The sequence below is a fragment of the Oryzias latipes genome, chromosome 13 (assembly GCF_053564925.1).
Source record: "Oryzias latipes strain Hd-rR chromosome 13, Olatipes_Hd-rR_3.1".
In the NCBI taxonomy this organism is placed as follows: domain Eukaryota; kingdom Metazoa; phylum Chordata; class Actinopteri; order Beloniformes; family Adrianichthyidae; genus Oryzias; species Oryzias latipes.
Genome location: NC_136249.1, coordinates 32551337 through 32611025, shown reverse-complemented (window position 1 = coordinate 32611025; position 59689 = coordinate 32551337). Strand labels below are relative to the sequence as shown.

The 59689-nt window shown below is 42.5% G+C and overlaps 3 protein-coding genes and 1 long non-coding RNA gene across 11 annotated transcripts; 2 read left to right on the top strand and 2 right to left on the bottom strand.

The window, feature by feature from the left end:
* Positions 1-11082: 11082 nt before the first annotated feature.
* Positions 11083-28543, bottom strand: ccdc9 (coiled-coil domain containing 9). 3 transcript variants are annotated; one of them, XM_078930194.1, is made up of 15 exons: positions 28375-28543; positions 26572-26618; positions 26289-26393; positions 25527-25676; positions 22342-22707; positions 22048-22131; positions 21798-21962; positions 21538-21719; positions 19374-19435; positions 16637-16757; positions 16402-16510; positions 15745-16252; positions 14765-14917; positions 14115-14273; positions 11083-11941 (listed from the first exon to the last, which is right to left on the bottom strand). In XM_078930194.1, exons 2-15 carry the CDS (start codon positions 26572-26574, stop codon positions 11937-11939), a joined length of 2172 nt encoding a protein of 723 aa, XP_078786320.1. In that variant the 5' UTR covers positions 26575-26618; positions 28375-28543; the 3' UTR covers positions 11083-11936. The 3 variants fall into 3 exon arrangements, with proteins under 3 accessions (XP_078786320.1, XP_023817264.1, XP_078786321.1); XM_023961496.2 differs by lacking the exon at positions 28375-28543 and adding an exon at positions 27537-27667; XM_078930195.1 differs by lacking the exon at positions 28375-28543 and adding an exon at positions 27397-27524.
* On the bottom strand, positions 24657-25270 carry LOC105355366 (small ribosomal subunit protein eS10). The gene has a single exon (XM_011482229.4). The coding sequence runs from the start codon at positions 25216-25218 to the stop codon at positions 24718-24720; it is 501 nt and encodes a 166-aa protein (XP_011480531.1). The 5' UTR covers positions 25219-25270; the 3' UTR covers positions 24657-24717.
* Positions 28544-29428: 885 nt separating the features above from the next.
* Positions 29429-39774, top strand: LOC110016181 (uncharacterized). The gene is made up of 3 exons (XR_002291468.3): positions 29429-29566; positions 39431-39520; positions 39639-39774. It is a non-coding gene; the product is annotated as an uncharacterized LOC110016181 (long non-coding RNA).
* Positions 39775-51460: 11686 nt separating this feature from the next.
* On the top strand, positions 51461-57584 carry bbc3 (BCL2 binding component 3). Of its 6 annotated transcripts, none has more exons than XM_078930201.1 (4): positions 51461-51757; positions 52567-52876; positions 53765-53937; positions 56110-57584. In XM_078930201.1, the coding sequence occupies exons 2-4, from the start codon at positions 52579-52581 to the stop codon at positions 56203-56205; spliced, it is 567 nt and encodes a 188-aa protein (XP_078786327.1). In that variant the 5' UTR covers positions 51461-51757; positions 52567-52578; the 3' UTR covers positions 56206-57584. The 6 variants fall into 6 exon arrangements, with proteins under 6 accessions (XP_078786327.1, XP_078786324.1, XP_078786326.1 ...); XM_078930198.1 differs by having other exon boundaries at positions 56107-57584; XM_078930200.1 differs by lacking the exon at positions 51461-51757 and adding an exon at positions 52039-52228 and having other exon boundaries at positions 56107-57584.
* Positions 57585-59689: the final 2105 nt, after the last annotated feature.

The window sequence follows — 59689 nt, the reverse complement described above, 5'->3', positions numbered from 1 at the left end:
TCGTGATGAATGTTCACACACCCGCCACCAGGTTGGGATTACAACCACCAAAGTGCCGTCGACCTTTGACCTTGGGAAGAGGACGCCATCTTGCTGCTGTCAATCAAACCTGTATTTAAAATCATAGAATGCATTTTTTTATTAAACTGATTATTTCATGAAACTCTTTCATTTAAATCTTAAAATTAACGGTTTTTCCTGTCATGATCGGAACAAAAAGTCAGATTATAATCTCTTGGTTTGTTACTGAAATGATCACATTTTGACCTCTGACCTCTGTGATAACGCCTTTCACTCAAAATTTGTCTTTAAGATAAAGAAACCATTTTTCCTTCTGAAAACTTCTCTGAGATGAAACACAGAATAAACTACAAAAATGGATGTTAAGAAATGTTTTTAAAATGGTATTAATCTTGAAGTTTTCCCACGATTCCCTCACAAACCTAAAAAGCAGACTTACTTCCTGTTTTTACTAAAACCCTTGAAGTTGAAGCTTGTATCGAGATGAAAACATCTAGAACTTTTCTGATGTTGACAAAGTGAGTGCAGTAAGAAGAAGATGCAGAAGAGTCTGGGTTCTTTGGACCTTTCCCTTCTTAGAGTCCTCTGCTTGTAAACGTTTTGGTCTTTTATTTTGAAGGATTTGGTTATTTGACCTACTTACAGAGACGTCAACATTTTTATTAGGACTGCACCAAGAGGGCCCCCATTCTGGCAGATTTAACTGATTGTTATCAATATTTCAAAACGCCTGTTTCCTAAGTTTTAAAGTTTATTGACTTTGTTTACATTAAACAGTTTCAGGTTTTTTAGGTTGTTTTTGATTTTAAATCTAAATGGCAGATTCTTCCATTATGAGGATGTGTTTTTATTGTTTTTAGCAGGTTTCCAGCCTCTCCCTGCTGCCCTCCAGCAACATGCAGTGAAGTGCCTTTGCTCAAAGAAAACAAGTTGGGTCAGTTTGACCCAGATTTCTCCAGCTGCTCCGTCATGAAAGTTTTGTAGAGAAGCCAGCAGACTAAAGAGGTTACACTCAAACTGGAATTCACTGTGAAGGCGACAAACTCAGAGTGCGCACGCCCCCCCTTTAAGAGTGTGACCGCCTCCCATTTCAGATCTTCAGGCAGTCACACGCCCTGCAGACATCCTCAGCCAAGTTCAGAGTAAACACGGAAAGGTTGCCTCCCTGTTCTGTCTCCGGGGACCAGCAGGGCAGGCGTGCAGCGCCACAGCCGGGCGCCTAATGCACTTATCCGTGGTGCATTTTGTCATTTGAGCTGCACTGATACTCAGAGTGTCCCTCGCGAATAAAGACGACCTTTCTCTGCGAGTTTTGAATCAAAACGAGCAACATTTAGCCGTAATCATGACACTTCCGTGGTTCTTTCCTTATTTACCGACTTAGGTTGTGTCAGAATTCCCGCACTAACCCCTATATAGTGCACTATGTAGAGCGTTATTCATTTTTTAGCTCTGTCTGAATCTAAAATTCCAAAATCCAGTGCCCTAGAAATTTCCCAGAAGTCTCTGCGAAAAACCAGTGTGCGTCGATGCTCACTAGATCGGCGAATATGGACCACAATGCATTGCATCAGAACAATTTTTGCCAAAAACTTTCATTTAAATGTATTTTTGTAATAAACCATCAACGTTTTTATCTTTGGAAGACAGTAGATTCATAAATAATTGTCGCAAAACGCTCATATCAATTAGATGTTTCACTTTGTGAAATCGATGACATCATTTTCGCCGTTTAAAAAAAAAAAAGTAGTAAGCATGTTGTCGAATGACATTTAAAATTCATGGAGCTACATAGCAGCACTATATAGTTTTATAGTAGTTCGGGGAATAAGCTCACCCCCACTTCCCGTCACCTTTGCACGCTCTCCTGCTAGCTGACAGCCCCCCAACCCCCCCCCAACCTAGCATTAGCGGTGCAACGAAAATGGCGACTAATATTGGAGCCTTTCAGCCGTACAGTTCAGATATCAGATCAGACTTGTCTGCAAGTGGATGCATAAGAATGGGGCGGAGCATGGAGCTGGTGCCCCGCCCACGTCACAAATACGGCCTTTTTTTAAACGCCACTTTTTGTGTGTGTCTTCTCCTGATTCACAATGAATTTGGATGAAGAAAAGCTCAGAAATGTGATTGTATGCTTAATTGTCTTGTCCTCCATCATGAGAACAATGCCACAAGAAGATGTTGAAAACCCCGTTATCGTGGCAGTGGATCTTTAACGAAGGGAAGCCTGGAGACGTTTGACTGCGTCACCAAACATGCGCACACAGGTCAGACGGAAGGCCCGAGACGCTGCCCGTGTGGCAGCTGAAAGCACAGATCCAGGCGGGTTGCAGGAAAAAAAAGAGGTCGTTTCTATAAAAGCAGGGTGGGATTGACGTCATCCCAGCTGCTCCCGCCCGGTGCTGCTTCGCCACCAGATCCCCGCCTGTTTTCCCTCATTTGCTGACAGCAGAATACAAACACACACACCATGGAATAAATGCATAGTTTATACCATAGCAGGAGATTCTCAAGGCTACATCGTAAAGAAAACAGTCTAATAACAGTTATGCAAACGAGCAGGTGATGAGCGAGGTCCCAGCTGGACTCGCGTCGGCTACTTTAGCTCATTCTGTGAGGCAACGAAAGGCGAACTCTGCTCTAAAAAACGGTGAGCGATCAACCTGCGGTTCATGCGGCTCCCGGAGGGAACCGTGTGGACGACGTCCGCTACAGTGCAGTGAAGTTCCTCCCGATCCCTGAATCAAAAAGCTTTGGAGAGAAGATCCAGTCCACCGCTGCGGGTCAGGGAAGCCTGTGGCTGTGCCGACAGGAAACCGACGGGGTCTTTGGGGTTCAGGGTCTCTGCGTGGAATCCACAAGTCACAAAGTTCCAGGGAAATCTCTTGTCTTTCTCCAAAGCATGGAACTAGGTGCAGACGCTGCTCTAAAGCCCTTCAACATATATGTAAGGGTTTTCATGCTGGGTGAAAAGGTGGTTAAGGGGTTTTTTAATGGCTTTTTTACGCTCTCAAGATTCATCGAGGGAACCTGATGAAGTTCCAGTGAAGAGTTTTCTCATACTTGCAGATATGTGGAGGTTGTTCAGCTAAAACAGTTCTAGAGTCACACTTCAGGGTTTCTGAAGAACGGAGGTCTAGGCTTCCTTGATGGGTTTTTCCAGGTAATCAAGATGAGTTCTCTGCTCTCTCAGAAGGTTTTAGTCTTGTTTACAGTTCATTTTCTTAAATGTGATTTCTTCTAGCGGGATCCTTCGCTCCCAGTTTTGAAAGATAAAACACCTTGGAGGAGTTTGGCGATGGGGGGCCGGAGAGTCTTTGGGTTTTTTTGTCGGTTCTTTAAAGGGAAACTTTCTTTGCTGTAAAGCTACGGTCACGCCGCCCTCAGCAACCCACTTCCAAAAAGGTTTCTGTGTTCAAAACCCTCACGTATATGCGTAGAACCGTTTTTGGGCTCTACGTACAAAACATGAACACTCATTAGAGGTTAAATCAGGTCAAACTTCGACCCATCAGGGACTCCGATTTGGCTGTGACGTGTGGATGGCGTACCGTTTCATTCATGGAAGTGCCGACCGTTTGTAAATTGATTAAGGAGGGAATATTAATAATTGCAGTTTGTGTCTGCCAGAATTCTATGATATTCATGTCCCGGAATAGATCTGTGAAGGATAAAACCTGGGACAAGATTCCCACCGCTTCAACATTTCATACCAAACCTCTCTTAACTATAGGTGGCGGACTTGCGCTAGTATCGGGTAGCGACAGTCCCGCGTGAACTCCATGGACTAATCACGGATTCAAGAACCCGCGTCACTCGCCCGGTCTGAACGGAGTTCAAAGCCGTGTGGCGTCACACAACCGCTACGTACATTTTACGCACAGTCCACGTATGACACTTTGGTCTTTCGTGATACGTGCGACCGACTGGTCTTTACGTGTTTTCAGCTGTTGAAATTTTTTGAGAATTACTCAGTTTATTATATTTTACGTAGTCTATGCACAATTTTCACACAAATCCTATGCGATTGTGCGTGGTTTTTGCGAGATGCATACGCAAATTTATGGCTTTCCACAACCGTTCCACATATGTCTAACGGACTTTTCACGCATGTACCGCCGATGTATTACTTTCATATCGCACATACGGTGCACATATCACCTAAAAAATAAAGAATTGACAAACAAACCGCTAAAGAATTGCATATAAACAGCGCAACAATCACACACGGTTCGTGCTATACGTAGATTTACGTATTCTTTGCGTGGTTTAAAGATTCATTCACGATACATCTGTGAAAATTTAACATGGAGACAAAAACCTTTTCCCCGTATATTCACATATGACCAATTTTCATCCGTGTTATAGGATCAAAAAGTACGTAGTTGCTGTGTAACACGGCCTTTAGATCTAAAAAGAACTAGTTGAAGATGAAATTCTGTTTGTCTTCGGGGTTTTGGTCAAACCAAGAGATCCGACTGGACGCAGATTTAGAGTTTTCTGACATGTTAAGGGGTTTTTAATTAAGTCTAAGAAGATTCTACAACTTCAGAAAGTCCAGATTTAAGGTGAAAAGCAGTTCACAGAGGGTTTAAACTCTAAAGAAGAACTTCTGTCCTGCTCGAGGGAGGAATTTCACTAAAATCCAACAACAGGTGTACCTCATGGTAGATTATTGGGTCATGAGTGCAAGTACTTTTTTAGAGAGCTCATTTGGTTCCACGGTTTCAAACTAGAGTTGTGTTTACACAATTCTTCCTGAAAAAACAAAGTTCAGTTCAAGTTTTTGTCTTGAGTTCTTTGAGTCTAGATGATTAAACAAAGGTGTCCCTCAGGGCAGACTGTTGGTTACCATTAGTTTAGTCTGTTCTTTCAAAGAACCAGAAGGAGTCAACGCATTTGAAGATCTCCTCATAGGGGATCAAATCCTGGTAAGGTTGCAGAGCTCCAGAGGGAGGGGAGCGGGGGGGTTCAAATCTCACTGAATCCAGTTGAAGGTCATTTAGAAGGAGGTCCCTCAGGGCAGATTATTGGGTCTCAGGAGTTTTGATTGGAACAGTCTCAGAAAAAAACGTAGCGTGGGTGGCTGTTTTTGGCCCCTGGGGCTGTTCCGTTTTTAGGTGTTGGGGGGCGCTCTGATATTTTTTTGGCTTTTTCATGCACATCCGAATGTGAGGAAGAGTCTCTTTGGGAGAAACCAGAAGATCCGGGTAGCCTAGTCAATGCCAGAAGGGGGTCATGGGGGAGTTGGGAGCCGGTGGAAGACGCCACTTTGAGCACCAAAGGAGCAATATCTCTACAAGCTCTGTGGGGGGTATTTTGGAGCTTGAGCTATGCCCCAAAAAAAGGAGATTAAGAGAGAGAAGAAGAAAACCTCCACCTGAGCCCTGCAAGCCAAACACTGCTGCTCCTCCACCCTTCCTGTTCTTCTCCATCCTTGGCTGAGCCCCCTGCCAGGTCACCTGCGTCCTAACCCGGAGCCGCGGTGCTGTTTGGCGCGGTGCTGTTGACCGAGGTGTTGCAGTTCCTCTCCTTCCAGAAGAAAGTGTAGTAGATGACCAGGATGAAAGCGGCCACGGACACGCAGAGGAAGTAAGCGATGGCCATGGCCACTTTCACCCAGATCTTAGTGGACATGTTGGCGTGTTTGGCCCGCAGCTGCTCTCCGGGATAGCTCGGCCTCCGCTCCATGTTCAGCTTCTCCACGGTGGAGTTGCTCTGCCTGCCGGCTGCTTTCATCTCGGACGGAGCGCTGGAATCTTCTGCTCCGTGGCGGGAAGTCTGCTCATCTGAGTCCGGACAGGGACGCCTGTCCGCTCTGGGGAGGAGCGGCGAATCACCGCAGAGCAGCGCCTTTGCTCCGCTGCAGGAACCGCAGGACACCGACGCTCTCTGACCCCCGCGAGCCTCTAGCGCACCGGACGGAGTGAACTCTGCGGCGCTTTCCAGGCACGAGACAGACGGGACCACTGTCAAGTAACGGAAATTCAGAGAGACCGTTTCCGGTCCCGCTTTTCAAAATAAAGCGGTAAAAACTTCAGGGTTGAACTTTTTTTTTCTAAACAGAAACCATTTGCAAATGATAAAGAAAATTAAAACAGGATATATAATTAAATATTTTAAAATAATTATTTTAGCTGAAGATCTTTTGTTTTAAATAATGACAATAACTATATAAACTGCTTTTCACAACAATCTTTTTCCTATATACACGATTTTAAAATAAACTATTAAAGTTTTTACATTATATCATATCATATTTCATTAGATTGTAATATGTTGTTAAGATATAGATTTACACCGACACAGAGCTGTGATGACAAAACAATTTCTTATATTGATAACTTTAGAGATACAAGTTTTAGTGTTCTAATGGCACTTCTTTTTAATTAAAAAACTATTTTGAATAACTTGGTTATGAAATATTGTTTTGTTAAAATTAAAAAAGGCCTACATTAAATTTCAAAGTAAAAAACATCAAGGTGTGTTTTTACAGGTTTTTTTTTCTTTCTTTCTTTTGGTTTTTTCTAAATAAAGTCACTCCTTAAAGTTCCTGTTTGACCACTGTCTCAAGTGTAAAAGGTTAACTTCACAAGAGATGAGAAAGTTATTTCTAAAATTGTATTTTTTGCAGGGAAAGATGGGCTATTTGGATGGAGGCTGTGATTTCATAGCATCCTGTATAAACTACTTCCATAAGATAAGATATTTATTGATCCCACGTTGGGCAAATTCAATTTCTACAGAAGATCAGTGTAAAAAAATAAACAACAGGATTGTGCAAAAAGAATGAAAGGGTATTTAAAATGTGCAAAAATACAAAAAGTAATAACATTTAACAAAAAGAAGAATCCACACCTATATACACTATTACGACTTAACATATGTTATACGTAATCATAAAATAAAATAAAGCAAAAGACAAACTAAACTCAAAAGACATTTTACAATCTGAACTATGCAGCATGTGGCACAGAAAAGGTTTTTAAGTGGATATTTTTAACCAAATGAACTCACAAAAGCCACAACTGCTCATATATTATTTAGAGAATAGCCACTCCATCTTCACCCACATCAACCTATGGAAGCGATTCTGTAGCATAATTGAAAATAAAAGTCAAAACCAGAAATGCTTTTTCATTTTCAAACTGTACCTGCATTTTTTGACTCAAAATTAAAATGAAAAAGCAATCCACCAAAATGCTTTTTCATTTTCTTCTTCAACACTGCCTATTTTGTCACTAAATTTAAATGATAATGAAAACGGTATTTGACATTTCATTTTCAAAAAGTTCCCTTATTGTCTAATTTGACAATTAAAATGGATTAACAGAAATGCTTTTTCACTTTCAAAATGTAACTGCATCAAATAACTCAGAATTAAAATGAAAAATCAATACCGAACGGATTTAAAAAAATATATATGAGCGAGCAGGCCCTGAATAATAATCACAACAATAAAAGCACATTTAGGACCAACAAACATTCAGAGTGTGTGTTGGTCCAACCAGCAAATGTTTAGCATGGTAAATGATGTATACTTCAATAGTGCTTTTCTACAAGGACAAAGTGCTTTACAGTCACAGACCCATTCACACACTGGTGGCAGCTCTGCTGCCAAACACGCTGCCCACCTACCACCAGAGGCAAGGTGGGGTTCAGTATCTTGTCCAAGGACACTTTGACTCATGGGTGTGCAAGGCGGGAATCGAACCTGCAATATTACGATCATGGGTCGACCGCCCTACCTCTGCACCACGGCCGCCCTAGTGAAATCTGCTATAGCTGTTTATGGGGCTCCAGCTGTCCTCGAACAGCAAAATCAGCGCAAAGCTCCAGGAGACTACATTCTTTTTTTTTATTCCCCAACTTTATTTGTTGTATGCAGAAATTGTACAAAATGTCCATCAAATCCCAGACACCAGTCGAAATAAAAGGACTTTTGCAAAATCTTCTTTTTTTTATAAGTTAAATAAAATAAAAAACTGAAAACAAAACAAAAACACCAAAAAGCAAGAGAAAAATAAAAATAATAAAGAGAAACACAAAACCGCACCAACCCTCTCTATTAAAGCCTTAGAAAATATAATAGATTCCAACAATTGTAACTTAACACATGCCCAGATTTCTCAGAAGAGTAAATTAAAATAAGCAAGAAGTAAACCAATCCATGAGATAGAATCAGACAAAAGGGAGCCCCCAGAATGAATGACTTAGTCTGGAAAAGAATAGAATTGTTTTTGCTGTGTCGTTTGGAATAATGGAGCCACCTTTGTTCAAATTCATCAGAGAACCCATTCAATGTCATCAGGAGACTATATTCTAAATGTGCTTTTATTACTGGTATGATTATGCCGCTAACACAAAGCTCCACTGCTCCTAGCATGTCTGTGTCTCTTAGCAGCAACACACACGGAGAAAGCAGTGACGTCATCGCCCCGCCTCCCCTCTGGAAAAGATAAGTCGAATTGAATAATGCGACAATATTCGCAGGGTGGATGTGAAAATGAAAATGCAATCCCCTCTTTGCATTTTTGTTTTAATTATGACACAGAATAAGCTGTTTTTAAGTAGAAATGAAAAAGCATGTTGAAGTATTGATTTTTCATTTTAATTTTGAGTCATTTGATGCAGTTACATTCTGAAAATGAAAAAGCATTTCTGTTAATCCATTTTAATTGTCAAATTAGACATTTCTAAATGAATTTTGCTACACATTTACCAGAGAACTTTTTGAAAATGAAATGTCAAATACCATTTTCATTATCATTTTAATTAAGTGACAGAATAAGCAGTGTTGAAGTAGAAAATGAAAAAGCATTTTGGTGGATTACTTTTTCATTTTAATTTTGAGTCAAAAAATGCAGTTACATTTTGAAAATGAAAAAAAAAAACATTTCTGGTTTTGACTTTTATTTTTAATTATGCTACAGATTCGCTTCCATATAAAGCAACCCATTAAATCTAACATTTAAACAGAAAGTACAGCGTTGTTCCAATGTTTTATTTTGAAGGACAGAGTGCCTCATTTCCGGGATGACTGCGGTTCTTTTTTTTTTTGTGATTTCACGACGCTTGAAGCGAGGAGGAGCAGAAAGCAAGCAACATCCAAGGACTGGGTCCCAGGGAGAGAAACGTCCCGCAGCAGAATAGAAGAAAATCTTCAATCGCCAAAGTTGATTTTAACTTCCGGTCTGAAGCAGATTTTATAACAAATTAAAAATAGCGTTAACCTTCCTGTCAGGGTCACTGCTGTAAAGCGCCGCAGTGGTTTTATAACTACATGAATGTGAAAAACATTCACCATCTTCATTATAAAAAATAAAAAAATGGAACTTCCGACTCCGACGTGGTAGCATAAAAGTTATCTTTTGGCAAAAACAAACAAAATTCGAAATATTTTCTATTAAAATAACAGATAATAATTTAAGAAAAAAAATCTAAAGAATTTAATCAGGGTAGTTTAGGGCCAAAGTGGGCAGATAAAATAAAAACCTTAAGAATTTTCGTGGTCACTATGGAGACGGTAAAAAAGGGTGGAGTCAAGCAAAAAAAACTGAAAATTTGCTCGAGAATGTTAATATAGAATATTGATAGTTTTTCAGCTTTCTACATCAATGGGTTAACATGAATTGTTTGAAGTTTAGCTCAAATTTGACTGCGGATCATTTTTTAGTTAAAGATAAATTCTCTTAAAAAATGCAGCAAACAAGGAAATACAGAAAAAAAAGTTACTTTAAAGTTCTGACGCTCAGTTGCCATGGCAACATAAAGTCTCATCATTGACTGTAAAAATGGAGACTGAAGTTAAGTCTATAAGGTTGGCATTTTTGGGGGCGATACGGATGTTTGAGCCAGACGTCGTCAGGAAGCAGTGATGGGTCAGAGTGAACGCGTCACAGGCGACCTACTCTCACCAATCCGGGGCGCTCGTTGGAAGACCACACCCCTACCACCTGAAAGCAGGTTACATGAAATCTGTCAAACGTTTTCAACGTTGGATGTGTGGGCCAGGAGGCTCCGCCTACTTGTATTGAGGCATGGTCAGTTTATAACTTGCACTGCAGAAAGAAAATTAGGACGATCCAATAAATGTTTCAAGAAAAGGTATCACAGCAACAATGGTTATTCTGACCAATAAAATCACTAACAGCTGATTATGTCTCTATAGACGTCTATGGCTGTGTCTGAATTCCTTCCCTACTCACTATAAAGTGCGTTCGCCATTTTGTAGTACTGTCCAAATTCCCACCCTAACCCCTGACTACTAAACAACTATATAGTGCTACTATGTAGCGCCACTTCAAACAATTCAAATAAAAGCAATTCAAACACCATGCTCAGTACTTTTAAAAACGTTTTTAAACCGCGGATATGATGTCGATTTCAAGTTAAAATCTACTTGATATGAGCGTTTTTATCTGAGTCCATTGTCTTCTGAAGATAAAATTGTTGGTTTATTTAAAAAAATCCATTGAAATAAATTTTGGCAAAAAAAGTTCCAATGCGATGCATTGTGGTCTATATTCGCTGATCTAGTGAGCATCTATGCACACTGGTTTTTCTGAGAGACTTCTGGGAAATTTCTAGTGCACTGGATTTTGGGATTGTAGATTCAGACAGAACTACAAAATGGCAAACGCCCTATATAGTGAACTATGTAGGGGTTAGGGTGGGAGTTCGGGCATAGCATACAATTCTAAAATCCAGCGCCCAAGAAAATTTCCCAGAAGTCTCTACGAAAAACCAGTGTGCATCGATGCTCACTAGATCAACAAATATAGACCACAATGCATTGCATCGGAACAGTTTTTGCCAAAAAAAGAAATTGCGGCACTATATAGTTTTTTAGTAGTTAGGTATTGAGGTGGGAATTCGGACATAGCCTGAGATTTTGGCTTCTTGGAACCAGTAGGTCCTTCCTGTTTGTAACACCAGGGGGGGAGGAGTCACTCAGTCCAGTTCACATAAACACTCAACGAACTGAGGAAGGGGACCAACGAAGTTTACCAAATAAAAAAATAAAAACAGAAGAAAATGCAACATTACATCCTGCACTTTTGTTCAGCATAAATGCATATATTTTTTATTCTGTCAGATCTACAGCTTAAAGACAATAAAGCAACCCTGTTGATTCTTCCCTTTTTAGACAAACCCGGGAGACGGCTCCACTCCGCTCAGGAAACTGAGCTTCCACTCGGTAGTAACAGAAAAATGTATAGACAAATAAAGGAGTAGTCCTTAATTTAAAGTACAATAAAGTCTTTAAAATGCAGAAACAGCTACGGCATAAGAAAGGTGTGTTTGCATCCGAGTCACCGCGGCCTCAGGAGGACATGATTCAGAGTGGAACGCATGAGGAGGAACCTCAATCTGAAATGTGACAGCCGTCATTCTGGTACGAAGTAGAGAGGAGCTTCAGACTCCAGGAGGTATCAGCAGGAATCAAGATTGAAACCAGCGTTTGGGATGCAGATCCAGGTTTCCATCTGCAGCTTCTGGAAGCCAGTCGATCAAATAAAAAACGTTTTTGACAAAGTTCATGGAGAGGTTCTCACAAAGACTGATTATCGCACACAAAAAAAGCACAATTCATCGAAGAAATACAAAAGAAAACATGATTAGTTGTTTGACGAGCCAAAGACAGAAATGAAAGCATCTTATTGTCGGATCTTCTTCATGCAGAAAAGCCTGAAGAGGTGAAACCCAAACCAGAAGTTCTGACGCTGAACTTCCATTTGGTGCTTTTGTTCTGAAAGGGATGTGGATCCAGATGTGAGGCAGCGGCTCAGAGCAAAAGCATCAGGAAGATGCAGGTCATGAAGGAGATGCTCCTCCTCCTCCTCCTCCTCCTCTGGATGGTTCAAATCATTTGTTCATCTTCATCCAAGAGGATCTTCATCCTTTCTGGTTCAGTCTGTTGATGCAAACACATAAGAAAAAATAAAAATCATCTACTTATTAAATAATTTGATTTTTTTTATGATTCTGTGAGTCAAACTGGGAATGTGGGACTTTGTTTTCTTTAAAAACTCCCATAAATACGAGTTTTGCCGCTCCAGGTTTGTTTTTTTCCTCGCCGTCATCTGCACAGATTCTCAGAAACAGTTTAATTCAATCAGACTTCTATCTGCTCCTCCATCCATCCTGCAGCTCATTTCCTCTGAAAGAAAAACCACTTAAAAAGCTTCGCCGCGGCCCCGCCTCCCCGCCTTTCCAGACGACAGAGCGCCCATTACACGTGCACACTCGCCGGCGCAGATGAGCTCATCTGAAGCAAATGAGTCAGGAGAGGTGCAAACTGGAGCCAGAGGACGGGCGGGAAGCTGCAGGCAGCTGTCGACACACAGCCGACGAGTCTGTGCAACCATCCAGCCAGAGATTTTCACAATAAAATCCAAATTTCACCCCAAAAAAAAGGAAAAACTTTCTTACAAATGCTTTTAAAAATGTTAAATTCTTTTGTTAACTTTGAACATTAAAAAAAACTAACATCTAAGAACCGATAACTTATAAATACAGATTTGTAAAAAAAAGTATTAGCACCCCTCCTAAATTAAAAAAAAAAAAAAAAAAAAGCTTTTGGCTCCAACAAAACAAAAAAGTCAAACTTATTCTGTCCAGACCATCAAACTACACCGCCTTTACCACCAAGACCTTTTCCACGCCGAAATGTATTCGACCAATGAGAATGGCGCTTTTGCACACGTGTCTGGAGCTTCTGAAGTTACAGTAAAACACAACTTGGGGGCGCTCAAACACAAAACTGCCTTGCTGAGCACACATACCAGCGAAGAAGTTAGACGCCAAGTAGCGTCTACACTGCCGCGAAGCAATAATGACGGACATTCTAAAATATCCCCGAACCAAGCACCAGTTGGAGCTACTGGTTCTTGAAATATTCATGTTTTCTTTCTATGATTCTGACAAGCGCCTAAAAACTTGCTCTCTTCTTCTGAGTGAAAAGCGACTTTAAGAAGCGTATAGTTGCGCAGCGCCACCTTGTGTACAGGAGTATTTCTGTTTTACATTAAGCGCCATCTAATGTCAGGGAATGAAATTGCATGTTGGCTCGGCTCATCGTCAGCGAAAATCGCCTGGGTGTGAACAAAAAAAACGTGGCGAAAAACGCTGGCGAATATTCGTCCCGGTGTGTACGGGCCTTAAGGGGGCAAATACTTAAAAATATTGTACTATTTAAATTATCCAAAAAAATAAAAATAAAAACTGCCTTTGAAAATATTCAGGACAATTGTTTATTTTTAACTAACAAAAAAAAAAAAAAAAAATTGAAAATAACTAAGGAAGGGGGCAAATACTTTTACCAGATGATATGATCTACCAGCCTTTATTTGGTTTTTATCATTATTATTCTAAAGCCAAAGAAAATGAACATAGATAATGTTTCTTCAGCATGATTTAAAAAAAAAGATCATTAATGGACTAAAGTGTTTTTATGCCTCATTAAGTTGAGACTTTCAAACTAAAAGCACGCTGGTGAACTGGAATGCTTCCCAACAGGCGCTAAGTGGCTGCAAAGACAAAGGCGATGAGTCTGTGGTTCCTTCACTCGGCTGAAACCACAGAGATCCGCCGCTCCCGTGGAAACATTAGGAGTGACTCCTCCCCCTGCTGGTGGCCCCCGCCACCACCAATCTGTGGACGTTCAGACTAATGTTGGAAGAAAACCGCAGAGTGCTTCGCTTTCACACAGGAGACAGAGTCACGTGTCGTTTCTTACGCCTTCTGCTTCCTGTCGGACTCCAGAGCTGAGGAGGGAAACGCCCTTCTGCGCTCGTCGGCGTAAAACGCCTAAAAAAATGGCGCTCGTCCTCGAAGCTCAAGTTTGACTCCCAAACCTCAAATAATTTTACCTGAGGGGTAAAGAAATTAATTTGGAGAAAGTTTTTTACACCACAAAGAAGAGAACAAGACGAGAAAGTTCAGAGGAAGAGGCGTGGTCTATCAACATCCTAAAGGGGGCGGAGTCTCAACCAGGAAGCCCAGCTCGTGTGTGACGGGGCACCCACAAAAGCCAAGCCAGACCAGAGGGAGTGTGAGAAATGATGTCGGAGGGGGCGGGGTCACACCTGAAGGAGGCGTCTGCTCTGAGGTCGGCGCCGGCTCTGCTGCTGCTTCTGGAGCGGCTCCGGTCTCTCCGGGCGCCGCGGCGTCCTCTACCCCTGCTGCTGGATCAGGGGGGTTCTGCTGGGCCTCAGGCGGGGTGCAGGCCGGGTCGGGTCGGTCCGCTGTCAGACGGTGAACACAAAGCCAGGACAGTAAATGCGAGATTGTTTGGGGGGGAAAAACAACAACAAAAATTTTTCATCACATAAATTCAAGTAAACAAACAAAAACAATACAAAAGAAGACAAACAAAAGAGACAAATATTTATAAACACATGCATCCAACTTTGGATGATTAATTGTGACTTAATCGGTAAATGTAAAACTTAATCTCATCTTCCGGTTGCTGGAAGAGCCCGCTCCCACTCATACCATGGTCATTTACCAAAAATATAAATATTAAAATCAATGGTTAGGACTTCTGTCTTGTTATTTCTTCTTCTGTCTAATTTCCTCTTCGTTAGATCATCCCAGTCTTCACAAACCATTCAATAAATTTGCTTTTAATGTTTGTTGTTTGTGCTGCTCTACATAAAAACATTTTATTTTAAATCACAATTAGCTTTTTGGTTTGTTTTACTGTAAAAACCTGTCAGATTGACTGGTTGTTCACCTTCTGACTGAACAGGTGCATCCTGGTCCTCTGTGACCTGTGAGGGGGCGGAGTCAACGACCACATCGGGGAGGGACTCTGTGGGGGCCGCCTCTGGTTCTGACCCGGTTACAGACTGGTGAGTTTTTTCTGAAGGAGCAGAAGGAGGAGCAGCTGGGGAGGAGAAAACAAAATGGAGGAAAAGAAAAATATTTTTATTTTTATTGCTTTTGACTTCAATAAATCTGAAACAGAAAAAAGTCTGATCATCCTGAAACTTCCCACCAAATTTTAAATCTTTCATTTTGAATATTTTTAAATAGCATCCCCAGGAGCTTCTGGGAGTTTATTCAAAATTCCAAAAGTTTTCTGAATTAAAGTATAACAGTAAAATCTGACAGCAGAGGCCTTCAGCTGCTCTTCAGCTGCTGAGCAGGACCAGAGAATAAAAATAAAAATATATCGAAATATGAAAGTAAAAATAATTTGAAAATAAATAATAGAAAAAAAAAGTAAAAATTAAAAATATAAAATATAAAAGTAAAAATAATAACAAAAAATCAATATAACAAAAGAATAGTAAAATATATATATTTAAAATACAAAAAATGCCAAATATAATAATAACAGAAAAAATGATCTTAAAAAATTCAATAAAACAAAATAAAAGTCAAAATAAAAATATATAAGATAAAAAATTTTTTAAAAGTAAATAATAAAAAATATAATTAAGACAAAATAAAAGTAAAAATAATAAAAAATAAAATAAAACTAAAAGTATAAATGAAAAATAAAATAAAATTTAGAATAATAAAAATTGTGGTATGACTGTTAATAAACTAAATGTCAGCGTAAGGAAAAGTCTGTGTGAAAATGGAAAGAACTTGTCTTCCATCCATTCATCTCTAAGTTCTGGTTGCTAGGTTACAGAATGCAGATCTAGAGTCCCCCCACAATTATTGTGTGTACAGGTGACGAAACAGGTGAGCGTGCGGGCGTACCTGTTGGCTCCGCCCTCTGCGGCTCAGGGGGTTCGCTGGCGACTTGGAGCCCCTCCTCTTCCTCGTTCTTCTTCGGAGGGCTGGATTCGGCGCTCAGAGGCTTTAGCGGGCTCTCGTTTCCCAAGCTGCAACGGGGCGACACCATCTCCATCTCCTCTCCCCAGTCCGACACCGGCTGGTGACCCTCCAGCGGGTCGAAGGGGCTGAGGGGTTTGGCTCCTACTGCGGGCTCCTGAACTGCGGCCGCGGGGGAGGGAATGTGGACCTTGGGGCGTGGCGTGCGCTGCTCTTTGGGGTTTCCGGTTGACATCGGTCGTGATCTAGCCTGGGGAGACGTGGGCGTGCTGCCTTTGCTGTTTTCCTTCCCAGAATCCTTCTTCCCGTCGCCCCTGGCAACCCATTCCGAGCCGCCTCTTCTCTCCACCGTGTCGTTTTCCTCTTCATCGCTAGCATCCTCCCACTCGTCCTCATCGTCTTCACCCGCCTCGCCGTCATTCTTCTCCTCCACCTACGGAAAACGCTGAAGTCAGAACTCCAAAGGAACTCAAAGTAAAGTGAAGCATCATGGGAGTTTTGACAAGTCGTGACAGATTCAAACTCATGACGTTAAAACTAATGTGATGCTAGCATGACGCCATTTAAAGAAATACTTTCCACCTTTTGTGGAGTGGGAGGAGTTTGTTTCTCCTCCTTCTTCTTCGGCCTCTCCTCTCTTTTCTCCTCCTCCTCTTCCTCCTGGTCCCCCTCCCAGCGGTCGTCATGCATGCTGTCAACAGAATCCACAGTTTTCCTAAAAAACTGGAATCTTTTCTCCGTGGGTCTTAAAAGTGGCGTTCAGAGAGGATTAATAAAATCCTTCTTCAACCGCACAGAGGGAGACAAACAAACACACCTGTAGTTCTGCTTCTGTCCGCGGCCCCGCCCTCGGCCCCGCTCCCCCCGGCCTCCCTGCGTCTTGCCCTGCGACAGGAAGTCAGCAAATGTCGGGGCTCTCGGAGGCCGCTTGCTGTCGTCTGAGTTACAGGAGACAGAAAACATAATAATCAGGAATGACGTTCAGACAGGCGAATACACACAGAATAAACCAGTTTCCAAAACCAGAACAGAAATCTGGAGCGGCGTCTGAACGCTTCGGAAAAACGGAATGAACCTGAATTTGTCCGTGAAGTAATTTTTCACAGAATGAGGCCGAATCCACGGAAAAGTCCCACAAGAATCCTCTTCTGATGGGTTTTAAAAGCGTTCCCAGTGGTCTTTAAAAATATATATAAGCTGCGTTTTTAACCCTTTTAAGACTTTTTAAACCCAAACGTTTGAGGCTAAATTTATAAGAAAAAATGTAGGAAAGCTCAAAAAATAATAATAATAATACATTTTATTTGCTGAAAAAAGTGCACAAAGTGACAAAACCTTTCCAGAAAAAAAAAAATAAAAAAGAAATGGTAGAAATGCTAATTTATCTTATAACGTTTATAATCGCAATAATAAGACCCAATAAATTAAGTTTCAAACAAAAAAACGACAAAATATGTACAAAACAATTTAAGGACAGCTGAAAATAAAATAAAATAAATAAATTAACATCAAATATCACATTTTCTGAATAAAAGTGAAAGAAAGTTTAGTTTCTTTAAAAAGAAAAAGAAATGTGAAAATCTGAATAACTCAAAACAGTCAAATGAATAATAATTATAACAACTAAACTAAATTATTATTAAAATATAAATTGACCTGAAAAGGTGAAAAAGGCTGAAAAGAAAATGAAAAATCTGGCAAAGTAATTACACAATAAATAGTTAAAAACACTGAAAGAAAACTGAACATAAAAAAAGAAAATTCTGCATTAATAGTTAAAAATCAGCTGTAGAAAATAGAAGCTAGAAAGTAGTGAAATACTGGATAACAAAAGTCTGAAGCTAAATATTTTTGCACATTTAAAAGTAAAAGATAGATAGTATTTTTGGATTAAAAAAAGAAGCAAAAAGTCATTCAGAAAATGCGTGAGATTAAAGAAACATGTTAGGAAAAAGGGATTAAACATAAAAGACATTTGGAAGAAATGAAGGTTAAAAGACGGAGGAAAAGATGCGAGATGAGGAGGGAAGCGAAGAGTCAGCAGAGAAAAAAGGTCAAGATGCACAAAATGCAGTTTGTTGAAGTCCAGACAGTCAGAGTCCTGATGGGGCGGAGCAGCTTTATGAAACGGAAAGAAGTGTTAAAGTTTCAAACTTCAGACCAAAAACACATCAGTCTCAACCCCACACCACGCTCTGACCTGAAGCCCCGCCCCCAGGAGCGTTGCCAGAGCGGCGGCGCCGTGCTGCAGAGAGGACACACTCGTTTTTTTTATTCTCCATTCGTTTTTGTTTAACCGCTTTTATTTTTTTCTACTTCCAACTCTGGAACTTTTACAAGCAGCACCGACAAGATTTTGTTCATTTTGAAAATGATTAAATGTTTTCAGATTTCACATTTTAAAACAATCTAAATTCAACTTAGTGGGATATTTACATGTTCGCTCCTTAAAAATGCCCTCAATATGTTACAATCCAAAGAAAATGTTTCATTCATATTTATTATTTCAAAAAATGTTTAAATGATTTTATATTTAAGTGAGAGAAAAACGATTATAGTTTGTCGCAAGTGGAAGTAAGAACAACATCCAGCTCTTAATTTAAAGAGACCATTTTGGCATCAGAAGGTAATTTTTGCATCAACAGGAAGTGACTGAATTTACCCTAATAAAGTAAAAGCTTTTTGCTCCAAACGTTATATTAGATTATTAAATGATAGCTTGGAAAATAGAGATTTTTCAAATTAATTTGTTTATTGAAATGTTCATTTGAATTGGTTTCTAAATATTTTAACCATCGGGTATATTTGTTGGTTATATTTCAATCCAATAAAATTAATTTCCCGATGCAGCACAGAGGAATTCTGCGCTTCGGAAATCGAAATTTCTGTATCTGTTCACTCATAACTCTACAAAATAAAAGCTTTTCAGGCATCGAGGGGGTAAAGCTCGGTTGAAAAGATAAAAATAGAACCGATTAAAAATTAATCTTCACTTATAAGATGTGTTACATAATCAAAATTAAATCACCTCTTTCCCTTTTTGCAGCGTTTCTTTAGTTTTTTATTTAATTATCGACTCTTTTAGCTCCAAACAGTTCAGTCTGAGTCACTAGCTTTGAGGAAACTCTTCCTTTAGGCAGGACATTGTCACCAAAAATGTTTTGGCATTTGGCGCAGATAATGAATGGAATCAGAAGCTCTTGATGGACTCTCGAGTTTGGCAGCGACACCAAGCGAGTTTCACGCCGTGAAGGGGGGGGTCCTTTATGCCCGTGAAAGTCAGCAAACTGCGATGGGGAGAAGGCGCTTTGCTGACGACCCTCAGAGGTCGGAGGAGGAAAGTGGAGGCTGGTTGGGGCTCGGGGGAGTACCGGCGAGCTTTTACATAACCGGCTTGATGAGCCGGAGGGGAAACTTGGTGTCCGGACAGATTTGCTGCGCCTGAGAGGAGAAGCTCAGGTCACAGCTGCTGAGCTCCTTCTGCCCGGGGTGTGTGTTTGTGGTGCATTTGTGTGTTTGTTGTGTGCTAGTGGCGCGTTTGAGTGCAGACTTGCCTCTTCTGCTGCCGGCCTCAGACGCGACACCTTCTGCAGCCACATGGGAATCATCCTTGAACCTGCAGAAGAATCCAAACATCAGAACTGCGTCTGCAAAAGTTTCTTTGTCTGCGATCAATTCTGCGATTGTTTCTACACCTGCGTATGCTTCTTCGTCTGCGAACGCTTCTGCGCCTGCAAACACTTCTGGCCCTTAATACGCTTCTGTGATCGTTTCTGGGTACATTTCTGCATCTGCAATCGCTTCTCTGTCTGCGATTGTTTCGACGTCTGCGTACGATTTCTGCGCCTGCGAACACTTCTGGCCCTGAATATGCTTCTACAATCGCTACTGCATCTGCAATCACTTCTGCGATTGTTTCTGCGTCTGCGATTAATTCTGCATCTGCGAACGCTTCTGGCCCTGCATACGCTTCTGCAATCGTTTCTGCATTTGCAATCGATTCTTTGTCTGCGATCACTTCTGCGTCTGCGATCACTTCTGCATCTGCGAACGCTTCTGCATCCGCGAACACTTCTGCGCCTGCCTACGCTTCTGCGCCTGCGAACACTTCTGCGCCTGCCTACGCTTCTGCGCCTGCCTACGCTTCTGCGCCTGCGAACACTTCTGCGCCTGCGAACACTTCTGCGCCTGCCTACGCTTCTGCGCCTGCCTACGCTTCTGCGCCTGCCTACGCTTCTGCAATTATTTCTGCGTTTTTTTTGCCTCGCCTCTATTTTTCGGTGTTTCCACCCGTTTCCACTCCCTCCATCATCATCGCATTCCTGCAGTTGAACGCATCGTCCTGGACGGTGGGAGGAAAAGACCTTTTCTCCACCATTGTGGGCATTTATCCCTCCATCCTGAGGATTCATTTGAACTTTTGAGGCTTTATTTAACAGACAGATCCGGTTCTGTGTCTTTTGCAAAGAATATCCAGTCTAGCATCTGCAGATGATGTAAAAACCTTCAAAGTTTCTCTGCTTTAATGTTCTGTATCTTTACTGATTAATCAGCCAGAGAACTAAAAGCTCATGATGTTCAGATATTTTGCGGTTTGGTGGAGAAGAACCAACGTTTGAATTTGCAACCTGATCCTCCTCTGTCCTTCATGCTAGGAGCTGCCTCTCTGGAGGTGGAACTTCAGATTTTTCCAGAGGAAAATTTTTATTTTGAAAAAAGAAAAAACATTTTTGATTGTTTTCAGCTCATATTTCCACTCAGCAAATTAACAAATGAAAACAGTTTTCAATGGATTATTCTGGTTTTACTCTCAGCACTTAGATCATTTTTCAGATCAAAATTTGTGGTAAATTTGCTGAATAGACCAAATCCATAAAAAACATTAAGAGAAACGCTAGAATGTCAGTTAAATATTGACCAAAAAAAAAAAAAAAAAAAAACTTCAATTGTTAAAAAAGAAAAACAATTAAAGTTAAAATAAAGTGAAAGAAAAGGAGAAAATGTGCCAAATCTTTGTGAAAAATGCTAAAATGTTTAATTAGATTCTACAAATGGTCAAAGCGGGAAGGGTTTTCTACGGTGGCTCTAAAGTCCAAATCAACTAATCTATTAACATTAAATATCACAAAAAAATTAAAAATAATACCAATAAAGAAACTACATTACATTTTAGAAATCTAAACACAAATTCCAGAAAGCGAAAATAAAAAAAAAAATAAAAACATATCCAAAAAAAAAGTAAACATTTTGGAAAACAAAAGTAATTTTGTTTTTATTTTATAACTATTTGAATTTCTGGAAAACATTTTTATTTTTCCAAAAACTTTATTGATTTCATTTCTGGAATTTTGTTTTGATTTCTTTAGTGTAATGTTTTATTTGTTTTGCTTTTTAATTTCTGAGATTTAATCAGTTTTTGTGTTGAGAGATTTGGACTTCAGGGCCACCGTAGATTTTGAGTTCTTGGTTCATGTCAGTTTTGAGAAGCTTTGAAGTCCAAATGTTTCTAGGTTTTTTCGGTCCTACGTCGTTGTTTTTGATGTTGTATTGTCAATAAACAGCGTTTCATTCTGGTTCTGGTCTGGATTTGGTTTTTCCAGAACACGGATCCATTTCTGCTGGGTTTAGGATCGCTGCCGTTTCAGTCCCGGTTTGATGACCGCTGGACTTTCTTTGTACTCAAACACACTGCCACCATGCTGCCCCCCCCTCACTTACATCCCGTCCGTCTTCTGGGCGTCCCACTCTCGCCGCCACTGTCCCGTGGCATTGCGATGGCGCGCTAGCCTCTCCTCGTCAATCAGTTCGCGCTCCTTCTTCCAGCGCAGGTACTCCGCTCGCTCCCGGCCCGTCATGGACATGGTCATGTCCACGGAACCCTTTGGACCCGGCCTCCGGCTCTGCGGATATGCACAGAACCAATCCCCCCTTTAACAAGCAAAAAAAGACACGCAGAGCCGCAGACACGCAGCACTTACAGTCCACTCTCTCTCCACCTCCGCTCCCGTCTTCACGTTGTCAAAGTCCAGCCCCCCCCAGTTTCGCACATGTCTACGGCTGCCTTCCTTGCGGTCGGAGTCCGGCACGGGTCCAGAACGCCTCGGGTCGTCCAGGAAGTTGCGGATCGGTTTGTCTCCATCTGGCTAAAAATCCAAAAAGGGGTTTCCTGTCACGGCAAAGGCAAAAAAGAATAGAAGGAAGCGGTTGCTAGGAGACGGAGACGGGTACCCGCTGGCCGCGCTCGTACTCCGCTATCCGCTCCATTTCCTCGTTCATCTTCTCGATGTTCTGACGTCTCCTCTCCTCCCATTCCTGTCCAGAAGCATCCAATCACAGTGAGGAGTCTTTAATGCCCCCCCCCCCCACCGTTAGAATGCAACAAAACCTTTGTAAACCCCCCCCTCCCCCCCAAAAAATAAAAACAAAGTTAAACATTGCAGCCAAAAGGTCGCTGAGGAAAAACTCTGTAAACACGAAAACGGCAGAAACAGATTTGTTTTACTTTCCAGCTTCCACACCCACCTTTGACTTCTTGTCCACTCCACCTGCAGTTCCTCCTTCTCCTCCCCCTTCTCCTCCTCCTCCTCCTCCACCTCCACCTCCACCTCCACCTCCACCTCCTCTCCCTCTCCCCCTCCGTCCTCCTCTGCGTCCCTGGCCTCCAGGCTCAGACTCCCCCTCTCTGTGAGTCCTCGATTCCCACTCCCTCCTCTCTTGCAGACCGCCTCCGCCTTCGCCTCCGCCCCTCTGACCTCCTCGCCCCATCCGCCCAGATCCCGTCCTCCGCGGGGGGCTGTGGCCGTCGCTCGCCCCCCGGTTGTCGTCGTCTTCCGACGTCTTCCGGCCTCGAGGCGTACCGGGTTTCCAGTTGTTCACCACTCGCTTCTCCTGTTGGAAACAGATTCTCAGTTTTCACTTCCGCTCCGACGCAAAGCGGAGACGCCGCCGCCGCCGTGAGGTTTCAGGAACGTTAACCATGAAATCAGTGATTTGTCTCTTCCGTCTGAATTCATTAAATGTTCTGATGGTCTGTAAGCATTTGCTTCCAATGGAGCTTCAACTCCCGGTCTCTTTTTTCTGCCCGTTGTCTCGTGATAAGGACATCTGCTGCAGAGGTTGGCGCAGCTGCAGCTGCTGCAGCTGCGCCAACCTCTGCAGCAGATGTCCTTATCACGAGACGAGAAATTGTGATGAGATAACGAATATTTTTTTGGTTTTGTTTTACAATCCGCAGCAAATCAAATGTTGGAAACCAGAAGAACTGCTTAATTGCTAATTGATTCATTGATCGTGGTCCAACTCAGGTAGAGATGACGCTGCCTAAGGCGCCACGATATGAGGAAAACTCGCGATATGCGACATTGGTGATTAATAATGCGATAACGATATAATTTCCAGTATATAAACAAAGAGCAAAACAACCAAAAACATCATTTCCATTTCATTGCAACAGTTTAAAAAAGGATACTTCAAATGACCCTCGTCGACATAGGTGACAAACATCTAACACAATACGGCTCCATCTGATTGGTCAAATGCATAAATGGATTTATTTGATCCGTTAAATGCTTCAAGTTGCCATTAGATTGTTTTAGCACATTTAAGGTTTACCATTTATTGCAATTTTCGCCGTCTTTTGCGATCTTGCACAGCTTGATGTTGCGATAACGATAAATTTGCGGTATATTGTGCAGGCCTAACGCTGATGTTGTCGGTCGTAAACGACGTCTGATTCAGTCTTCGTCTTTTGAGGAGGTTGGCCCGTCTGCAGCTGCGCAGCCAGTTATTGTCAACTTCCTCAGTGACCGGATGAGGGGAGCGGGCCGTCTCCATGGTTACAGAATAATGCATGAGAAGCAGGCTGGAGGCAATGCGTGTCATTGGGGAATTAGTTTGTTATTAAGAGACAAAAAGAATAAAAGTGTTTTCTTGTGAAAACAAGATAGTAAATGTGGGTATCATGAGAAAACGGGGGTAGACCGTAGATCTATTTTGAAAGCGCTGGAGCTGTCCAGTCGTACAGTTCTGATCCAGATTCCAGCTCAGACGTGGAAAAAAAGACGTAGATGCATCTATTTGTCTGCAGGTGGGGGCATCAGGATGGAGCGGAGCAGGAAGGCTGTGACCGGCCCAGCGTATTTTTTTACGCCACAAAAATGTTCTCCTCCAAGCAGCATTTTCTCATCTGATCCTGACTCACAACAATCTCAATAAATTAGTCCTCAGAAATGCTACTTCATGCTTAATCTGAGTCTTCCAAACGCAGTTTTCTCTGGAGCGGGTCTTTAACACCCAAGAGGATTTGGAAGTTCCGTCTCTGCTGTGAGCGGCTGCATAGCTCCGTTGGTTTAGCGCAGGACGGCCACACAGGAAGTCAGGGGCCGCGGTGAGCTACACCCTGTGTGTGTACATGGGCAAGACCCTTCAGGAGTCCGGGTCTCCCTGTGCCGGTCCCCAGCCTGGATAAGATACAGGGTTGGGACAGGAAAGGGCATCCAGCACCAAATGTGAAAGTTGATTCTCTGTGGTGAGCCCTGAAGGGTTTCTTTTACTGAAAGACGAACAAAAAAACGCCATCGTGTCAACAGAAGGATCCGTTTCTAGGATTTCTGGAGCTTAAAGTCATTCGTCTTGAAATTTGGCTGCTCTTTTCGCTTATTTTGTGTGCAGCTCCAATGAAAATGCCGTCTTTGGTGTTTTTAACGTGTTCTTGTGGCCATTCTTCTCAGGACATGTAGTTACATTGTAAAATCGGGAACAGATGAAAAAAAAAACAAAGCTGTTTGAAAAAAAGCTTGTAGTTGTTACGTACAAACTAGGCTCCCTGCTCCGCTCCATTCTTTTTTTTTTTTTTTTTTTTAATCGTTTAGATTTTCTTTATTGTACAGAAAATGACTTTTACTGAGGCTGCTGTCCTCTGCCGCGTCCAAATCCACCTCTAAAGTGGAATTCTGTAGCAGACCCAGCACCAGCCTCTGCTTTCTTGTCAGCACCAGGGGGAGCAGCAGATCGCCTGTAGGCATCTCTGTCAGCCTCTCCACGGTTAAGCCGAGCAGGTCTCTCTCCTTCCATTCCCTTGGGCCTTGGCCTTGCGGTCTCAGGTCGGGTCTGGCGGCGCAGAGTGGCAGGAACAATCTCAGGGGGGAGGTGGAGGAAGTCCCTCAAGTACTGGATCCCCTCATTGGTCAGGTACCAGTAAAAATGACGCCATGCAAATTGCTCCTTGACATACCCACAAGACTTCAGGGACTGCATTGCTTTCATCACATGAAGGTTGGGCACATTCTTGTCAGCAAGCTCTGGATGCTTGGCCAGGTGGACATCTTTCTTGGCCACCATTACTCCCTCTTTAAAGAGGAGCTCGTAGATCGCAATGCGGTTCTTCTTGGGCATCAGCATCTTTGCACTTGTGGGGGGACCGGAGCCGGAAAGAACGACATTTGTTCGCGATATTCAATTTCTCTGCTCCGCTCCATTCTGACGCATCCACCTGCAGACTAATAGATCCATGATAGAACTGTAAGCTAATCGGAGAGAGTGGAAAGCGTGATGGGAAATGAACTCCTGCCGCTCAGCAGAAACGATGCCACAGGTTTTTCAGACTTTGGCTTAAACGTCCTCATGAAAAGATCACTGGGAGCGCTATGGAAACAGAGAAAACAGCAGGAACCGTCTGCGTTTTCTTCGTCCCCGGCGGTCCGTCTCACCCCGGCAGGTTTGGAGAGGTCCACAGTGACGGTAAAGTTCTCCTTCTCAGTCTTCCGCCGCTCAGATTCTGGCTCCTGTGGGCGGGGCTTACGGCCTGTTGTCACGGCAATACCCTCCTTCTCTGCCATCTTCTTGTCTTCCTCAATTTCCTGTTTGGGGAAAAAAAAGCCAGAAAAAACTAAAGCAGGTATTATTTTTAAATCAAATCGTGTATAACATATAATAACATAAATATTAATAACACCATACAAACATGTCTTTGTTTCTCTGGGTTATCAAAGAAGTATATACATTTTTTTTTTTAGAAAAAGTGTAAAAATGTATGTTTTTGACTTTGTTGAAACCATTTTTGCTAGACTCATATTCAATAAGAGGAGCAAAGAAGTGATCGTTTCAACGTTTGGTTCATTTCGCCTTTTTAATAAATGTTTTTGGACTTTTTCAAACTCTTTGGCTCATCATTTGAGTGAAGCTCAACGAGTTTTTTTAAAAGTTACATTCATCAAGTAAATCCTGTTTTCCTTTTAGATTATCGACATCTGGGGGAAACTGCACAAACACATGATCAGCATGCAAACGCAGGAGCAAAGTCTGTTTATGAAACCATCTGCTGCTACAGCAAAGGGGTTTACATTAAACGATGAAAGTGACTAAAACGAATCCACCTCCTTTGGAAGCATTCTAGACACCTTTAATTCTGAAGGGAGGACAAAAACCTTCTTTTGAAACACAAACCTGCAGATAAAGACGGGTTTCTGTACCTGATACCTCTTGACCAGAGCCTCATTCTTCTTCCTCAAAGCTTCGATCCGTCTGTCCAACTCTGCGTCCTTTTCCTCCTTGGTCTTCAGATCTACGGCTGAAGACTAACAAAGAGACGACAACCTTTTTCTCATGAATGCTGTAACTGGACGAGATGAATCCTCCAGATACAGTTAAATAAAAAGACCTAACAGTGAAAAAAACCGATCGATTCATCCGTTCACTCCTAAAATCATTAGAGAAATAGATCTAAAAACACATCACAGCCTTGATTTCACTCACCATTACTGCATTTTTCCTTCCAACTCTGCTGGATAACTGTGTGTTTCCTGTCACAAAAGCAGAAAAACATTTTTTCATGTGTACATGAATACATATTTATATCTATCATCTATACAAATTTAGTAATTTCCTGAAATATTTACACTAACGACCGCCTACTGCCAAAAATATTTAAATACGACTTCAGAAAGTCATTTCTACCTAAGATCTATTTTAAAAATATGTTTTAAAGGATTTAATCATTTACATAATTAAATGTTTTGATGAAAACTAGATTTTTTACAGGATTTTAGCAAGAAACATGTTAAGTTAAAGCATTTAGACGATTCTCTCGCATTTGCAGAGCTTCAAACTTTTAAAATAACAGTTTTCTGACAAAAGCATGATTTAGAAAAACATTGATCTCAGGCATTTTTTATTCTTTATACACAAACCAATTATAATTTAACCTATCTTTATACAGAAATGTTTAAAATAATCAGGAAAATGTTGTTTTCATGAAGACATGTTTTATTATTTTTTTAATTCTGACACACAAAATGTGCAAGAAAAAGCCTAAAGCTTGTTATATAAGGAGAATGATTCTATCAAAACATGTGACAGAAACAGATTTGGTGTCAAACTAGTTTGAATCCGTTTGTTTCTGCAGCGCGCGCGCGCGGTAAGAACAAATCCGTTTAAAGCTCCTAGTCTAAGCGTCTCAAAGCTGCAGGCGGCACGCGAATCGAACCGAATACGAGTCCCCGCAGACCAGGATAAACCTCCAATCCGACCCCTTCAGAACCACAGAACCTTCTGAACATGTTAGATTTTTGGTCCACTGACTGTTTTCCACTGCGAGGTAAGGCGACCACAGCGAGCCATGACTGCGCAGGCAGAGCCGCCGCGGCGCCACAGCTTCGACAGCACCAGAGGAAAAGTGGACCAAACGACTTCGACCGGCCCGGTTCGTAGAGGATTTTTACCTGCTCTAGATGGATTCTTAAAAAGAATAAAAAAAAGCTGGCAGGAAAGCTCTTTGCCAATTCCTGCTCCTTAGAGTGTCCTCATTGTTGAACTTCCGGTTAACGGCAGCTAACTTCCTGCCAAATAAAGCGCCACTCGGTGGAGTTAAAGAGACAGCGGCTCTAATATTTATTAAACGTTATCTGTCAATATCTGAAACTAAAAGTTGATTTTTTAAATATATATTAGCATTTTTAACTTTTAATCAACAAATTCCTACCCTTCAAACTCGACTTTCGATTGAATATAAATGATGAGATGTAAGTCAATAGTTTTACACTAGAGGGCGTCAGCGATCAACTGTCGAAATTCTACAAAGTGAACCAAAATCAGCAGTTCCCGCCTAAATATTTATACAAACAAATAGGAATTTTACATCGAAACAGTTAATATTGGAAATTTGAATTTGATAAGTTCTTTAAATGTGAACATTCGGTGACTAACAAGCGAAATTAGAGTAAAAGTAACCAGAAATGTCAATAAATATTTGTTTTTTGTACTTTTGTTTTAAGTCCAGTTTTTACTTAAAAAAAAAAAAGCTAAAATGTTTTTATCATTGCAGTAAAATAAACACAAGACAATGAAAAAATATTCTCACGTGACTTTGGGACATTTATTACAATTACCAAACAACAGTATAACGAAAGAACTGAAAAACATGTCTGAGCATAACTGGTTATACAGGATTCAAATATTACTGCAAAAAAGTACACAAAAAAATCTTTACAAGTTAAATGGCTACGAAAATTAGTTATAGCAGCACAATTCACATGTGTTTTTAAAACATACATTGCTCACCTTTGAGCTTATCCCGTCAGGAGTTGCCACAGCGAATCAGCTTTAATTGATTTGCACAGGTGGTTTGGCAGAGATTTTTACGCAGGATGCCCTTCCTGACACAACCCACTGCATTTTATCCAAGCTGGGAATTGACACAGGGAGACCTGGACTTTGGCTACGAATTTAGGCAGTAGGCCCGCTCGTTCCTGGTCCTGGAGATCCACCTCCCTGCCTGTTTTCCAGCTCTCCCTGCACTCCTTGCTGCTGATTGCCTAGACCAGGTGTGTTCATTCAATCAGAATGTGGAGACATCTGGTTGAAATAATCAGCACCAAGTAGGGCTTGGTAATCTGGAACAGTCAGGGTGGTAGATCTTGAGAACAACGTTGCCCAAAGACCCTCATGCTCAACACGCCCCCTGAGAGTCGAATCCTCTTATTATTATTTTGTTTTTTCCAAATAAATGTGTATTTACTAAAAGATCATCAAAATATGCAACTGCACTATAAAAATTAAACAAACAAACAAAACTAAAAAATTGTTATTTGCAATGTACTGACGTCCCAAACACTTTTTGTTTGGGCAACTTTCAGCTAATTTTGGCATTATTGTCAGTTCCAATAAAACATTTAAAGTTTTTCACGCAGCTCAATACCTGAAAAACCTGTTGATTATTTTTGCCTGCAGCTCTTGTCACGATCTGTGATGTATGGTAATTCCCCCCTGACCCCAGCCAAAGCAGTGTTTGTCGTGAGCCTCCTCAGAATGGAAATATTCAGGAGGAAGTAAGGTTCATTTTTGAGATGTGAACACAACAAAACCAACAGAGGCACGATTTCAGTCAAGGACTTCCTGATTTGAAGAGTTGGATAAGATGATGTGGAGATAAACTTTACTCCAAGTCCTGAAACATTCAGACGCCCGCTGCTGGCCAATGTTTACCCTGACACATTTAATGAGGAGGCCTTTTCTCTTAAGGACCCCGCCCTCTGCCCGTCCACCCAGGACAACAGAAAACCCCGTGGCCCAGTTTCAGTCGTCAAAACAAACAGAGTCTCTCTCTGTTGTTGGGCAGACCTCAGCGATGACTGCGCAGGATTTGCAAATCACTTGAGCAGATCTTGCAACCAGAGCCAGAGTCTATCTGTGCCAACATAAAAGCGGAGGAGAGACCTGCAGGTGAACGTCAGACGGTCAGGTGCGCCACCAGGTAGCAGCTTCAGTTACTCTGAGACGGCTGGAAATGTTCAGTAGCAAATGACTCACCGTCACATAAACAGACATGTGACATTACAAAAGAATTTACGCCGTTTATCAGCTTGTTTTGAAGTGAAGCACGGCGTCTTATGGTGATTAGTAGACAGAGAGGTGGGAAAAAGGCCAGATTTGTTCTAAACATGTTCATGTCCACAAATGTGGCAACAAAAAAATATTTGCAAATATTTAAACGTTTCTGGAAGTTTAGGGGAACGTTAGATTACATAATAATGACAAACACACACAAAATTGTCTGTAAATGCTGTATTGCCTTAAAAATTCAATTTGCTTTTCCAGATCACAATTTTTCATCTTCTGTTATCTGATTGTAGTAATGATTTCAATTTATTCATTGTTCTTAACATGTTGTGATTTTGTGTTTTACTCTTTTAACCTGTACAGTGTCCTTGGGTGTCTTGAAAGTTGCTTTTAAATTAAATGTATTATTATTATTAATAATAATAATTTAAAGAAAAGCCCGTCCAAAGGAAATTCTGAAAATATTTTATCAATCGTTCAACGGCAAATAAAAGTTTGAGGATTTTTCAAAAACGGTGAATAGTGTTCACTGCTGACAAATACTTTTACATTAAATTTAAAAGTGGTTATTGAGAGGCTACATGCTAAAGTTACAGATCTTAAAACTAAAGAGATTTTCTTTTCATCTTTAAGGAAGTTAAAGAATAAAAACAACAAAAAATAAATGAAGAACTGTCACTCAAGTATATTCAGGGCCTGAAAAGTGTGAAAAACCAGCTTAAATATTTATCAATAATACATGTAAAAGTAATTAATATTCAAAGTAAGAAGGCATCAGGGTGTAAAACGCTGCTTTGGAGCATGTGAGGGCCAGCAGTGACCTCATTGTTATGAGAGCTACTCAGCCGGCTCCCCAAGGACGCCACCAGAACCCAGGAGAACCGCAAGGAAACGAGACGGTGGCGGTTTCTGCTGGCGATGACACAAACAAGCAGCACAGAGGCGCTTCCCACCAACATGCTCACTGAGACGATTCCACTAATCTGTCAAATCAAACCTGACAACAATGCGACAAAAGTGCCTCTTCCAACTCTGTGTGTTTGTGCGCTACGGGCTTCTGCGTTCACATCTTCTCAAATGTTGCTATGCAGGTTTTTGAGAATGTTTTTGGGCCTCCATGTACAAAACACACAGCAATTGAGCAAGTGTGAAAAGTCTGTATCATGGTCTCATTAAGCCTCTCAGAGTAAACTAGATCCTTATATATAATATCAGTAATTGAAAAAGTAAAACTTAAAATCAAAAGGATAGTTAATTCATAGAAATCAATAGTAAAATACTAAATAAAACTAACAAACTGACTAAACTAAACTGGACATCCCTGCCCTTGAAACCTCCCTTCGCAGTAACGTAAAACTCCTAAAAAAAAAAACGGATTCTGGAAAAAACGAAGAAACCTCAGGGGTGCACACATGAAGGAGGGATCCTCCCCCAGGACGGACAGGTGATTTACCAAAACTCATAGAGAAGAATTAAGTTATCAAACTCTACAACTACATATTTAAAGTCCAGCAGATGAGCTTCATCCAGATGTAGTTGGGGGGACGGCCGGGGGCGCGGAGTCGAGCCAGAGGCAGGATCCACAGCCAGGTGTAGGAGCAGGAGCAAAGACGAGCCAGAGACGAGGTACACGGTCAGGTACAGGAGCACGGATGAGCCAACTGGAATCTAGAAGCACTCCCACTCCCCAGGAGGGGAGAGGGAAAGAAGGAGAGTACATGAATCACACTGTACCAGACAGAGGCATGGAGAACTAAATGATGAATAATGATCAAGAAGGAGAGAAGGAGAGTAGAAGTAGATGAGAAAAGAGGACAGAACCCCAGTGCACCATAGTTACCCCAGCTTCAACTTCTAGCAGTCTACTAAAAACTAATAGTTATTGTTATTAAGCTTAATTTAAACACATTAACATTAAGTTAAATAATCTCTGAATACTAACTAGTCTGACAATAGAGGAATGTTTTCAGTATAACTTTGAATGTAGAAACTGAGTCGGCCTCTCTTACATGAGCTGGGAGTTTATTCCATAAAACAGGGGCTTGGTGGCTAAAGTTCACTCCAACATAGTCTGGCGCAGTAACTAGAGGGCTGACTATGTCATCAGCTGTTGTTGTGTCCATCAACTCAAGAAACTCCGCTGTGCCGGCCTCTTTAACACTTCTAATAAATACGCACAGCTGTATATCTGTGATGTCAGTGCTTTCATCAATAGTGACCGAAAATACATTAAATGACTGGATTCCTTCATTTGGTGTCCAAGTCTCCTCAGAGATGTTGGATCTGTAGTTGTAATCCTTGACAGACTCATGTTGGCAAAGGTCAACTGCTTTTTGGGGCACAAGACTTCTGCATTCTTCAGCATTTTTCAAAAAGTTCACTATCTGAAAATGGTTTGGATGTTTGCTCCGTGTTAGCAATAAGGAATCTGTCACTGCTCCATCACTGACGTCACTCCTGCAGTAAATGGTTATTTTTCAGTCCAGCTAATAGTTGGTAAATCTTCTCTTTTCTTAACTCCAAATGGTGAAACTTGGTGAGTCTCATAGTGGTGCTGAAATTTTGTATTCTTTGAGCACCTGTTGATGACAAACCAAGCATGCAGATTTTGCCTTCAGCTCTGTGAACAAATAAAACTCTTTCCATTTTTCCTGGAAAGCTCAGCCCTCCACTTCAACCTTTTTTTCTTTTTAACATCATTTTGATCATTTTGATCATTAGTGTGTCACTACTGATCATTTTTAAAGCAATGCAACAGTGGTGGGGCTCGCGCGGAACCAAATTACATCTTACCCAGACAGGTAAAATGTTAGGTTTAAAAGAAATGCTGTTTCACCTGTTTTGCTTTTCCTTTGTGGCAGAATTGCGCATTTTGGTTATTTCTTTAAAATCATAACTCGCCACAGGAATGGACTAGAAACATACTTTTCTTTTTTTTTAAAACATCCTTATAATTTTTACTCCTCACAACTGGGCCGGATTGAACCATCTGGCAGGCCGGATACAGCCCGCAGGTTGTATGTTTGACACCCTTGATATAGATGCCTCAAGGAGGCGAATTACCTTCAATGCTCAGTTTCCGACACAGTCATTTCAGGGGGAAAAATAAAAATCCAGAAGAAAAGTTTCTAATATTATAATTTCACTTCAGAATTCACAAATGTTCAAGTCAGATAAACTGTCATAGATTTGTCTCACAGAGACCCTGACTGACAAGTTCATACTTCTAAGGACTCGATGAACCAGATAAACTAGAGCAGTAACGTCTCTCGAATTTCCAACACTTGGAAAGTTTTGTTTAATTTGGGCTGAAGTGGTCTGAGGCGACCATGGAGAGGACAGACTGTCTGGAGTCTGGCTTTCACTATGAGGTGTTCCTTCACTGTCATGGGTTCATCTTGCACATTTTCGCTCTTTTGATTCATTTTTTTGTGTGCAATTTTGCTTTTGTTTTTTGTTTTTTACAGTGCATTGGTTCAGTGCATTCTGTGTACTGATTGGCTGTTTTTCTTGTCAATCAATCTTCCCCTGTCTTCTGGACAGACTGCGTTCAGTTTACCAGCTTAAATCTCTTATATCGATCAGATCTTTGGTTTCATTCTAAAAGAACTGATCTGATTTATCCATGATGGTTTGACCTTTAGAGGTTAAACAAGAGAGAAAACATGTAAAAATGTTGTCTCAGAAAAGTGGATAAAGTTTGTAGCAAGAGGTTTTACAGCTTTAGAAAATCTAGAAAATGATTTAAAATAAAAAAGTAGAGTACTTGGCTACTTTTTAGAACTCAACTCCTGTGATAAACGATGGACGACTTTTAAAGAAGTTATGCAAACTGACAGATTTGATTAAGACATTTTACAACCTCACCCCCCCAAAAAAGAATGATTTTAGAGATAATCAGAACACGTCAACAAGACTCCCTCACTGATTTGATCTAAACGTACACTGCGAGTTCAAGTGTCCACTTCCAATGGAAAGTCAATGTAAACGCACTTCTGCGTTCAAAAATCTCGCATTCACGCTAGATGTCACGATTGGTTTTGGGCTCTACTTACATAAATATGCAGCCACTGAGCCTTTGTTGCAAGTTAAACTAGGCTAAACCAACTTTGACCATCTGGGACTCGGATTTGGCAGTGACGTATGGAGGACGTCCCCTTCTATTTAAGGTGTTGCCAACCGTTGAATGTGAAAACTCCAAACTCAGAGCGTAGCTGGTTTATCTGGTGAACTAGGATACGGCGTCGAGCTGGACAGCATCTGTGTTTGTTTTTCAAATAGAGATAAACCACGGCAACTCCCCTGACATCTGACGGGATGCTAATCCGTATCTATCCCTGAAAGGACGCTAGCAGCGAAAAAAACGATTTCCTTTTCGTGCCGAACTCACTCAGATTTGCGACATTTCTCACCAAGCCTCTTCCAACTGTAGGTGGCACACATGCGCAGTTGAAAAAGAAAAAGCAAAAATCACTCCTCACATAATTCACTTCGACCAGACTGGATTCATCAAAGGCAGACACTCGGATGATAATGTCCGTAGACTAGTTAATATAATAGACTTTGCCACCATTAAAAACCAGGAAATGACGGTACTATCGCTGGATGCTGAAAAAGCCTTTGACAGAGTTAATTGGAAGTTCCTTATTGCTGCCCTCCAGAAGTTTGGTTTTGGAGAAGCATTCATCAATTGGATCAAAATATTATATCACAACCCCAATGCATCAGTTAGAACTAATAAACAGACTTCAAACAGGTTTTTTCTTGGAAGAGGAACCAGACAGGGCTGCCCACTCTCTCCTTCTCTTTTTGCTATATTCATTGAGCCTTTAGCTGCAGCAATAAGACAGAATGAGAGCATTATAGGAATAAAAACCAAACACAGCCATCATAAAATTAGTCTTTATGCGGATGACATATTACTGTTTTTAAGGAATTTACATTCTGTAAATGAAACAGCAATGATCATAAATGAATTCTCCTCCATATCAGACTATTCCATTAATTGGAATAAGTCTGTTTTATTACCACTCAACAGGAATATGGAACAAAGACTCACAATTCCAGTTAAAACAGGAAATATCAAATGTCTGGGTATCTACTTTTCCCCCAAACTATCAGAACTGGTGCAGCTAAACCACACCCCATTACTGAAAAGCATACAGGACGATCTAACACGCTGGACCAACCTGCCTTTGTCCCTTATGGGCAAGGTAGCCACGGTTAAAATGAAAATCTTACCCAAGGTTAATTATCTCTTCTCAATGATTCCCACACAACCGCCATTAAAATGGTTCAAAACATTAGACTCATCCATATCAAGCTTTCTATGGAACAACAAACCTGCAAGAATTAGTCTAAAAACTTTAAAATCTGCAAAAAACTGTGGAGGATTAGAATTACCTAACTTCCACAAATACTTTCTTGCAAATAGATTACAATACATCTTAAAATGGTTAAAAAATAATCCAGAAACCAACTCATGGTTAGACTTGGAACAGGCGTTATGTGGAAAGATCAACCTGTCACAGCTACCATTTATTAGCCAAACAGTTAAAAAACAGGATTGTTTCAAAAGCATTAATATAAATGCCACCTTAACAGCCTGGTGGGAATTTCTCAAAATATCAAAATCATCAATTCAACCGTGCAAAATGACACCCATCTGGAACAACCCGGACATCCTTATTAACAAAAAAATGATTCACTTCCCAGCTTGGCAAGCAGGGGGCATAAAACAACTAGAGCACGTAATTATTGATAGAAGATTCATAACCCCCCAGGAACTTCAAGACAAACATGGAATAAATAACTTCTTGGAATATCAGCAACTTAAATCAAGTATTACTAAAAAGTATAAAATTAAAGACGACGATTTAAAGCTACCAGATGTAGTTACCACTCTGAGTAATTTTTCAATGAATAGAACTCTCTCCAAAATATACAAACTTTTATGTAATTTAGATAACAATATTGCCCTTCCAACAAAAAAATGGGATGCAGATTTGAGCATCAGCACAGATGAAAGCTTCTGGTCAGAACTTTGTCTAAACACCTTTAAACTGACAAAAAGTCCAAATCTGCAGCTAATCCATCTCAAAACTCTTCACAGAATTTACTACACTGGACAGAGGATGTTCAAGATGGGTCTCAGTAACTCAGACATTTGCGAGCACTGTGATAATAATCTACCCGACAGCTACATGCACGCACTGTGGTTCTGCACTCCTGTCCAGGCTCTCTGGCAGCAGGTATGTGCCGATTTATCAGTCTGGCTTAAGGTTTCAATCACTGCCTCACCGTCACTTTGTGTGCTTGGTGACATGAGTGCCATCGATATAGAAGAAGGATTAGCATCTATCATTTTCATAACTCTTTGTATTGCCAAAAAAACTATTTTAATAAATTGGAAAAACAAGAAAAATATAAACATAAGTCAACACAGAAATCTGCTGTTTGATCATATCAGCTTGGAAAAAAATTCAGCCCAAAGCTCAAGTAACTTTGAAAGAATTCAGTCTCTCTGGTCTCCTGTGGTTGACTCCATGACTTAGGGGGTGGGGGGCTTGGTCGTCGCTGCTCCTTGCCCTTCTGCCGTGGTTTGGGGTGGGGGTCGGGGCTTCCGGTGCCTGGCGGGGGCGGTGGGGGACTCCGTTGGTCGGGGGGTCGGGTCCGGTGCCTGGGTGGGGCGGGCTGGGGCGCTGCGTGGTCCTCTGGGCTTGGGTGTGGGGGTGCGTGGTGGGGGGGTGGGGTGGTGGTCTGGCTTGGCTTGGGGGGGTGGTCCCTTTGCCTGTGCTGGGGGGGGGTTGGCGGGGGGCCCTGCTCGGGTGGGGGGGGCCCAGCGGCGCCGGATGGGCTGCCCATCTGCACCTGGGGCTGGGATCGGCCCTTCCCTGGCTCTGGGACGGGACGGGACAACCCTCTCGGGGCCCCCGGTCGCTCTGGGTGTCACCCGCTTCGGCTGCGGGGTCTGGGGTGGGGTGGGGTGGGGGGCTTCTCGGCCCTGTCCTGTGGGGGGGCGTTCTGGGGGGGAGGGGGGGCCCATTATTAGTACGGGTCGGGGGGGCTAGCGGGTCGGGGTCTCCGCTGAGGCAATCAGTGGTTGCCTCGGCCGGTTGGCCTCCTCGGTCCCGTCGAGGCCTGACCAGAGCTCTTCTAGGGCCGGCGTCTGGGGGTGGGGGCCTGGGCTTGCTCCGGGGGGGGGCGACGCTTTCTGGCTCCTCTCTCTCTGTGTGGGGTGGGTGGTGCCGGGCCTGGGGTGTCGGCGCCTCCGGGGGTGGGCCCCTGGGCTGGGTGGCCCTGGCCCCTTTGCTGGGGGTGGGCTGGGGGACGGCTGTTTGACCACCGGGGGACAGTCTACCAGCTGTCCCCAACTTACCCCCTTCCTTATATAACCTCATATTAGGGTGAGGGGGTGGGGGGTCTAGCCTGCGATGCGCCTTGGGGGGGGGGGCTACTTGGGAGTGGCCCCCCTCCTATGGTTGCCGTATGGAGTGGGCCCCCCCTCTTTCGGTTTTATTTGCACCTTAGACATGTAGGGTCCTTGGTAGGGGGGGTGCTTGGACATCACTGCAAGCAAGCAGCAGATGTCCTCCTGGCACCCTACCCGCCAATTTTAACCGCACCTTAGACATTTAGGGCCCTTTGGTGTGGAGGGTGAGGGGACATCACTGTGAGTAATCAGGAGATGTCCCCTTAGTGCCCTACTCGCCAATTTTAACTGCACCCCCCTTAGTACACACACCCCTCCCCCTTCAATATATACATTCAAACATAAACACACACACATGCACACAAACACCCTCTCAAACACCCATACACGCACACACATTTTACAAGGAAGGTGGGACCTGGGTCCATCTGTCCCCTACCCCTTCCCTGGTGGGGGGTGCGGGCCCCTTGGCGATGGCGGCCGTGTCCCTTGGGTGCCGGCTCCCTGGGCCCGGCGGTGCTCTCTCCGCACGGTGGGGGGGTTCATATTACACCTGAGCCGGGGGTGTTCGTGTCCCTGGGGGGTGGGTCCTGGTCCTTGCCCCTGGGCGCTGGGCCCCGCCAAACTTCCAACATGGCCGAGCCTGGTCGGGCCATATTTATAACATCCCTTGTGGGCCGCCCTTTTTTCCCCGGGGTTCCCCCCTCCTGGGCCCTCCCCCCTGCCTTGCTCCTACCTGGACCAACCGTGGGCTGGGTGGGTGGCTGCCTGGAGTGCGGAGCGGGTCTCCCTTGGGGGGTCCTGGCTCGTACCTGGGGTCGGGGCGGGGGGATGCCCGGAACTCCTGGGTGGTGGTGGGGTGCTCGTCTGGGGCTGTGGGCGTCCCTCTCCGGTGGGGCCCTGCGTTGGGCTCTTCCGGCGCGGCGGGGGGCTGCTTTCCTGGCTGGGCTGGGGCGGCGCTCTCTTTCCCTCTGCGCCTCCCTGTTCTCTGGCTCTGGGGGCCTCGCGGCGGTCCGGCTGGCCCTGGCCTGGGTGGCGGTCTTGGTCGCCCGGGGGGCGGTTGTTCCCTGCCTGTTCCCGTGTGGCGTTGGGGGAATTCCGGCTGCCGCTGCTGCTGCGGCGGGGGTATGGGTGTGGGGGTGGCTGGGCGCTCCTCCTCCTTCTTTTCACATTCCACCATCCATTTTAGAAGAACATAAACACTCACCTGAGCACAGGTGTTAGCTCACCTTTGCACTAATAGTTTGCATGATTGAATGAATGAAAGATTTCACACTAGTTGGTTTAAAGGCATAGGTATGCGTTCGTGAACACTATCTGTTTTGTGTGCATGTTGACATGTGGACATTTTTGCGGCTAGCAGGTGTGTTGATAATATTTGAGTGTGTGTGAACAGGCCCCGCCCTTTTTGTACTACATTTGAACCGTACCGTAACGATAAACAACCAGTAAACCTGTCTGCTCTATGCTGCTTCATGGTCTTACCCCCCTTCCCCTCCTATTATCACCCTCCTACCCCCCCCTCTCTCTAACGTCCCTCTCTCTTCTTCCCCTCTTTCCTTTTCCGTCCGGTCCAACACCAAAGATTTTCAAACATGATTGAAATTAATAAATTTTGGCCTCAACTACAAAAGGGGTTTATTCAGACATACCTTTGGTTTGTCTGAAGATGAATAACCCCTCTTGTTAAAATAAAATATGTCCAACACAAGAGGCCCTCAGCTCTCATCTGTTTGCCTAGCTGTTGGACAGGACAAGTTAAAAAAAAAAAAAAAAAGAAAAAGCAGAAGCCCTTCCCTGCTGGTCCAATGTGAACACCAAGGCTGAAATTCTCGAACATGTGTCAAATGATACAAACTCCTACTTAATTTCCCCTCGGGGATTAATAAAGTTGATCTTGAATCTTATAGGGGAAGCAGCTTAAAGATTGAGTTCATTGAATTTGCGTGTGCATCTCGCAAAAAATCATGCACAAATGCGAAAGATTTACATAATAATTGTGTAAAATATGCATGAACTGCATAATTCTCAACTGACCAGAAATTTTGAACAGCTCAAAACCAAATGAATTTAAAGACCTGTCGGCCAAAACCTTCAACGGACATCTGCGCACATCGACGAATGCAAGAAGGACGAATCACGGAAGACCGAAATTTCCTACGTGGAAATGCGCAAATTGTACATAATGGCTGTGTTAAACAGCCTTTATGAGCATTAAATCACCTCATGTGAGTCTAATTAACCAATGTTTTGTACTTTTTAAAAGAGGAAACATGTGGGGTTTCAGTTTTTCCTTCTTTTAGCCGTCACTGATTAATACTGTTGGTTCTGTCTGCTTAACTGAAGATTTTCCCCGTTTCCGGGTCAGATGATCCCTCCAGGTGGAGTTGGAAAGAACCGAAGAGGCCCAGAGATTCATCTATTTAAAGAAAAGAAGTGAGGGACTGCAACAATGAAAAACAGACAAGCGTGTCAAACAAAGACGCCCAGGAGTCTGAGCCTTCAACAGAACAAAAGTGAAAGCCCGCATCAGACTGACTTTTTGTCATTACAGAGTTTACGCTTCCTGAAACTGTAAAGTTGGAGGTCAGACGGAGATGGTGTCGGCTCTCTAAACTGAAGGAGGGAGCGGCCTTTCTAAGAGTAGCACTTCAGGAAAGAACTGCCTTTGGTCTGTTGTCCCTCGAAGCGCCTCTGAAGTTGAGACAAGATCAGATCTACTTTTAGATATAGCAAGAGTCACGATCTCAAGAGGCAAAGGTAATGTAAACTTGACCTTTAAGCTGTTCTTCAGTAGGAGAATAATCCTGCATTTATTTATAAAATCAAATTTTGACATGGACTTTGATACTAATATCGATTTACAACATTGTTTAGGACAAATTGAAGAGTTGATATACTTTTTACTACAGCTTTTTTTTTGTTTGGTCCTCGTATTGCTGAACCACCAAGTCAAAAATTTCCCTGAATTTGAACGTTTTGGTGTTGCCAAAAACTCCACCTTATCTCTGAAAACATTTAGCTTGAGAACACACATTCATTTTCATTTTTTATCAAGAATTTTGACCAATTAGCCCATTATTGTAAAAAAAAAAAAAAAATGCAGGTGAAATATTTCTCCATCCCTTCATTTCTTAAGTCCAGTCTGACTAAGGCTGCGTTCAAGCAGCCCCTTCCAATGGAAACGTGTGTAACTTCCACGTTCCAAATCCTTGTGTTCACGCCAGTGGCGAAGCCACAACATATTATATGGGTGGGCAGGAGGGGGGCAGAAGACTTTGGTAGGTTGAGAAATGAAAACAGCAAATGTTACAAATGGAAGGATCAAAAATATTTATTTCAAAAGTTTCTTTATTGCTGTTATTATTATTGCACTGGTGGTGCTTTTCAAGAATGATACTAATATTGACTCAAAGTCTTCGGGGGGGGCAAGTGGATGGGCAAAACTTTTTGCTAGTGCCCTCCAGTAGCTCCGTCCATGGATCGTGCGTAGCTACACACGTTCTTAAGACTGTTTTGAGGCTCTACACACAAACCGTGCAGCCAGTAAACGAATGTTGAAAGTTAAACCCGTTCAACTTTGACCAACCAGGGACTCAGGTTTGGCAGTAATGCATCGATGGGGTCCTCTTTTCATTCACGGAAGTACCAACCGTTTAAAAAATTGATCACAGAGGAGAAATTAATCTTTCCACTTTGTGCCCGACCAGAATTCTACGACACCAAGTCTTTCAAGTATCGGAACAGAGCTGGGAAAGAAGAAGCCTGGAGCCAGATTTGTGAGATTTGCTCCACTTGGATATTTCTCACCAAGACTCTTCCAAATACATTCGCTGGTAAACAGTAGAAAATGAAAAAGAAGAAGAAGCCCCTCCCTGCTAGTCCAGTGTGAACACCATAGCATGTCCTTGAACGCCTCTGAAATACTCGGTGTTAACGCAGCTTCAGGCATATTTGGGGCAGATGATGATCGGGAATTTGACGGGTCAACAGGAGGTTGGGGGGGAACAGGTGAGGGTCAGGAGACCAACAGAACACCCCGTGGTCAGGAAGAAAACTGAGGTCGACGACTGGACTTGACAGGAATGGTTCAAGCATCGGAAAAAGAAGCAAACGCAACTAGGATCTGGAAGCATTTGTGAGAAGCCTGTAAGTGTGGAGGGACGCAGCTGGAGGTGATGATCTACATCGTGCTTTAAGAGCTGTGGCTTGACAGCACCTCCCAAAATGTCACACTTATGAGCTGATGGGGCTGACCAGTCCCGGTCCACAGGAGCCAAACCCCTCCTGATCTTCAGCTCTGCCCTGCTTGCTGTTGAATACCTGAACCTAGTGTGTTCACAGGAAGCTCTGTATGGTGATATGGAAGTCAGGAGATTTTCTTTTTCTTCTCCCCTCTTGTCTACATGAGCTTGTCAAGTTGTCCAAAGGGAATTGTTTTTAACCAAAATTAAAAATACTTTTTCAATGTCTATAGACTCTTTTGGAAATGCTCGATTCTCCTGTCTGATCCTGCTTCAGGAACCTCTAAGCCCGAATGTGACGCACGTCTTAACTCAGAGTCTGTTTGGGATTATTCTGCCAAAACAAAATGATGCAAATTCTGCTCTACTCAGGATTTTTCTCCCTAGGATCTTTCATTTCTGCTCATCTGACTATGTAAACTGCAGATTTTGACGGCTGCCACTCTGCTCCGTGCTGAAGGAGAACAGAGATGTGCTGCAGATGCACATTCCTCCACTCCGACCGTACCCCCCTTATCATAACAAGGATTCAGTTGGCTTACACTCTAACACACAATCTCACACACAAACACAGACCACGCCCATCTGTCTCGAGGTCAAACAGATGAGGTAATGGCAGTGCTCTTTAGAGATCTAACACCTTTACTCCAAAAAGATGGTTCACTACTTTCCCCCGTCTGCTTTCATTTTACAGAAGCTGAGATGTGACTCAGAAAACCAAATCACTCCACACTTTCAACACAAATGTCATTGCCATCTGAATGTCAGGTGATGCTATCGATGTCCCAGTGCCAGTCAATAATTGTTTTTATTAAAAAGGCAGGCCCATTCATCGACGCTGTTCGTAATAGAACAGCTCTGTCTGCTCCGCACCGTCAGATGAAACGATCTGCTGTCCCTCTGTGAGCAGCCTTTCTGGTTTTCTAAAGAGGCATCAGAGGTGAAGCGGCCGGCTGTTGCACTGTAAGTTATCATGTTAATTGCTGAACAGAAGCAGAGAAAGGGCACGTAGAAAGCAAAAACCAAGAGGCTGTGACTGAGTCAACACCACAGGAAAGCTAAAGCAGGAGAGCTGGACGCAGAATGGATTCTGACATTAACTGGGAAGGTTTGTTCTCTTCTTTTGGCTAGATAAAAAATTCGATGCCTGTCCCTCCTCTTTCATAGGGCATAAAGTACATGTTGACTGCAGAGTGTCACAAGAACAGGCAGACGGCTGGATCCAAATGCAGCAGGTTTGTTAGCTCAGCTAAAAGTCCACAAAGCTAAATCAGGGTCAGGCAGGATTCGATAACAGGCATAGGGTCATCCGAGGAGAGACGGGGTAGTCAGGATCCAGTCCAAGGTCGGGGCAGGCTGCAGGCAAACAAAGTCAGAAACAGAATCAGGAGACAGAAGATCAGGTCCAGCTATAACGCTCGGTAAGAAAGGTAGAGTGGCATAAACAATACTTCGCTCTGAGCTTAACTCAGTGCAGAGCTTGATTATGCTGACGTTGATTGAATGAGTTAGAGTAAGGTGTGCTGCATCCAGGAAGTGTGCGCTGGGGTTGCTGGGAGATGTAGTGTGGCTGGAACTCTGGGGACGGCTACCGCCGATGACCAGTGGGGGAGACAGAGCTCTGACATCTGACACAGAGGACGGAGGTTACGATGTTACAAAACATGCTAACAAATACTAAGTTTACTCCAAAAGGATTTACGACAAGACGGTAAGCTCTGAAGTCTCCAGCTGTGTTTCAGGCCAAATGGCCTTGAATTGAGGTGTTCCACAGGGATTCATACTAGGACTCTTTTTGTTTAGTCTGAAAACGCTTCCTTCAAGGTTAACATACCACAATATGCAGATGACACACCGAATTACAGTTCACTCACAGAAGATGAAAATGGTATGTCTGTGTGACTTTCTACAGAAACACAAACGTGACAAACATTAAACATTTTTATGATGTTTTATCACATCATTTTATCATTTTATTTGCTTAATCTAGAATTTTTTGTATTTTATGACATTTTATCATATACATATCTGTTTAATCTAGAATTTTACTTGTATACTTTTTATGATATTTTAACACATATTTATTTTATTAAAATGTTTACGAGTGTTTTCTCACCCTTGGCTGGGGTGTTTGGGTTTTATGCTGACACCCCTGCCAATAGGAGGACAGGGCAGACGGCGCCTTCTGGTTTCTCTGGTTTATCTTTATTTATTTATTTATTTTCCACTGGTGTTTGTCTTTGTGTATTTTATTGTGTGGGGCTAATTTAATGTATCTTATTGTATTTTATTGCATTTGATTTTGTTTTTATGTAAAAAGAGAGGAACATAATTGGAACATAATCGGAACATAATTTGAATTTGAAGGTTGACATATTTGGCAAAAGTCAAAACACTGTAAAGGATCTGAAGTAATACAGGGATGCAGAATTGTATTTAAAATATAAAAGGCAATAAAAAGTGAAAAAATGCTAAAACATTGAGTGTTTTATTTAATGCTGATGTGTATTTTAGCAAATTAATCAAATTAAATGTAAAGGATGAAACTAAAGTGATTTCAAACCATAAAGAACTAATGAGAATTGAAACCATTTCTGTTACTTTCTGTCAAATTTAGCTACTTCCAAAGGTTTTTGGGAATTTGACGACTTTTCGTTAATTTTCAAACATTTTTAAATCTTAAAAAGTAAACAAAATGGGAGCCGGTTTAGCTCGTGCTGGTTTGCTGCGCCTTCCGTCCGTGAAACCAGGGTTCGACTCCGGGCTGCTCCCTGTTCCCTTCTCTACCTCTGTGCCAGTCCCAATCCCGGTTTGAGAAGGTGAAAGAGGCAGAAAGTAAGACATTTCTTACACTTTTTTATTTTATTGAAAAATTACAGAAAAAAAATACTAAATTCCCACTTTAGGAAGCAGAAGAAAACGGCTTCAGAGGAAACGTGAAGTTCTGAATTTCTGGTTCTGATTCTTTTCTTCATCACTGACTTGTGCTGCAGTTTATTTTAGTTATTTCACTAAATATCCTTTCGTGTAGGTGAGGTTGTGTAAACATATGAACAGACATTTTTGTTTTCTTTTATTTCCTGTTACTATTTGTTTATGTTTTATTTACATTGCCCCCCCTCATTACACCAACAACTTTCACTTTTTTCAAAATCAGAATTTTTAATCTTTTTCTTGGACTTATTTTTATTCATTCATTAAAATTTGATTCAGAGATATTTTAAACTTATTGAAAGGAGAAAAGATGGTAAATGGACCCCCCCCCCCCCCCCCCATACCTTCACACATTTTTATGTCCAACAAAATTACAATCAACACACAAACGCATCATGATGTCATTCTTTCTACTTTTCTGCTCTTTTAAAACCTTTTTTTTGTGTTTTCATTTTGATTTTGTCATCCAGCTCGGACTCAGAGTTGGATGCAGGGATGAGGAGCAAGATGAAGAGCTGGGGGGTGGGGGGTGGGGTGGCAGAGGGATGATGTCATTGCTGCAATTCAAACAGAGGCTCAGCTTTCAGCTGCTTTGGTGACTGCAGGATAAACAACGGCTAAACAGACAGAACGGTTGGGGATTCCTGCGCTCTCCTGCAGAGTGAGCGCTGCATTATGGGAATCAGGGAGCAACCTTTTTGGTTTCTTCTGAACACCTCTCTGCATTTTCTCCAAATACAAAAGCAGAGGTCGAAAACAACGCAGTCAATTAAAAGTAGGCGGAGCCTGCTGACATTATCCATACAAAATGGTTTACTTCCATCTCAAAACAAATGAAATCAATTCAGTCGCCATTTGTATTTGTTACAGACGCCGCCATGTCGGAGCCAGACGTCGTCAGTAGGCAGTGATTTGGCCAGGTCGATCTGAGTCAACATTTCTATGGCAACCACTCTCACCAATCAGGAGTGAGCTTGTTGTAAGGCCACACCCCTACCACTAAAAGCGGGCTGCACGAACTCTGTCGATCAAACGTTGGACATTGGGGGCCAGCCGGCTCCCCCCACTTCTATTGAGGCATCTGATTGGCCAGTTTATAACTTGCAATAAGGAAAAAAATATTGTGAAAAAAATTAGGACCATCAAGAAGATGCTAAAAGAAAAGAAAAAAGGGAACTGAGCGAGAACGGTTGTTCTGACAAGTAGAAATCCTTTGGGCTTTTTGGAGCCAGCGGGTACTTCCTGTTTGGAAGGCCAAGGGGGAGGGGTCACAAAGTCCAGTTCTCATCTACAGACAATGGTCACATTTTTCCTTGGCAGATTTCATGCATCCCGCTCTCACATGGTAGAGGTGTGGTCCTCCAACATGCTCCCTTCTGATTGGTGAAAGTGGTTGCCATAGAAACTCAGACCGACTTGGACCAATCATTGCTACTGACAACACGGTGGCGTCCATATTATGAAAAAACCAGGACTGCCAGAAATGAAACAAATTACTTGATATCGGAAATTGGTTTGATATATTTGTGTTTTTTTATGGTCATTATTTTTAATGCTTAAAATAAACCAATAAAATCATAATCTAAAAAGCCATTTTCCATGGGTGACATCACACTCACTTGTCCTCAGATACAGTCAATGACTGCAAATAAACACAAGAAGATCCTCCTGAAGTGGCACAACATTCCCTTTATCAGTGATTTAGGATTCTTTGTCAGCAGATTATTAAAGTAACATGTTTCCTTGCAACTGTAAAGGGATTTCTTTAGGCTCAGCCAACTGTTTAGATGTCGTAAACATTGTGGTTTGCCACCTTTCTGACTCCAACCATATGGTTTTAAATCCCTTTTGGCTCCCTCAAACAGCTGGTGAAAGTGACTTTAGGGAGACGTTTTACCTCCTTCCTCCACAGAGTTCCTCTTCCTTCTCCAACATGGAGTTTTTGCACCCACAAAACTGGAAAAACCTGCTTTCATAGCACTTTCAAAGAATTCAATTAAACAGAGGGACGGATTACCTGTCAGGGGGAGAGTGTGAGCACCTGCAGGAATGTGCACCTTTTCTGATGTCATCCTATCGTCTGCCTGTGGCACAACGGCGCTCAGGTTACAGTAGATGCGCCCTCTCGGTGTGCACGGCTTCACGGGCCAGCAAACACGGCTGTCCGCACAGGTTGGAACCAAAAACCTGGCAGGTGACTTCACCACAGGTGGAATCTGTCACCAGCTGGCACCAAATGGGAGTTCTGGGTGGCCCAGAGGATGAGGCAACACACACTCGTCATGCAAATCATCCAGAAAAAAGGATTGTTTTAAACAGAAACCTTAAGATAACAGAGATGCACTGAGTGAAAAAAGCATTGATGCTTCAGCTTTTTTATTGTTTGCCTATCAGATGCAGCTGCAGAGCCCAGCTGGTCCAAGAGAGAATGCTGAATGGAGGCTCACAGGCTGGGTCTGAGTTTGGCTCTGGAGACAAGGAGGGAGATCTGAAAGTGCAAGTCCATCCCTGAAGACAACAGTCATCCTCTCCATTCAGTCTTCTACCATCAGAGCTGAATTGATACAGCAACAAAGGCTTTCGGAGACTTGAATTGGAGCTTCAAGGGTCATTTTCTCAGATTTTCTGTTTAAATCCCCTTCATGTTGACCATCTTTGAGCAGTTAACAATTGTGCATCAATGGTGCATCATCACAAACAACAAAAGGAGACACAGGTACATTTGTATTTTCAGCTCATTTCTCTAAATTTCTATGTTTTGACGATCAACATTCTTCTCGAAAAATTACTATTTAAAAAAGGTTTAAATTTTGCTCTAAATTTCAGCAATGGAAGCAAATTAAAGACAAATAAAAACAATTAAACCAAAGACGCTGAGTTCACTTTATTGAAAATTTAGTCGCCACATCCTGTCGACGTTGAGAGCAAATTCAGGTCATGAAAGAAGCTCTAAAGTTCCACTCTGATCACCCGGTGATCTATTTTCAAATCATTAATTAGCGTTTCATTTTGATTACGGTATGCCGTTTTTTGCTAATACCAAAAAATCGTTGTCTTTTTTTTCAGGACATAGTCTCTGCAGAGCGGCAGGAGATCATTAGAAATTCACCTCTGAGTTGTTGGCAGGATGGATCATTGACACGGAGCAACTCCGCCCCCCTCTTCCCATCACCTATAGCTGCGAGCTCTCTGTTTACATGCTCTCCCCCCCCCCCCCCCCCCCAGCCTAGCAAGTTGCCAGGCTGGGCGAGGAAAACAAAGAAGTTCACGAATCTGTTTACAAGTGGATGCATCAGATTGGAGCGGAGCAGGGAGCCTGTGGCCCGCCAGACGTCACAAACAGGGTCTTTTTCCAACTGCATTTTTCATCAGCTCCTGATCGACACACAAGTTGCATCAAGAAACACTCAGAAATGTAATTTTAAACTTAATTTTCTTTATATATGTCATTCATCATGCCACAAAAATGCCGCAAGAACATGTAAGAAACACCGTTTTCATTAGAGTGGGTAGACGGATCTCTGAAAGAGGGTCTTTGATGTTTAGTTCTTCCGACACTGTTTTACCTAAAAGCTATTTGAGGTTATTTTATGCGTGATTGACAGAAATGTCAGTAAAAATGTCAGAAGGCAGCGGTGGAAACTTCTAGTCACAAAGGCAACATTTGTCCGTTTTGCTTTCATTATCTCGTCTGCAGCAGCTTCTGCGCCGCCATGTCTCTGCCAGCGCCGGCAGTGGAGGTTTGTCTGGGCATGAACCTGAGAGGACGCCAACGCCCCTCTCCCTGACTCCTCCCCAAAGAGACAACTGAGGCCTGTTTGCAGAAGACAACAGGGGCGGAGTGAAGGATGGAGTTTTTCATCCATGCTAGCGTACAGAGCTCCCAGACTGTAGGAGATGAAACCGCTTTCTGCTGCTCTTCTGCAGCTTCATTCCGACTTTGTTTCAGATCAAATGATTGAGAATCCACAGTGTTTTCACGTAAAAAACAGTCATCACTGATTTTAAAGACCCACTCCATTTAAAGGTTGTGTTTCTAACATGTTCTTGTGGCATTTTTTCGTGTTGGAAGCTTTTGTAAAGAAAATTAAGTAGCTTTTCTGAGTATTCCTAATGTTGTGAATCAGAAGAAAAGATTGAAAGAAAAGCCCAAATTTGTGATGTAAAATATACGCCCCTCTCCTCTCCATTCTGATGCATCCACCTGCAGACCAATAGATCTGCAGGCGTCTCTGTTTTCCTCGTCTAAACTGGAATCTGGATCTGAACTGTATGGCTGTAAAGGCCCGTACACACCGGGACGAATTCCGCGCGCGATATACGCCGACGTTTAACGCCTCGTCACTAAACAAGGGGCACTAATGTGAGTGTGCACACCGACGCGAAAAACGGCACGCGTAAAAGCGTCATTTATTAAAAATCGCTTCGGGTTCGTTTTTTTGGTTTGACGCGCCGCGTCGAAAACTGTACGACCAATGAGAATGGCGCTTTTGAACACGTGTCTGGAGCTTCTGCAGTTACAGTAAAACACAACTTGAGGGCGCTCAAACACAAAAACTGCCTTTCTGAGAACACATATCAGCAAAGAAGATAGACGCCAAGTAGCGTCTACACTGTCGCGAAGAAATAATGACGGACATTCTAAAATATCCCCGAAAACGCTCATGATACATTTTCAGCTCTTGTACCAGTCGATAAAACTCCCCATGTTCTTTTCTTCTCGTAATTATGGGATGTACCCCAAAATCGACGTCTTTTCCGGCGTCTTTCATCATTCAACACAACAATAATTTCTTCATCGCTGGAACTGGAGCTGGAGCTACTGGTGCTGGAAATATTCCTGTTTTCTTTGTTTGATTCTGACAGGCACGTAAATACTTGCTCTCTTCTTCTGAGTGAAAAGCGACTTTAAGAAGCGTATAGTTGCGCAGCGCCACCTTGTGTACAGGAGTATTTCTGTTTTACATTAAGCGCCATCTAATGTCAGGGAATGAAATTGCATGTTCACTCGGCTCATCGTCAGCGAAAATCGCCTGGGTGTGAACACAAAAAACGTGGCGAAAAACGCTGGCGAAAAACGCTGGCGAATATTCGTCCCGGTGTGTACGGGCCTTAAAGCTGCAATAATGCTCATCACTTTTGTTCCATCGCTGATGTTAGGTTAGGGTTGTAAGAGACTGTAAGCTAGCGGGAGAGAGTGCAAACAGATGGATGATGGGATGTGGTCTTGCCCACAACTACTGCTCTGCCGAAACTATGTCCGAGAAAACAACCTAAAAGCATCATAATTGTAATTAGAAGAACACTGAGAACAAATCTGTAGCTGAACAGACTGGGACTTTAATCTTACTGGGTTAGGGTTAGATTTTTAAAATACTTTTTTTTTTTAAATAAAGCAAATGCAAAAAGTGAGTAAGCGATCACTGGAAAGGGTTTGCATTTGCAGTAATTGCAGGTTTCTCTGCAGGAGAATATTATCTAATCTAATTTCAAACATCAAGCCAGTGTTCGTGTCCTCTCAGGTCTGCAGCAGAGGTTCAGTGCCATAAAGCCTTCTTTCATCTCCAAGCTTTACACAACATGATGCGCTTCATGGCAGATTTGGTTTTAACACTTTTGAAATGAATGAGTGAAATCTGACAGATGAAAACCTGACTCATTCTCATCCTCGAACTGGCATGGAAGTCGGATTTCCTGTGGTTAGCTTGTTTTTTGGGTGAATTGTGACGGCGTAGCATCCTGTCAGAAAGCTGTCAGAAAGCAACCATGACTGTATATGGTCAACTTTCGCTGCGTCAACGGAGAGGAAGTCAAGTAAACAAACAAATATGAGTTCAGTCTACCAAAATAAAGGCAAAACCCAGGATGTGGATGTTTGCTGATGCTGAGAGTGGTGTTGTATTGTAATGAAACTAAAAACTGAATTTTATTATTATTATTGTCGATATTCATTCATTCATTCATCTTCTTAACCGTTTATTCCCTTTCGGGGTCACGGGGTTGCCGGAGCCTATCCCAGCCACTTGGGCGTAGGCAAGGGATACCCTGGACTGGTCGCCAGTCTGTCGCAGGGTGGAATATCCTCAATCACACATCCATTCACTCTCACACTCACACCTATGGACAATTTAGAGTTGCCAATTAACCTATGTAGCATGTTTTTGTCGATATTATTAGTATTATATATTACTTTTGTGGGAAGAATCTGATCCTTAAAAAAGGATGTTTTGGAGTAAAAAAGTTGCTTTATTTCAAATACTTAGGTCTCAATAGTTTTTTGTTGTTGTTGATAATCCGCTTTTGAAGATCTAAACAGCATTTTGAAGTTATGAAATAACTGTTTATAATGTTCCATTACAATGACCATTTTTGATCTTTGTTGAAATCATTTTTAACAGTGGTGAGACCAGCTCTGCTCTATGGGTTAGAGACGGTAGCAGTGAGACAGAGACAAGAGGCTGAGATGGAGGTAGCGGAGATGAAGATGTTGAGGTTCTCCTTAGGAGTGACCAGGTTAGACAGGATAAGGAACGAGTACATCAGAGGGACGGCTCATGTTGCCTGTGTTAGGGACAAAGTCAGAGAAGCCAGACTGAGATGGTTTGGACATGTTCAGAGGAGGGATAGTGGATATATTGGTAGAAGGATGTTGGAGATGGAGCTGCCTGGCAGGAGGGCAAGAGTAGATATATGCAAGTCTTAACAGAGGACATGAAGTTTGCTAATGTTAGGGTAGAAGATGTTCATGATAGAGTGAGGTGGAAAAGGATGATTCGCTGTGGCGACCCCTGATGGGAAAAGCCGAAAGAGAAAGAAGAAGTTGAAATCATTTTTAAAATGTCTTTTTTTCTATTTTTTTTTTACCTTTTATGATTGAATTAAAAAGAGTAATAATGCGTTTATTACAAAAACTGAACAATAGTAAAAAAAATGCAAATGTCTGCTGTCCTTTGTTGTAGAAAAATATTCAAAAATGTAGAAAATTGTAGTTTGGAAACAAAGATAGCAATAGATGGAACATCCACATGGATTGAATAAAAGCCTATTTTAATACATCTATATTTAGCTGAGTTTAACAGTTTTTGAATGTAAAGCAAGTAAAGTTAAGTTGTAGATAAAAAGATTTTGAATGTTATTATGGAGACGCTTTTATTGTGAAAGCGCAGATGCTCTTATTTTGACACCACCACCCGATATCAGTGGGGGAGAGCCCATCCGAGCCGATCAGTCATCAGATAGACATCACAGCGGCGCGTCGGTCCTCCTCGCTTCTCATAGTTCGGGTTCAGGAGTTAGCCGGAGACTCGAACCGGAACCGAGCCCTGACATGGAGTGACAGCTCTCCCGTCAAGCGGACGTTAACGCCATCCCCGTTCATTCGTCCTCCGCCTCGTCGCTGCTCGCATCCTCGGCGTGTTACCGGCGCTCATGTCCACCTGGGACCGGACTCTCTGGACCCGCAGACAGCCTCGACCCGGACCGGCACAAACAGCAAGTGAGTCGTTCTGGACCCACTTTATGTCATCTATTTATTCTTATTTTTCTACTACTATATTATACAAACCACCCTGTTGCATCATCATCCGTGATTTCTTTTTAAATAAAATAGTAGAAAAGTGAGATAAAAGAGTTTGTTCGTCTTGTTTTTGCACGCGCTGAAACTCGCGGACATTTACTTTGAAATTGTTTCTGGTCGTTGTCTTCCTGTTGCCCGCGCGCTCCTGTCTCCGTTCCCTGACATGCCCAGACATGTCCCCCCCCCCCCCCCCCCCCCCCGAAAAGAGCCACCGAGCGTCTGTTCCTTTTACGAAAATCGAGCGGAAATCGCGTTTTCGTTACTTTAAGCCTCCAAGCTGTCAAAATGTCAACAAACGTGAAGGAAGAACGTCACAAGAGGCTGTATAAAAAATGTTGGAACGTTTTGTGTTTAAAAAAAAAAAGGAGTTGGTTTGGATGAAAAACTGCGGTAGATTGTGTGACTTTGACAGTTTTGGTTCGTTTCGATGTCCGATAAAAGTGTGCGTATCTCAGAGCCGCGTGCGCTAAGAAGCAGGGATTTGTTTACAAACACAGGTCTCGTGAGGGGGCAAATATGGCGGGGCTGCTGCCCCCTAGCGGAGGATCTCCGAACTGCTCGAAATTAGTTCGTTTTAAGGATTTTTTTTTGTTGTCTTTTTTTAATCAGTGGCTCTTAAACAGGGGGGTACTTAAAAAAGATATATTTGATTTTGTAAAAATAATTGAATCTGTAATAACAGGTTTTTTACAAATACTTTATTTTATCTTATGCTTTGTGTCCCACAGGAATCCATTGACATGGCCCGCGCAGAGACCGTAGAGACGGTTGAAGGTGGCACAGGAAGGAGCGACCCTTTTCCTTCCCCCCAGAACAATTATCTAGGGTGCCACGGGCCCCCGAACGTGTTACCCAGCCTGCTCAACACCCCCCACCACCTGGACACTTGTCACACCATCTATGTGTTGTTCCGGCTGCCTCACCCTTACCCGGGGGGCCACGGGGAGCCCCAACAGTCGCCACGGGCTCCGACCCCCCCTCTGTCTCCCCTGTCTGAAGGTGGAGCTCCGCCTAGAGACCTGTCAGGAGAGGAGTCAGGTAGGATGTTCTTCTGCTTTGTTGTGGGAAAGTTTTTTGTTTTTTTTAGCAAAGCAAAGTGACCTCCTGTTCCTCCTCCTCCTCCTCCTCCTCCTCTCAGCTGTAGGTCAGCTGTGCAGGCAGGCATGTTCAGACTTGTCCTCCACCCCCCCCCCCCCCCCGCCCCCCAACAGGAAGACAGCAGCGTTTCCTCTTCACTCAGTGTTCACTCTTAGCTCCAGTGTTAAGATTTGAAATAAAATCCTCACATTTTACTCAGAAATTTTTTGTTGTTGTTGTTGCTGTTGTTTCATCCATTGTGTTTGTTGTTTTCCTTCATCTTCATCGATTCGTTCATCGTAACTGACTGGTCAGAGAGCCTCTGTCACACCCTCAGCCCTTCGCTTTGCCCCGCCCATTTTCAGCGCGTCCATCCAATCACGTCCCAGTCCTTCCCCCCGTCCTCCAATCCTCGGCCTCAGCCTCACAGTTACCCTGGCAACAGGCCAGGGTTTTCCTGTTTATGTCAGATTTTCTTCAGTGTCCTCTCTGGGCTCCACTTAGAAAGGCTTGCTGGTCAAGCAGATGCTGCGGTTGCCGTTTATTTTTCTTTTCTTTTTATTTTTGTGTGTGTGTGTGTCACAGGAAGGGTTAGATGCTTCTGGTTTTTGTGATGCTAACTCATCTGCACTCTGAGGTGAAGCAGGTGAAGCAAACCTTCCTGCTGTCAGTTTAGAAATCTGTTAAGAAAGCAGTAAACACAGGAAACAGCCGACTCATTAAGCAGATTAAAAGATTACAAGTGAGGAGGAAACGAAGTCGCTGTGACCCCGGCAGAGACCTGAACTCTGATCTGAAGTCTGAATGGTGCCGTCCGTCCTGAAAGGTTGTTTTTTTTTTGTGCCACAGACTTGGACGGAGAGGACGACCGCAGCATCGCCAGCCGCCGTGGACCTCTGCCCGATCTGCTGCCCCACAGTCGGCATCCGCGAGACGCCGCGCAGGAGACGGAGTGCAGGAGGGTGGCCGAGCATCTGAAGATGATCGGAGACAGTTTCAACGACACGGCCCTCCGCAGAGCGGTGAGAAGAGCCGCCCGTTCGAGTCCCACTCCCGTCATCTGTCCCTAAGTCGTAGGACATAGTTTCTGCAGAGCAGCAGGAGTTCTTTAGAAATTTTACCTCCGAGTTGTGGTTCGGAGTAAGCCTGCCCCCACATCCCATCATCCATCTGTTTACACGCTCCCAGCTAGCTTACAGCCCCCCACAACCTGACATTAGCAGTGCAACAAAAATAGACATAAATGCAAATTTAAAGCTTCTTTACATAACGCACATCATCATGAGAAAAACGCCACCGGACGTTTTAAAAACACAATTTTCCTTGTTCATCGTCTGTAAGGCCGGAGGAATCATCCGTGTCCGACAGGAAGCCCCCGAGGTTTCACTCCGCAAATTTGTGAATGAAGCGTTGAATGAGTAGAAGAACGGCTGTCAGACTTCCTGCCGCGAGTGCAGCTCGCTGTGCGGACGTTTACAGGAGGACGTGCGTGTCAGCCACTTCACCCCCCACCCCCCAAGTAAACATTTGTTTTTCTCTTTCTTACCGTCATCTTGCCCTATCCTGTCCCTTCCTCCCTCCCTCTCTCTCTCTGCCCTGTCGATCGCGTGAGTTTGGCAGCACCCTCCACCCCACCGCACACTTCCCCTCGCCATCCCGCCTTTTGCACACAAACAAAGATGACGTCAACCCCCCCCCCCCCATCTGTGCACACTTCAGCGGGCTGTCTGCAGGCATGCAGCAGGTTTCAGGCGCTGCTTTTCCTCTTTGTGCTCTTGATGTTTGCAAAGCAAACATGAGCACTTCATACTGAGGCACGGAGCCCGTTAAGGAAAGGGGGCGGAGTCTCAACCACAGACCCAAAAAAGACCTTCTTCATTCATAAAAACGAGATGTTCACTAATAATGAATGTCTCCACCAGTTTTCCATTCAGTTTGACATCTTGTTATAATGATTTTTGTTATTAATAATCAGCATTTGGGGGGGATTTAGTTTTTGCACTTCTGCTACTAATTTATGCAAAAAAACAAACAAAATCTGATGTAGCCAATCCGCCCCCCTGCAGTGTCACCATAGCAACCGCAGTACACCTAAACACCTTCATCCGCTGCACTCAGAGACACGGACCATGAAATATACATTCCCTTAATACATTTTCCCATTGGTATGACACCAATCTTAACGTTTGGAAAAGACGCTCCGTCTTACTAACATCAAAGCTGAAAGTCTGCTCCAAAGTAAACACCCCCACAGCGAATGGTTCTAATGTTCTGTTTACAAAGTGGGCAAATCTAATGTAAACATCGGTTACTAAGGAAACGCAAAAATGTTTCAAACTGTCATGTAAATACACTCGTTTAAGTTTGGTATATTACATTTTTGATGGGTTGATGGGTTTTGTGCTAATATTTTTCTAACTCAAGAAGCACAGATGGTTTTTAGGTAAATTGTAATTTCTAAACTAAACAAAACAGTTAACAGCTATAGGTCTTTGTTTTATCGGCCAACTTCTGTCAAAAAAATCTACAGTTTTCATTTACATACTTGCTTAGCCACGCAAGAGATATTAGCTTAGCCAATGCTACATTAGCATTCTGAGTCGTTTTGTCCATTTCTTTCTTTCTTTGTTAATAATTTTTTTTATTTTAGCATCAGCATTTTAAACAACAACAATATTTTTCTGTAACTGCAAAGATTTATTGAAAGTATAAAAATGTTGTTGGTTGTTGGCATACTTTACGTCAGCGCCCTTAGCATTAGCATCTTTATGATTTCCAATCTTTTTTAACATGTTAAGTAGTTTCCAAACGTTCCACATTTGTTTTCTGATTCATTTTTTAAACATGTTTAAGGGCATTGAATTGGTAAATATGTTTTAAAAATTTTTCATAGTTGCATAAAACGTGCTATATTAGCTATGCTATAAGCTGTTTAAATGTTTTTTTAGCATGTTAAATAGTTTTCAAATTTTCCACATTTGTTCCATTTGTTCTCTGATTCCTTTTGTATTAATGTTTTAGTGCATTAAATTGGTAACTGTATTATTTTGATATCATTTTGTACTTTTTTGGACACTAGCATAAAACCAGCTACGTTAGTTACGCTGTGAGCTGTGTAGAATGTATTTTTAGCATGTTAAATGTTACGATACAGGTTTTTTGGGTGGTCTAATATATTTCTGTGTCTGTAGCAGCACTTTGCCCAGCAGTGGCAGGACTGGGAGGAGGTTTGCAGAGGACTCCTGAACTTCATCACCCAAACAATCAGCACTCTCTACAGGCTCACGTAGACCCGCAGCGTTCAACGGACTGTTCTTGGTTCCCGGAGCCGTTCCTTGGCCTACAAGCAAAGAAAACATGAGGAATGAAAGGAAGACGTGAAATTCCACCTGTGGAAACTGGACCTTGTCTGTCTGACTGAACGACAGGAAGTCCTTCCTTCAGTCTGCTGGCACAGACTGATGGACTGCCGGTCAAACACTGTAAATTCTGTACAAGCGTTTTCCCTCTGTCGCGTCCCGGGGGTCGGCTCTACAGAAGGCGTGAGCATGTGTGCACAGGCGACTCGTTTCAGCAGAAATAATTTCAGAATTTCCAAACTTAACTTGACTTTAATGGTCTTCAGACGCCTCCTTTGTGGTTTTGTTCTGCAACCTGTGTCCAAACCGCCGCCGCCGCGCGGCAGAAAGGCGGGGAAGGATTCCACATCTGCGACCGGGAAGTTTTTCTGTGCGAATGTGCCTTTCGGATCTCCTCCAGGACAATCGGTGCTGGCCGTCTCGCCACAGCCCCGGGTCGTTTCTGCACACTTTGCTTCGCCCCCGCCGTTATTTCCCCCACTCGTCTCTGTTTCTTTGTTTGCTGTAAATAGTTATTGTTTCTTCGGAGATGAATTTAAGTTGTGAGAATTGATGGGGACGAGTATTTCTCAGCCAGTCTGAATTTAAATCCAGTGGATTTGAGAAGGTACTTCAGGAGATACAGAAAAAAAATATATGATTTGAATCTTTTAGATTGTGAAAATGTTCTGGATGATAAAAAAAAAAAAAGCCTCCTTTGACGTTTATGAGAAATTGCTCATTGTTAGAGCGTAATTTATTTCTTTTTTCCTTGTAGTTTTATTTGAAAACGTATTTGATTTATGATGATTTTGTATGTATTTATTTTTTTGTACATCCCTGATTAAATCTCTGACCTAAGTGTGGATGCAGAGATTGACCCTACTGGCCTGAAGCCTTAATGTAGAAAAGTTTCCTTGGAGAATCAGATGTGATGGAGAAGAACCAAAATTCTCATGAAAGCACAGAGATGAAGTAAATCAGGCTCCAAGCAATACTTGAAGAGTGCAGCAGAGCAGATCGGCGTGCTGGAACGGCTCACTCTGCCTCGGTTTTACACCTCAGAAATCCTGCAGAGCCAATCAGACAAACAACCAGCGGACATTTACTGCCTGTTGTGTTTTTGTTTTCTGTTTTTTTTTTGTGAAGCCAGGTGAACTGAGCGTGTGCAGTGGCCCATTTCCTGGTGGTGCACTTCCTCTCTACCTGCACGGTTCCGTCACATGCAGTGTCTATTCGCTGTTTTTCCAAGGTTTTTTTTTTTCCTACCGTAACATTCGCATTTTGTACTTATTTTCCTTTTGTAAAATAAAGATAATTGAAAATATCAACTTGTGACTCGTTAAAGTTTGTTGTAGGAGTTTGCCATGTTAACCCCTCCCAAAATTTGCAGAAAGTGAAAGCAAATTGGATTTAAAACTAACAAATTAAGTAACGTTGCCATGACAACCCTGAAATAAATCTTTGTTTTGGCTATAAGAGCTCAGAAATGTGTTAGTTTTTGTTTGTTTGATTGACTGGTTGGTGGGGCCAACCCATTAAAAGTATCCCTTTGTCTTGCCCCGACCCAAACGCCCATTTTTGGAACATCGTTGAGTTGGCCGACCCGTTTCAGACGTTCAGAATCCAACACGTGTTACCAGATCATTGGTTCCACACACTTCAGTCATTGGTTCTGTGTGGTCACAGTGAGCAAAAACTCTTTTTTTTAACCTGCATTTGCTCTGAAAATCTAAAACTTACACTTTGTCAGATAAAGAAAATCTCCACACAGTGAAATCCCACCTAAACTAAATACACCTATGGGTGCCTCGTTGACTATGATGTAAAATATGCAAACCCGGTGAGTGAAACCACTGGTTTCCAAGGAAAAACGGAAAAGCTATTTAAACACAGAGACACAAAAATTGCTACACTTATTTATCAGACTGAGACATGAAAAAAATCCTATGGTTGCTATGGGTCATGACCTTTGTGAGAACCGTAATTTGGAGCTAAATGAAACATAAACTGTCTCGGTCAATGAAAGACTCTAATTTTGGAAGCTTTTGGGAATCGTTAAGCTACAAATGTAAACACATTATAATAAAAAAAATGTAAATTGCAACTCTGGAAAAATGCATGGATGACATTTAAAATGTTCATGAAACATTAACTACTAAAAAAAATTATAAAAATGTTTTTGGAAATGATTGTGTTAAGCTCCTCATTACTTTGAGTTTAGACATCTATAGGTATAAAACAAAAAGAGGTGCATTAAGAAGGCTCCTTTTTTTTATGTGCCCCCTTTTTCTACACCAAACTCATAAATATGATTGAAATAAAAGGTTTGTTTTTTTCCCCTATGATAAAATGGTTGATTTGCTCAGGTTTTTCTTTTGAAGCTGGTGTCAACATCCGCTGAAGGAAGCGGCGTGAAAAGTTTTTCCACTTCAGCTCGGTGAGCACCTGATGCCACCGTGACTCATGACAAAAGCCCTTCGCGTCAGGAAGCAGCAGATGAGAATCTGCAACACGTGATCCCGACGAACACATTTGACGCCTTTTGAGATAGTCACACCTGAAATTTGAAATATGGAAAATAAAGCAAAATAAACTGTTTTTATACAGAAAAAGATGCCGTTTTGGTTCGAACCTGCACTTTTGGACACTTGCTTTCTCTAGCAGTCATTTAAAGGTCGTGTTCATGGAACTTTCATGACTTTCTGGTTCATTCATATTTGGTTCTAAGCGGAATTTTGACAAAAAGACTTGTTTTCTTTTCTTTTCAAGTCATTATTTTCTGCTCACAAGCAGGGATGATGTTTATTTGCCTGTTCCAGTCAAGTGTTAGGTCTGACTTTTAAAGTGAAACAAAGATTAAAGTGCATCCAATTGATAAATGACAATCTGGTTATTGTTTATATATTTTCATAAAAAGAGACATTTGCTATGTGGTATAAATAAAATGCATCTGACAGTCTTGGTGTGAAAAAAGAAGCTTATAAAATTCTTCTTAATATTCTTACATGAATGCATGAGATCATATGGAAAACCCCTGCTGGCGTGTCCATGTGCACACGTCACAGTTACTGAGTCAACAGGCAGCATTTGGGACCAGTGATCCTCACTTTGGCTCGCTCTGCAGAAGCGGCCAATCAGGGAGCCCTGGGAGAGAAATCCGGGATCTGATTGGCCGCATCAACAGGCACTCGTGTTCAGCTGCCAAGTGGAGGCAGAGAGAGTGACCACACAGCGGGATAAAAAATGTACAGTGGAGGAGAAGAAGGACAAACAGATGCAGAATCAGCCTGCTGTTGTTGGTGCCTGAGTGTGTGTTTGCAGAGAGGTGAGGTTTCATTGACGAGGCAGTGTGATCTTAACGAGAGTGTCGGTAATTAATCTCCTCTCCTAATCCCAGGAAAAGAGCAGCCTGTGGTCTCGGTGGGAGGCGGCT

Coding starts and splice junctions, on each gene's coding strand:
- ccdc9 (XM_078930194.1), bottom strand. Junction 22,708..25,526: donor ACCTCTCCAAACCTGCCGGG/GTGAGACGGACC, acceptor TGTTTCCAACAG/GAGAAGCGAGTGGTGAACAA. Junction 19,436..21,537: donor GCCCAGAAGACGGACGGGAT/GTAAGTGAGGGG, acceptor ATTCTTCTGCAG/GTTCAAGGATGATTCCCATG.
- LOC105355366 (XM_011482229.4), bottom strand. CDS start 25,218: ATGCTGATGCCCAAGAAGAACCGCATTGCGATCTACGAGCTCCTCTTT.
- bbc3 (XM_078930196.1), top strand. Junction 52,877..53,764: donor CCTGTCAGGAGAGGAGTCAG/GTAGGATGTTCT, acceptor TTTGTGCCACAG/ACTTGGACGGAGAGGACGAC. Junction 53,938..56,106: donor ACACGGCCCTCCGCAGAGCG/GTGAGAAGAGCC, acceptor CTGTGTCTGTAG/CAGCACTTTGCCCAGCAGTG.